The sequence below is a fragment of the Eschrichtius robustus genome, chromosome X (assembly GCF_028021215.1).
Source record: "Eschrichtius robustus isolate mEscRob2 chromosome X, mEscRob2.pri, whole genome shotgun sequence".
In the NCBI taxonomy this organism is placed as follows: domain Eukaryota; kingdom Metazoa; phylum Chordata; class Mammalia; order Artiodactyla; family Eschrichtiidae; genus Eschrichtius; species Eschrichtius robustus.
Window position 1 is genome coordinate 92,651,227 of NC_090845.1, and position 72,089 is coordinate 92,723,315.

General features: G+C 39.7%; 1 long non-coding RNA gene and 1 pseudogene across 2 annotated transcripts; one reads left to right on the forward strand and one right to left on the reverse strand.

Annotated features, from left to right (window-relative positions):
• Positions 1-12,588: 12,588 nt before the first annotated feature.
• On the reverse strand, positions 12,589-13,519 carry LOC137756870 (TATA-box-binding protein pseudogene; annotated as a pseudogene).
• A 16,560-nt stretch (positions 13,520-30,079) lies between these two features.
• Positions 30,080-56,758, forward strand: LOC137757188 (uncharacterized). 2 transcript variants are annotated; one of them, XR_011072308.1, is made up of 3 exons: positions 30,080-30,395; positions 31,284-31,513; positions 56,276-56,758. It is a non-coding gene; the product is annotated as an uncharacterized lncRNA (long non-coding RNA). The 2 variants fall into 2 exon arrangements; XR_011072309.1 differs by lacking the exon at positions 56,276-56,758 and adding an exon at positions 48,556-48,726.
• Positions 56,759-72,089: the final 15,331 nt, after the last annotated feature.

Sequence of the window (72,089 nt, forward strand, 5' to 3'; positions counted from 1 at the left end):
GGTGTGGGACTCCGCAATCTGAATATTAATAAGCCCTCCAGTTGATTCTGAGGTACATTAAAGTTTGAGAACAAATAGTCCGAGCTATCCTGGGGACAGGGACCTGTGATTTCTCCCTGGTCTGCTGATGAGGATAAATGCATTCGTGAACTGTGATCAGGAGATACCTATGGGTGTTCAGAAGAGAAAGAATTTGTTCTCTCAATTTTACAACACTGCCCTTTATCTCTCAAGAAACTTGTAAATCATTGCACTGCCCAACCACCAATCTGGTGAGAAAAAAATTAGGTAGTATAACCCTGAAAGGTAAAAATAAGTGCTTTTTACAAGGATCAAGCATGACAGAACAGCATCCATGGTACGTTCTGAACCTTGATTGTGATAGAGTTTACGCAACTGTATGTTTTTGGTCAAAATTCATAGAACTATACACAGAAAGAAACAAGGAAAGAAAGAGAGAGAGAGAGAAAGAAAGAAAGAAGAAAGAAAGAAAGAAAGAAAGAAAGAAAGAAAGAAAGAAAGAAAGAAAGAAAGAAAGAAAGAAAGTTACCATATGAAAAATTTAAAATAAATTTTAAAATGTGAACACCAAAAAAAGATAATTGTCTAAAGCAAACAACACCGCCCTCCCCAATATATTGCAGAAGTAAAGCATATGACAATAGTACAAAGGACAGGAGTGGGGAGAAGAAAACATACTGATGTAAAGTTCTTACACTACGTGTTAAATGGTATAAGTTTATTTGAAAGTTGATTGAGATAAATTAAATTGTAACAAGAAGCACATTGTAAGTGCCAGAGCAACCACTAAAAAGTATAAAACAAAGAAATACAGTTAATAAGCCAATTGTGATGATAAAATAAGTCATTAAGAAAATTTCAATTAATCCAGAAGGCAAGACAAGAAGGAAAAAAGGATAGGAGAACAGATAGAGTAAGTATAATAAAAATAGCAAGATTTAAAACCAACCATATCCATAATGACATTAAAAGTAAATTGTATAAATCAGTATTCAGTGAACTTTTTCTGTAAAGGATCAGATAGCCAATAGTTTATTTATTTAAATTTTATCTTTCTTTTTTTTAACATCTTTATTGGAGTATAATTGCTTTACAATGGTGTGTTAGTTTCTGCTTTATAACAAAGTGAATCAGCTATGCATATACATATATCCCCATATCTCTTCCCTCTTGCGTCTCCCTCCCTCCCACCCTCCCTATCCCACCCCTCTAGGTGGTCACAAAACACCGAGCTGATCTCCCTGTGCTATGCAGCTGCTTCCCACTAGCTATCTATTTTATATTTGGTAGTGTATATATGTCCATGCCACTCTCTCACTTTGTCCCAGCTTACCCTTCTCCCTCCCCATATCCTCAAGTCTATTCTCTAGTAGGTCTGCGTCTTTATTCCCGTCTTGCCCCTAGGTTCTTCATGACCATTATTATTTCTTTTTTTTTAGATTCCATATATATGAGTTAGCATACGTTATTTGTTTTTCTCTTTCTGACTTACTTCACTCTATAGGACAGACTCTAGGTCCATCCACCTCACTACAAATAACTCAACTTTGTTTCTTTTTTGGCTGAGTAATATTCCATTGTATATATGAGCCACATCTTCTTTATCCATTCACCTGTCGATGGACACTTAGGTTGCTTCCATGTCCTGGCTATTGTAAATAGAGCTGCAGTGAACATTGTGGTACATGACTCTTTTTGAATTATGGTTTTCTCAGGGTATATGCCCAGTAGTGGGATTGCTGGGTCATATGGTAGTTCTATTTTTAGTTTTTTAAGGAACCTCCATATTGTTCTCCATAGTGGCTGCACCAATTTACATTCCCACCAACAGTGCAAGAGGGTTCCCTTTTCTCCACACCCTCTCCAGCATTTATTGTTGTAGATTTTTTGATGATGGCCATTCTGACCAGTGTGCGATGATATCTCAATGTAGTTGTGATGTGCATTTCTCTAATGATAAATGATGTTGAGCATTCTTTCATGTGTTTGTTGGCAATCTGTATATCGTCTTTGGAGAAATGCCTATTTAGGTCTTCTGCCCATTTTTGGATTGGGTTGTTTATTTTTTTGATATTGAGCGGCATGAGTGGCTTGTAAATTTTGGAGATTAATCCTTTGTCAGTTGCTTCATTTGCAAATATTTTCTCCCACTCTGAGCGTTGTCTTTTCATCTTGTTTATGTTTTCCTTTGCTGTGCAAAAGCTTTTAAGTTTCATTAGGTCCCATTTGTTTATTTTTGTTTTGATTTCCATTTCTCTAGGAGGTGGGTCAAAAAGGATCTTGCTGTGATTTATGTCATAGAGTGTTCTGCCTATGTTTTCCTGTATGAGTTTGAGAGTGTCTGGCCTTACATTTAGGTCTTTAACCCATTTTGAGTTTCTTTTTGTGTATGGTGTTAGGGAGTGTTCTAATTTCATTCTTTTACATGTACCTGTCCAGTTTTCCCAGCACCACTTATTGCAGACGCTGTCTTTCCTGCATTGTATATTCTTGCCTACTTTGTCAAAGATAAGGTGACCATACTGTTTGGGTTTATCTCTGGGCTTTCTATCCTGTTCCATTGATCTATATTTCTGTTTTTGTGCCAGTACCATACTGTCTTGATTACTGTAGCTTTGTAGTATAGTCTGAAGTCAGGGAGCCTGATTCCTCCACCTCCGTTTTTGTTTCTCAAGATTGCTTTTGCTATTTGGGGTCTTTTGTGTTTCCATATAAATTGTGAAATTTTTTGTTCTAGTTCTGTGAAAAATGCCAGTGGTAGTTTGATAGGGATTGCACTGAATCTGTAGATTGCTTTGGGTAGTATAGTCATTTTCACAACGTTGATTCTTCCAATCCAAGAACATGGTATATCTCTCCGTCTATTTCTATCATCTTTGATTTCTTTCATCAGTGTCTTATAATTTTTCGCATACAGGTCTTTTGTCTCCTTAGGTAAGTTTATTCCTAGATATTTTATTCTTTTTGTTGCAATGGTAAATGGGAGTGTTTTCTTACTTTCACTTTCAGATTTTTCATCATTAGTGTATAGGAATGCAAAAGATTTCCGTGCATTAATTTTGTACCCTGCTACTTTACCAAATTCATTGATTAGCGCTAGTAGTTTTCTGGTAGCATCTTTAGGATTCTCTATGTATAGTATCATGTCATCTGCAAATAATGACAGCTTTACTTCTTCTTTTCTGATTAGGATTCCTGTTATTTCTTTCTCTTCTCTGATTGCTGTGGCTAAAACTTCCAAAACTATGTTGAATAATAGTGGTGAGAGTGGGCAACCTTGTCTTGTTCCTGATCTTAATGGAAATGGTTTCAGTTTTTCACGACTGAGAACGATGTTGGCTGTGGGTTTGTCACATATGGCCTTTATTATGTTGAGGAAAGTTCCCTCTATGCCTACTTTCTGGAGGGTTTTTATCATAAATGTGTGTTGAATTTTGTCAAAAGCTTTCTCTGCATCTATTGAGATGATCATATGGTTTTTCTCCTTCGAATTGTTAATATGGTGTATCACATTGATTGATTTGCGTATGTTGAAGAATCCTTGCATTCCTGGGATAAACCCCACTTGATCATGGTGTATGATCCTTTTAATGTGCTGTTGGATTCTGTTTGCTAGGATTTTGTTGAGGATTTTTGCATGTATGTTCATCAGTGATATTGGCCTGTAGTTTTCTTATTTGTGACATCTTTGTCTGGTTTTGGTATCAGGGTGATGGTGACCTCACAGAAAGAGTTTGGGAGTGTTCCCCCCTCTGTTATATTTTGGAAGACTTTGAGAAGGATAGGTGTTAGCTCTTCTCTAAATGTTTGATAGAATTCGCCTATGAAGCCATCTGGTCCTGGGCTTTTGTTTGTTGGAAGATTTTTAATCACAGTTTCCATTTCAGTGCTTGTGATTGGTCTGTTCATATTTTCTATTTCTTCCTGGTTCAGTCTCGGAAGGTTGTGCATTTCTAAGAATTTGTCCATTTCTTTCAGGTTGTCCATTTTATTGGCATATAGTTGCTTGTAGTAATCTCTCATGATCCTTTGCATTTCTGCAGTATCAGTTGTTACTTCTCCTTTTACATTTTGAATTCTATTGATTTGAGTGTTCTCCCATTTTTTTCTTGATGAGCCTGGCTAATGGTTTATCATTTTGCTTATCTTCTCAAAGAACCAGCTTGTAGTTGTATTGATCTTTGCTATCATTTCCTTCATTTCTTTTTCATTTATTTCTGCTCTGATCTTTATGATTTCTTTCCTTCTACTAACTTTGGGTTTTTTTGTTCTTCTTTCTCTAGTTCCCTTAGGTGTAAGGTTAGTTTGTTTATTAGAGATTTTTCTTGTTTCTTAAGGTAGGATTGTATTGCTATAAACTTCCCTCTTAGAACTGCTTTTGCTGCATCCCATAGGTTTTGGGTCGTCGTGTTTTCATTGCCATTTGTTTCTCGGTAGTTTTTGATTTCCTCTTTGATTTCTTCAGTGATCTGTTGGTTATTTAGTAGTGTATTGTTTAGCCTCCATGTGTTTGTACTTTTTACAGATTTTGACTGTGTAACTGATATCTAGTTTCATAACTTTGTGGTTGGAAAAGATACTTGATATGATTTCAATTTTCTTTAATTTACCAGGGCTTGATTTGTGACCCAAGATATGATCTATCCTGGAGAATGTTCCATGAGCACTTGAGAAGAAACTGTATTCTGTTGTTTTTGTATGGAATGTCCTATAAATATCAATTAAGTCCATCTTGTTTAATGTAGCATTTAAAGCTTGTGTTTCCTTCTTTATATTCATTTTGGATGATCTGTCCATTGGTGAAAGTGTGGTGTTAAAGTCCCCTACTATGATTGTGTTACTGTCGATTTCCCCTTTTATGGCTGTTAGTATTTGCCTTATATACTGAGGTGCTCCTATTTTGGTTGCATAAATATTTACAATTGTTATATCTTCTTCTTGGATTGATCCCTTGATCATTATGTAGTGTCCTTCTTTGTGTCTTGTAATGGTCTTTGCTTTAAAGTCTATTTTGTCTGATATGAGAATTGCTACTCCAGCTTTCTTTTGATTTCTATTTGCATGGAATATCTTTTTCCATCCCCTCACTTTCAGTCTGTATGTGTCCCTAGGTCTGAAGTGGGTCTCTTCTAGACAGCATATATATGGGTCTTGTTCTTTCATCCATTCAGCCAGTCTATGTCTTTTGTTTGGAGCATTTAATCCATTTACATTTAAGGTAGTTATTGATATGTATGTTTCTATTACCATTTTGTTCATTGTTTTTGGTTTGCTATTGTAGGTCTTTTCCTTCTCTTGTGTTTCCTGCCTAGAGAAGTTCCTTTAGCATTTGTTGTAAAGCTGGTTTGGTGGTGCTGAATTCTCTTAGCTTTTGCTTGTCTGAAAAAAGTTTTAATTTCTCCATCAAATCTGAATGAGATCCTTGCTGGGTAGAGTAATCTTGGTTGTAGGTTTTTCTCTTTTGTCACTTTAAATAAGTCCTGCCACTCCCTTATAGCTTGCAGAGTGTCTGCTGAAAGATCAGCTGTTAACCTTATTGGGATTCCCTTGTATGTTATTTGTTGTTTTTCCCTTGCTGCTTTTAATATTTTTTCTTTGTATTTAATTTTTGGTAGTTTGATTAATATGTGTGTTGGCATGTTTCTCCTTGGATTTATCATGTATGGGACCCTCTGTGCTTCCTGGACTTGATTAAGTATTTACTTTCCCATATTAGGGAAGTTTTCAACTACAGTGCCTTCAAATATTTTCTCAGTCCCTTTCTTTTTCTCTTCTTCTTCTGGGACCCCTATAATTCGAATGTTGGTGACTTTAATGTTGTCCCAGAGGTCTCTGAGAGTGTCTTCAGTTCTTTTCATTCTTTTTTCTTTACTCTGCTCTGCGGTAGTTATTTCCACTATTTTTTCTTCCAAGTCACTTATCCGTTCTTCTGCCTCAGTTATTCTGCTATTGATCCCTTCTAGAGAATTTTTAATTTCATTTATTGTGTTGTTCATCATTGTTTGTTTGCTCTTTAGTTCTTTTAGGTCCTTGTTAAACGTTTCTTGTATTTTCTCCATTCTATTTCCAAGATTTTGGATTATCTTTACTATCATTATTCTGAATTCTTTTTCAGGTAGACTGCCTATTTCCTCTTCATTTGGTAGGTCTGGTGGGTTTTTACCTTGCTCCTTCATCTGCTCTGTGTTTCTCTGTCTTCTTATTTTGCTTAATTTACTGTGTTTGGGCTCTCCTTTTCGCAGACTTCAGGTTCGTAGTTCCCCTTGTTTTTGGTTTCTGCCCCCAGTGGCTAAGGTTGGCTCAGTGGGTTGTGTAGGCTTCCTGGTGGAGGGGACTAGTGCCTGTGTTCTGGTGGATGAGGCTGGATCTTGTCTTTCTAGTGGGCAGGTCCATGTCTGGTGGTGTGTTTTTGGGTGTCTGTCGCCTTATTATTCTTTTAGGCAGCCTCTCTGCTAATGGGTGGGGTTGTGTTCCTGTCTTGCTAGTTGTTTGGCATAGGGTGTCCAGCACTGTATCTTGCTGGTCATTGACTGGAGGAGGGTCTTGGCATTGAGATGGAGATCTCTGGGAGATTTTCGCCATTTGATATTACCTGGAGCTGGGAGGTCTCTGGTGGACCAATGTCCTGAACTTGGCTCTCCCACCTCAGAGGCACTGCCCTCACGCCTGGCCAGAGCACCAAGAGCCTATCATCCACTCGGCTCAGAATAAAAGGGAGAAAGAAAGAAAGAAAGAAAGAAAAAGATAAAATAAAATAAAATAAAGTTATTTAAAATAAAAAATAATTATTAAATAAAAATTTAAAAGTAATGAAAAAGAAAGAAGGAAGAGAGCAACCAAACCAAAAAACAAATCCACCAGCGATAACAAGCACTAAATCTATACTAAAAAAAAAGAAAAGAAAAAAAAAAAAACAACGGACAGACAGAACCCTAGGACAAATGGTAAAAGCAAAGCTATACAGACAAAATCACACACAGAAGCATACCCATACACTTTCACAAAAAGAGAAAAAGGGGGGAAAATATATATCGTTGCTCCCAAAGTCCACCTCCTCAAATTGGGATGATTTGTTGCCTATTCAGTTATTCCACAGATGCAGGGCACATCAAGTTGATTGTGGAGATTTAATCCACTGCTCCTGAGGCTGCTGGGAGAGATTACCCTTTCTCTTCCTTTTTCGCACAGCTCCTGGGATTCAGCTTTGGATTTGGCCCCGCCTCTGCTTGTAGGTCTCCTGAGGGCGTCTGTTCTTCGCTCACACAGGACGAGATTAAAGGAGCAGCTGATTCAGGGGCTCTGGCTCACTCAGGCCGGGGGGAGGGAGGCATACAGAATGCGGGGCGACCCTGCGGTGGCAGAGGCCGTTGTGACATTGCACCAGCCTGAGGCGCACCATGCGTTCTCCCGGAGAAGTTGTCCCTGGGTCACGGGACCCTGGCAGTGGCAGGCTGCACATGCTCCTGGGAGGGGAGGTGTGGATAGTGACCTGTGCTTGCACACAGGCTTCTTGGTGGCTGCAGTAGCAGCCTTAGCGTCTCATGCCCGTCTCTGGGGTCCGCGCTGATAGCCGCCACTTGCACCCGTCTCTGGAGCTCATTTAGGCGGCGCTCTTAATCCTCTCACCTCGCGCACCACAAAACAAAGAGGCAAGAAAAAGTCTCTTGCCTCTTCAGCAGGTCCAGACCTTTTCCCGACTCCCTCTCCACTAGCTGTGGCGCACTAGCCCCCTTCAGGCTGTGTTCACGCCGCCAACCCCAGTCCTCTCCCTGGGATCCGACCGAAGCCCGAGCCTCAGCTCCCAGCCCCCGCCCATCCTGGCAGGTGAGCAGACAAGCCTCTCGGGCTGGTGAGTGCTGGTCAGCACTGATCCTCTGTGTGGGAATCTTTCCGCTTTGCCCTCCGCATCCCTGTTGCTGCGCTCTCCTCCGTGGCTCCAAAGCTTCCCCTGTCTGACACCCACAGTCTCCTCCCCGAAGGGGCTTCCTAGTGTGTGGAAACTTTTCCTCCTTCACAGCTCCCTCCCACTGGTGCAGATCCCATCCCTATTCTTTTGTCTCTGTTTTTTTCTTTTTTCTTTTGCCCTACCCAGGTACGTGGGGAGTTTCTTGCCTTTTGGGAAGTCTGAGGTCTTCTGCTAGTGTTCAGTAGGTGTTCTGTAGGAGTTGTTCCACATGTAGATGTATTTCTGATGTATTTGTGGGGAGGAAGGTGATCTCCACGTCTTACTCTTTCGCCATTTTGAAGCTCCTTCCAATAGTTTAGATTTTGAAGGCCATACAGTGTTTGTCTGAATTACTCAACTCTACTGTTGTAGCATGAAAATAGCCATAGGTAATATATAAAAGAATAAGCCTGACTTTGTTCTAGTAACGTTTTATTTACAGAAACTGCCAGTGGGTTGGGCTGGAGTTGGCCTACAGGCCATAATTTCCTGACCTCTGGTCTAAGTACTCCAGTTAAAAGGCAGATTGTCAGATTTCATTGATAAAAAACACTTAAGAAACTAGGAGTAGAAAGGAAATTCCTCAACTTGATAAAGGACATCTGTGAAAGCCCCACAGCCAGCATCATACTTAATGGTAAAAGACTGGAAGCTTTCCACCTAAGATCAGGAAAAAGACAAGGGTGTCCATTCTCATTACTTCTACTTAACATTGTCTTTGAGGTTCTAACCAGGACAAATAGGCCAGAAAATGAAATAAAATGTGTCCAGATTGGAAAGGAAGAAGTAAAATTATTGCCATTCACAGATGACATGATCTTGAATATAGAAAATCCTAAGGAATCCATTAAAAAACTAGTAGAACTAATAAACAAGTTCAGCAAGATTGAAGAATATAAAATCAATATATAAAAAACATTTGTATTTCTATACATTAGCAACAAATAATCCAAAAAGGAAATTACAACAGCATCAAAAACAATAAATACTTAGAAATAAATTTAACAAAAGTTCAAGACATATACCTAGAAAACAACAAAACATCATTAAAATAAATTAAAGATCTAAATAAATGGAATGACACCCCATGTTCATGGATTAGGAGATAATGTTAAGATGGCAATACTCCCCAAATTGATCTATAGAACCAACACAGTCCCTATCAAAATCATAGCTGCCTATTTTTAAAAACAGAAATTGACAAGCTGACACTAAAATTGATATGGGAATGCAAGGGACGCAGAATAGTTAAAACACTCCTGAAAAAGGAAGACAGAGTTGGAGACTCCCACTTTCTAATTTCAAAACTCACTATAAAACCACAGTAATCAAGACACTGTGGCATTGACAAAAATAACAGTGGCATCAACAGGCAGAGTTAGGCATGAGTTTGAAGTCCGAGGTCATGGATTTAAAATTGAACTAGTTGACTCAGTTGTGAGATTTTTTCTCCAGCAAACTTTTCCTGCTTGAAGGCAGGCACAGAGAAGGTGAACGATAGGTTTCAGCTAGCATTTTGATGATGGGAGAGAGGGACAAGTGCAATAAATGCATATGCAAGAGAGTGGTTGTAATTTTTGACCATGGAATCTAAAGGAAACAAGTGAAGCCAGGTGATAGGTAGGAAAGGTTTATTTTTTATTCTAATTTTCAGGTAGATGGGTGTTTTTTCCATAAAATTAAAATATAACATATAAACGAAAAAGTGCAAAAATTATTTTGTGTACAGACTGATGAATTTTCACAAAGTAAACATACTCTGTAACTAGCCCCCAGATCAAAAACCAGAATGTGGCCAGGCGTAACTCTGCCTGATGATGCCACTATGTTTCTCTGGGAGGCTTCACTTTGCCTCTTCACATGGACACTATTTCAAACCTTTTTCTCTCTCATCAAGCCTCCCATATCTCCTCCTTTACTTTCACTCCCATTTGTTGGCCTTGACTTGTATTTTATTGAGAAAATAGAAACCATTACAGAAAACTCGCACTTCTTTCCACCATCAAGTCTACAATCCTATCTGTACTTTCACCCATATTTTCCTCTTACTTTCTCTTACAACTGAGTAAGCATCCATCCTCCTACCAAAGGCCAATGTCTCACATACGCTTTGAAGGTTATCCCTCTTACCTCTAAAGAAACTTGCTCTTTGACTGAGTTATTCCCTCTCTCTTTTGTATCAATTTCTCTGTTTGTATTCAATCATTTCTATCAGCATAAAATATCTTCTACTAGTCCCATTCTTTTAAAGAAAAAAAGTTTTGAATCTAGGTCATCCTTCAGCCACTGTTATGCTTCTCTGATTCCCTTTACAACAAAACTTCCCAACCCAGTTGTCTGTAGTTGATGTCTCCACATCCTCACCTCTTCATTTCTCCTCAGCCCACAATTTTCCTGCTTCCATCTCCATCATAGTTCTTGAGATACTGTTCTTCCCAAGGTCAATAATTACCTCAGTATTGCCAAGTTCAACAGTCACTGCTTTGTTTTCATTTTACTTGACTCCTCAACAGCACTCTTTTCTTCTTGAAATATTCTCCTCATGGTTTCTGTATTAGTCAGCTCAAGCTGCCATAACAAATACCATAGACTGGGTGGCTTAAACAACAGAAATTTATTTCTCACAGTTCTGGAGGCTAGGATGTTCAAGATCAAGGTCCAATATGGTTTGATTTTTGGTGAGGACTCTCTTCCTGGCTTGCTGATGGCTACCTTCTCACTGTGTCTTCATATGGCAATATATATGTACATATGGAGAGAGACAGAGAGAGAGAGAGAGAGGGAACGATCTCTGGTATCTCTTCCTCTTCTTATAAGGACACCAATCCTATTAGATTAGGGCCCTACCCTTTTGACCTCATTTAACCTTAACTACTTACTCAAGACCCTGTCTCCAAATACAATCACGTTAGGGGTTAGTGTTTCAACATATGAATTTTGGAGGAACACAATTCAGTCCATAGTAGCTTCTGTAACACTAGTCTTTCCTGTTTTTTGTTCCTCCCTCAGCTTATTGCTCTGGTTCCTTTGTTGGCTTCTCATCCTATAACTGACTCTAAATGTTGGCATCCTTCCATACTCTTTATGGACCCTCTTCTCTTGCTACATTCTCTCCCTAGCAATGTTCATCAGTTCTCATGGATTCAAATACCATCCAGTGTTGATGATTTTCAAATTTGTATTTCCAGATTTTCATATCCAGCTGTCCACTTGAAATTTCCACTTTGATATCTCGTAGTAATATCAAACAACATGTTGAAAAGTGAAACTATTGCTTTTTTTTCTACCAAACTTGCTTCCCATCCATAATCTTCCCCATTCCAGTTAATAGCATCAGCATCCATCCACAATTTTTCTAGCCAGAAACTTATGAATTCCTTGATTCCTTGCTCTGAAACCTTGATTTGCTTTCCTCTTGTCTTACTCTTCCCTGAAACAGATACACCAGCCAATCATGCCAATTGTAGTGCCAACATATATCTGGAATCCACCTCTGACTTCTACTGACACTATCTTAGTCAAGCCACACATGAGTCACTACAACAGAATCCCAACTGGTCTCTCTGGTTCCATTCTTGCCTAATCTAATTCATTCTCCACTCAGCAAAGTGATTTTTTAAAATGTTAAATAAATCATGCTACTTTATTACATAGATCTATTCAATAACTTTCTATTACACTTTGGATAAAATTCAGAGTCAGGTATCATGACCTGTTAAGGCCCTGCATGATTGGACCTCTTTATATTTTGACACCCTCATCTTCTGCCATTCTCCATATCATGTACTCTTCTTCAGGCACACTGGTCTTTTTCTCACTTTCTTAAACAAGGCAGTCCCTTTCCTGTTTCAAGGTCATTATGTATGCTGTTTTTTCCATTTATAGTGCTTCTTACTGACTTTTCTCAAGGCAAACTCCCTAGATCTCAGCATGAGGGTCTCTTCCTCAGGAGATCTTTTCTCACCTTTTTTTTTTTTCACTTTTATAAACAGCATTTATTGTACAGAGTACTCTGAAGGAAGAAAAATATGTACAGCCATTTGTTTTCATTAATACATTTCTATTCTGTCCTGCAATACTGAAAAGGTGGAATGTGGCACAAAAATAACCCCTAGGAGTTACAAATTAGAAAACAACACTTTAAAAAAAGATTTTTACTTTTCTGGTAGAAATATAAAAACTGTGGTTTATAGGGAAGAAATTAAACAAAATAAAGTCCAATCAATTGTTGAGGTGGCTTTAACACTTAAAGTTTTGTCCCTTAAACCAACTTGTCAATAGCAGTAAGTGTTTTAAATCTAAATATAAATAAATGGGCAGCTCTGCCCGAATAGCAGCCCAGTTCGAGCAACTTACAGTAACGCTTCCGTGTTCTCTGTGCAGAAATAATACCCCTTCCTGGCATCCTTATGGGGTACACATGCAGGAGAGCTTCACCTCATGCTGCAACATACAACTGAACATCCATCCTCTCATCACATGGGGCCGTCCACAACACCACTAAATGTACCAAAACTGATTTGTTAAAAAAAAAAAAAACAGCAGAAACTAACACACTACTGTAAAGCAATTATACTCCAATAAAGATGCTAAAAAAAATTTTAAAAACAAGTGGATGGGGGAGGCAGGAATAGATGACAGCCATTACGTTGTCTTCCTGAAACCCTTTAGAATAGGGTAGATGTTCTCAAAGGCTTCATAAATTTCTGCTCTGACTTTAGCACCTGTTAATATAACTTTTCCAGAAACAAAAATAAGGAGAACAATTCTCGGTTTGATCATTCTGTGGATTAAACCAGGAAATAACTCTGGCTCATAACTACTGAACTGTTGGTGGGTAAGCACAAAGCCTTTTAACCTTATAGGGAACTTCACATCACAGCTCCCCACCATGTTCTGAATCTTGAAGTCCAAGAACTTAGCTGGAACACCCAACTTCTGTACAACCCTGGCATATTTTCTTGCTGCTAGTCTGGACTGTTCTTCACTCTTGGCTCCTGTGCGCACTATCTTCCCAGAACTGAATATCAGTGCAGTGGTCCGGGGCTCTCTTATTCTCATAATTACAGCAGCAAACCACTTGGAATTATATTCAGCATTCCCTGCATGAAGTGCAATGGTCTTTAGGTCAAGTTTACAACCAAGATTCACTGTGGATACAATATTTTGCAGCTGCGGCACAATCCCAGAGCTCTCTGAGGCTGGCGTGGCAGGGGTAATGGGGGTCATGGGGGAGGGATACAGGGGAGTGGTGCCCGGCAAGGGTGCGGTCGTAAGAGTCTGTGAGTGGAAAAGCTGTGGTGTCTGGCCCGAGGCCCCCTGCGTTGCCTGCTGGGACGTCGACTGCTGAACTGCTGCCACTGCTGCCTGCTGCTGCTGCTGCTGCTGTTGCTGCTGCTGTCTTTGCTGCTCTTCCAATATAGACAGACTGTTGGTGTTCTGAATAGGCTGTGGAGTCAGTCCTGTGCCATAAAGCATCATTAGACTAAAGATAGGGATTCCAGGAGTCATGGCACCCTGGGCATAAGGTGGGGGGTTGTTGTTCTGATCCATGAGGTTCATTTTCTTCTTGGCAAATCAAAAACCTTTGGACTGTAAATCGCCTCAGCATTCAGTCTTTTCCTAGAGCATCCCCAGCACACTCTTCCTAGCGACTTCCTTAACTCTCTGGGTTATCTTCATGCACACCAAGAAACAGTGATACTTATCCTCAGGAAAGAGAGTTGTTTGTAGAATCTCCTCATTTTTTGGTCAAATTTGATATTTTTTTTTGATATAATCACTGGAGTCACTGCAGAGATAACTCTCACCTTCCTATCAGGAATAATTTCCTCCATCTTTGCCTCCTGTAACTCTATCTCAGCTCCTTGATTGTTTCTTTTGTTAACATTTACAATTTACAATACTTCTATTCATGTATTTTGCTTTGTTTAATGTCAGTATCCCCCACTAGACCGCAAGCTCCATTTTTGTTTGTCTTGCTCACTGCTGATTTCTCAGGTCCTAGCCTGGAATAAAATGAACTCTCCATAGATAATAGTTGTTGAACCAAAAAATTTAAAATAACAAGCATGAGGGCTTCCTTTCATAGATTTTGGCAGTCTAGCCTAATGGACACAGGAACCTCTGATATCAAATTCAGCCTTCCGAGCAATGAGTAGTCCTTCCCAGACCCACTTCACCTCTAAGGAGATTCAACATGGCTCTGTTTAGCCAAGGTCCTTTAAGGTCTGTGGAAGAAGGTTCTGAGCCTGGGGTCTATGAATAGGATTGGTGGTTTATGAAACCTCTGAAATTGTATATAGTAATTTGTGAATATGTTAATCTGTCTATTTTTATAGGGAAAAATTCTACAACTTTGATCAGATTCTTAAAGGAGTTCATGACCCAGAAAAGGTTAAGAATCACTCACCGAAGGGTCTTTTCCTGGGATAACTGCCAGCCAGAAGTCCTGAACTGCTCTAATTAAAATGTAATTGGAGAATGGAGCTAAATCCACTATTTCCTTTGAGCTTTTCCTGGAGCTATGATCAGACCTGCTTGAGCCTTCCCTGAATTTGGGGTACATTTTTGACATTATATAATGTGCCTTAAATCTTATCTAGTCATGCTCTGCCCCCTGTGACCCACATTGACCTGGTTGCTGTTTCCTGCCTAATCTTAGATTCTGACCAGACCTGTGCCAGTGTCACAACCATGCTGATATAACCAGCACATCCTTTTGTCTGACTCAGTTCTGTCAGGGATCTTCACTGGTCCCAGACTGATGGATCAGAATTATCATGTCATTGACAAAGACAATAAAGTAGGAGTGGAGGGAAAACTGATTCAAGAACTCAAGATCAGAAAGCAAATCTGATCATATGAGTCACATTGGGGCTTGTCTGATCATATGAGTCACTTTGGGGCCTTGTGAAATGCAGATAAAACAGATTCTATCCACCCTGACCTACTAAATCACAATCTTGAGGGGAGTGGTGGCCTGGAGATCTGTATCTTAACAAACTCCCACTGTGAGGTGAGTATTATGATCAGGTAATTTGGGGAAACTTTATGTCTAAATTGCAATTCATCAGTTCATCTTGACACTTGACTCTCACAATCACAATTTATGACATTTTAATGATTGGAAATGTTCATATTTCACAAAATTAATTAGGTAGAGAATTTTGAACAGTGTATGAAGGCAAAGTTGTAGATTTAGTCTTAATTATTCAGTTTACTCTAATTTATGTTCAAGCTGAAATATTACATCTTCTCAGTCTGTGTCAAATTGTTCTGTAGCTGATTTTCATCAGGGTTCTTTTTAGTATGACATTGGTTTCCCCCAAACCTGAGGACCCTTAGGTTGTGGTTTACCCAGTTTATGCTCAGGAACTTCTTCATGAAAAATTTAAACATTCCTTTATTCAGCTTGTCTTTCATCACTATTAAGTCATCTTTGTATAAAGATCACTTTTATAAAAATTGAGCCTCATAACTCGTACATTCCAAATGAGGAAATGGACACTCACAGAAGCTATTTGATTCACCCAAGATCCCAGAGCTGTTTAGTAGCAGGGTCAAAGCATAAAGCTGTTCAACTATTCTGTGTTGATTGAGCACTTACTTTATCCAGGTCAATGAACTCACTGATGGGGATACAAAGATACAAAAGACTTGGTCCCTGCCCTCAAGGAAGCCCAGGTCTTCAGATTCCAAAATGAGTCAGGTATCCTGAAGATGCTCTGCCACTGCTAATATCACTTGAACTTCATTAGAGAAAATTGCTTTTAATTTTGACTTCTGTATTTATCAAAACAATTTTTGGGACTGTGGCAGGAGAAAGAGAGGTTATGCACTATTATCCTAGACACATGTTTTTTTTTGGTCTGTACAGCACTTACATTTTCTTAAATTATCAATTAAAATTGGGAGAGTTCACATTTAATATCTAGATTTCTGGATTCTCTTTTAAAAAACCCAAAAATCTGGCCTTACTGGACCAATGTTCCCTTGTGGCAATAATTCTCTGGAGGTGAGGGACTGCTGCTAATTTTTATGGGCTGGTGCTAGCAGTTCACATAGTTCCTAACCAGTACGTTGCACACACTCCTATTGCCTACCCAACCCCTGGAGCATTTAAGTTTGCTAACCCTGTCCACTAACTTCTGGGGCTACCAATTGTTGTCTGAACTGTTCCTGACAGCAGATGGCAGAAATAAGCTGTGTAATTTCCATTTCCCCTACAAGTAGGAAAGATGTACTGTAGCAACAATCGACTTCAGAAGCTTTTCTTTTTTCCTCTAAAAACAAAACAAAATAAAACAAACAAACAAAAAACAACCTATGGTCACTAGATTTTAGCTGAGCCATATTTTGACAAAGTAAGTGGTGAGAAAGGAATTTGGTGCCAATTGTAGCAACAATTGACTTCAGAGGCTTTTCTTTTTTCTTCTTAAAAAAAAACCCTTAAGGTCATAAATGTAAGACCAGATACTATAAAACTCTTAGAGGAAAACATAGGCAGAACACTCCTTGACATAAAATGCAGCAACATCTTTTTTGATCTGTCTCCTAGAGTAATGGAAATAAAAACAAAAATAAAAAATAGGACCTAATGAAACTCAAAAGCTTTTGCACAGCAAAGGAAACCATAAACAAAATGAAAAGGCAACCCACAGAATGGGAGAAAACATTTGCAAACGATGCGACCGACAAGGGAATAATCTCCAAGATTTACAAACAGCTCATGCAGCTCAATATCAAAAAACAAACAACCCAATCAAAAAATGGGCAGAAGACCTAAAAAGACATTTCTCTAAAGAAGAGATACAGACGGCCAACAGGCACATGAAAAGATGCTCAACATCGTTAATTATTAGAGAAATGCAAATCAAAACTACAATGAGGTATCACCTCACGCCAGTCAGAATGGCCATAATCAAAAAGTCTACAAACAGTAAATGCTAGAGAGGGTGTGGAGAAAAGGGAACCCTCTTACACTGTTGATGGGAATGTAAATTGGTATAGCCACTATGGAGAACAGTATGGAGCTTCCTTAAGAAACTAAAAACAGAGCTACCCTATAATCCAGCAATCCCACTCCTGGGCATAAATCCTGAGGAAAACATGGTTCAAAAGGATACGTACATCCCAGTGTTCATTGCAGTGCTGTTTACAATAGCCAAGACATGGAAGCAACCTAAATGTCCATCAACAGATGAATGGATAAAGATGATGTGGTATGTGTATATATATATATATATATACATATATATATACATATACATATATATATATATATATATATATATATATATATATATATATATATATACCTACATACATATACACACACACACAATGGAATATTATTCAGCCTTTAAAAAGAATGAAATAGTGCCATTTCCAGCAACATGGATGGGCCTGGAGATTATCATACTAAGTGAAACAAGTTAGACAGAGAAAGACAAGTATCATATGATATTGCTTATATGCAGAATCTAAAAAAAATGATACAGATGAACTTATTTGCAAAACAGAAACAGACTCACAGACTTAGAGAATGAACTTATGGTTATTGGGGGCGCGGAGGGTGGGGAGAGGGATAGATTGGGAGTTTGGGGTTGACATGTACACACTGCTGTATTTAAAATAGATAACCAACAAGGACCAGCTGTATAGTACAGGGAACTCTGCTCAATACCATGTAACAAACTAAATGGGAAAAGAATTTGAAAAAGAATAGATACATGTATATGTATAACTGAATCACTTTGCTGTACACCTAAAACTAACACAACATTATTAATCAATTATACTCCAGTATGAAATTAAAATTTTTAAAAATGAAATAAAAATTAAAATTTAAAAAAGAAAAAGGGGAAAAAACCCCTAAGGTCATTATAGTTTAGTTGAGCCATATTTTGACAAAGTAAGTGGTGAGAGAGGGATTTAGTATCAGTAGTGAGAAGTAGCCCATTGTGTGCAGCAAGAATTTAGAAGGCATGAATGGAATAGCTAGTTACCAGCAAAATAATCCTGAAACTGAGATGTAGGGCAAGCTGGCTTGCAGCCACTTGTTGGGAACCTCTTCCCCACACTATATACAAAAATGAGCTCAAAATAAGTCATAGACCTAAATGTAAGAGCTAAAACTTTAAAACTATTAAAAGAAAATACAAGAGTAAATCTTTTCTGACTTTGGATTAGGCAATGGTTTCTTAGACATGACATCCAAAGTGCAAGTAGCAAAAGAAAAAGTAGTTAAATGGGACTTCATCAAACATCAAAATTTAAAACTTTTGTGCTTCAAATTATATCATCAAGAAAATGGAAAGACAACATGCAAAATGGGGGAAATTTTTTGCAAATCATATGTCTCATAAGGAACTTGTATATAAAGGACTCTTACAACTGAACAATAAAAAACAAATGACCTAATTAAAAAAAAAAGTCAAAGGATATAAATAGACGTTTCTGTAAGGAAGATATACAAATAGAAAATAAGCATATAAAAAGACATTCAACCTCATTAGTCATCAGGGAAATGCAAATCAAAACCACAATGAGATACCATCTTACTCTGCACAGTATGGCTAAAAAATAAACAGACAGTAACAAGTGCTGACAGGGATGTGGAGAAATTAGAACCCTCAAGCATTGCTGATGGGATTGTAAATGGTTCAGCTACTTTGGAAAACAGTTTGGGTATTCCTCAAAATATGACCTAGCAATGCCATTCCTAGATATATAGTCAAGAGAAAATAAAACATATGTCCACACAAAAACTTGTACACAAATATTCATAGCAGTGTTATCAACAATAGCCAAAATGTGGGACAACCCAAATGCCCATTAATTGGTGAGTGGATACACAAAATGTAGAATAGCCATACATGGAATAGTATTCAGTTACAAAAAGGAATGAAGTACCAAACATGTTACTATATGGATAAACCTTGAAAAATTATGCTAAATAAAAGAAGACAGACACAAAATGATTCTATTTATTTGAAATGTCCAGAATAGGTAAATATGTAGAAACAGAAAGTAAGTTAATGGTTGCCAGGGCCTACAAGGAAGGGAGATCAGGAGTGACTGCTCAAGTGTAAAGGGTTTCTTTCTGGGGTGATGAAAATATTTTGAAATTAGATAGTAGTGGTGGTTTAATAACTCAAGGGATATACTGTAAACAACAGAATTATATACTTTCAAAGGTTGAATTTTATAGTATATGAATTATGTCTCAATAAATTGTTATTGTTTAAGAGGGCACATTAGCTATTAATCTCCTGCAGTGCTTTAGGATCAACTGTAAGAAAATCACTTTTTTAATATTTAAGGAATATGGTTTAGTGTGAGCAATTTATGGGTGATGGAATGTGGGTTAAAGCAGCTATGGCTGTGGCCCAGACCACCTTCCCTGTCTTCTGGAGGGCAGTAAGCTAGGGGAGAGGACAACTGGCAGGAAGGAAAAATGGGAAAGTTGGAGAGAAGGAGTCCAAATTGAGAAGCCTACCCTGGGGTTGAAACTACCTTGCTCTCAATGGATGAAAAAGATGAGGTCATAGAGCTTCCATCTGTCTTTGTGAGACATCAGAGATCATCCTGATAATAGTGTCTTTCCAACAAAAATAGAGCATGAAAAAAGTACATTTCTCAGCAAGGCCAAAGATAGGCAGATCTTGTTGTTAGGGATTGCCTGACCAGAATTTTCTCATTTCACCCTAAATCTACTGAGTTCCACTGAGTTCACACAAGCACACACACACACATGCACACATGCACACACACAGAGAGAGAGAGAGAGAGAGAGAGAGAGAGACAGACAGAACCCAACATTTTATGATGACCAAATTAATTATTTTGCTGGAGAAAATGATGGCATGGCTCTCAGCAGACTCCAGCAAATCTAAGCCTAAAGCATCAAGATTCTTAGTCACCCAGACTGCAAACCCTGTTGTTAAGCTGGCCCTCTTCCCTCTCCTGGGCTCTCATCCATATCTACCTAGTCATCATGGTCTATTGATTTATGTTTCTCACCTAATGTACCTCACATCTGTCCCTCTGTTTTCAATCCTCTTACCACTCTGTCAGACCAGATGCTCATCAACTCATGCCGGAAAAACAACTGAACTAACTAATGGGGAGAAAATAAAAGTGTCTGTTTAAGAGCTAACTAACTACAGATTTCCTCTTAGGGGAAGAGATTTGTGTTTGTTTTAGCAAATGCTCTGATGGATCATTTTGATTGCTCAAAGATTACCCTTGGGGCATGGTTGGAATAAACCTGGAGCTAAACATCTCTGCTTGAGAAAGTAGCAGTAATGCCAGAGTTTGGGTATTTGTGATCTGAGGAAAACTAGGGAAAAGATTGAAAGATGGAGAAGGAGAATTGAGCAGCACTGAGAAAACTCAAGCCCTATTAGAATGGCTAAGGAACTTTCAATGTGAGAGATATTTAATATTTAATTTTAAGTTGTTTGCTGCTGTACTGTAAATACTTGGTCCTTCAGTAAAATCTGTGAGCTCACAGCTATTGGTAGTATATGGGAAAGTGAAGAAATCAAGGAGTGAGCAGGGAGGCAACACAGTACAGAAAAGGAACCATATATCCAAGAGGCATGGGAAGAGAATGAGAACATAGTAGAAGCAGAAACTCACAGACATTGGTGACCAGAATTAACATAAGCATCAAACCTTCCCCAGAATCTCCTAAATCGTAAAGGGCACAATTACCCCAGCAAGCCAGGAGGCTTAGGGCCTTGCAGGGCCTGAGTCTTTATCACACTACCCCGGACTGTTGGTTACTTACTGCTCTTCCAGTTTCACTCTTCATCCCTCCTCACTTTCCCCATGCTTTGTGTCCAAGGAGGAAATCGACCTATATTGACATCATTAATGGGCTTCCTTATATAATGGCTTTCTGTTGGGTTCCACCATTGAGAAGCCCTGGTAGGAGATCTGAGGAGAGTGAGGTCAGGGTATTTATTCACTCAACTCATTCCCTGTAGGGTCACAGTGGGATGGCTAAGCACAGTACCTGATAGATGACCCTCTCAACATCCCTCTCTCTCATCAACTAACTTCTCACACTTCTCCCTCTCTTTCCTCCTCCACTCCTCCAGTTCTAGGAGGGGTAATAACCCTGCTGTTATTTGTCCCTGGGTACTTTACCATTCCTTGTGATTTCCCTACACCCTACTCACAACTTTGTTAAGACTCCCTCCCTTTTTTTTGCTGGCACCCTGACTAATACACTCATTAGGCCTTTACATCCATTATCTTAGTTAATTCTCACCACTACTCTATGAAGTAGATATTACTATTAACCTTGTTTTACAGGTGTGAAAATATGAGGCAAGGAGAGGTTAAGTAACTTCTCTGAGGACGTTCTGACTCTGGGGCTTCAGCTTCTATACATGTTATTTTTTTTTCCCACTCCAATAATATCCCTGCATCCAGGCTCTAAGCCATCTGATACACTATGGCCAGACTATTCCTCCTAAAACATTCATGTAAGGCCCTCTAAGATCTGGCTCCTATCTACCTTTTATCTCCCCTATACTTTCCCTCTGTACAAGCCTTCCAATCAAGTTAAACTGGACTCTTCAGTTTTCCCCAAACATATGATATTAGTCCTACTTTATCATTCTACTCATAAGGCACCCCAAGCCTACTCTCCTCACCCCATTCTATCTCCTTCTATGGTAGTATCACTCTTCCCTTTCCTTTAGGCCCAGCTGAAATCCTCCCTTCTCTATAGAGTCTGGCTAATCCCAGTCTTGCCACTTTCTAGTTAGGTGACCTTCAGTGAGTCATGCTAACTTCTTTGAGTCAGTGCCCTTAACTGTGAAATTCATATCAGTTGCTGGTCTACTGATCTCAAAATACTTACTAATACTAACTGATCTCAAAGTGGCTCAGCAATGAGGTCACCCAACCTAGGAGCCCTTTTCTTCAATAACTTAATCAAGATTTTCACAAGTGATGTCTTTTTTTTTTTTTTTTAGCAAGGCAATGCTTTTTTTTTAAATTTATTTTTTATTTATTTATTTTTGGCTGTGTTGGGTCTTCGTTTCTGTGCAAGGGCTTTCTCTAGTTGCGGTGAGTGGGGACCACTCTTCATCGCGGTGCACGGGCCTCTCACTGTCGCAGCCTCTCTTGTTGTGGAGCACAGGCTCAGTAGTTGTGGCACACGGGCCCAGTTGCCCTGCGGCATGTGGGATCCTCCCAGACCAGGGCTCGAACCCGTGTCCCCTGCATTGGCAGGCAGATTCTCAACCACTGCGCCACCAGGGAAGCCCACAAGTGATGTCTTATGGTGAATATTTGCCAATCTTTTTATGGTTGCATAGCATCTGAACCCCCTTCATGTATGGGGGAGTTGTCTATTGTGTGTATCTTGGCGGAAGAAAGTGCCCTGCCTCTCACTACAGAGCTCAAGAGGGGCCAAACATTCTTACTTCCTGCTCTCAACAGCTAGGATACAGACATATGACCTAGGCTCAGCCACATGACCTAGGTGTTTAGCTCCTTCCCAGGACTTTTTTTTTAACTTTCTATTTTATATTGGAGAATAGTTGATTAACAATGTTGTGTTAGTTTCAGTTGTACAACAAAGTGATTCAGTTATATATATACATGTATTTATTCTTTTTTAAATTCTTTCCCCAATTAGGTTGTTACATAATATTGAACAGAGTTCCCTGTGCTATACAGTAGGTCCTTGTTGGTTATCCATTTTAAATACAGCAGTGACTTTTAATATGGAGGAAGTGGATACAGAGGCACTTGGAAATTTTTCACTAGCCATAGTTTCACCACTCTTCTTAGGCTATAGCATGGTTTAGTGGTTCTCAAACTTTAGTGTACATCAGAAACTCAGTGTGATGTATGTGTGCATGTAGGGGGGCGGTGTTCTTGTTAAAGTGCAGTCTCCTGGGTCCTACATAGCTCTGCTTCATCAGTATCCTTCCGAGAGGGGGTCCAGGATTCTTCATTTTCATAAACTCCTTAGAGTTTGTTGATTCTAATACACACTAAAGTTTGAAAATCACAGCTCTATAAGGTCTGTAGGTAATACGTTTTCCTTGCCTTACACATTCTTCCCTTCTTCATCTGTGGATTTCCGAGATCCCTCGATTTGCTTCTACAGAAGAGAGGATTTATTTTCTCTTTAGACTTTGACTTTACTTTTTCCTTGAAAATAATCTTTTTATCAACCACCCCCACACACATACATTAAATACCACACACACACACACACACAACACACACACACTGTTTGGACACCTTGAAAGACGAACAGGATTTATATATCATCAATTATTCCTTTTACCGTATTTCTAATTCCTCTAAGATAACCTCTATACATCTTTTCCAACTTTCTAATCTTCTCAGGAATTAATTTAGGTTCTTGCCACAGCATGATAAGAAGTGATGACATCTTTCACTTCATTTTGTATGACTTCTATTTTTTCTTTCACTTAAGTCCTATCAATTTTATGGCATCTTTCATTTTTTTTTTTGGTTAAGTATAAACTGGACAGATGGTATGAATTTATCTCAATCAGTTCTTCTAATCCTTTATCTTACTAATGTTAACTATTTGGCTTCATAACTCATTTTGATTACTTCTCTTTCCCAACACATTTGAAAATTCCTCCCTAACTCTTGGCATTTTTTATATATTGGAGGAATATATTACTTTCCCTGCCATAGATCTTTTCAAGGGCATATATATTCATAAATTGGATCTCTTATCTTTTCGAATACATACATAGCTATGTTATATCTTATGTCTTTTTTGACATTACAGTCTTGGGTAAGTTAAGAATTAACTTACTCAAGATTTGTCTTTCTGTACACTTAAAGTTTTTCTAAGAGGGTAGATCTTACATTGTGTTTTTACCACACACACATGCCCACACAGATAATAATAAAGGAGTGCGAGGAATCTTTGGGTTGTGATGGATATGTCTATGGCTTTGATAGTGTTGATGGTTTCATGGGTGAATAGTTATCTCCAAACTCACAGAGTTGTATACACTAAGTATGTGCAGTGTTAACATGTCAATTATACACCAGTAAAGGGTTAAAAAAGAGAATATCCTTAGAAGATTGTTTTTAAAATGCTGATTCTCAGCACTCCTCTGCCTCCGGAGATCTTTGTTCAGTAGGTTTGAGATCAGGACTAGAAATTTATGTTTTAAACAAGGACCCCAAGTGACTCTCATGATCAGGCAAGTTTAGGAGACTCTGCTAAAAGAATGGAAGATGCTGAAGGGTTTGGTTTAGAGTAAGCTTTTTTTTTAATTGAAGTATAACACACAGAAAAGTGCACAAATTGATCCATGCATTTTTCACAAAGTGAACACACTGGTACAAGTAGCACCAAAATCAAGAAACAGAACATTAGCAGGACCATAGAAGCTCTCCAGTGTGCCTTCTCCCAATTACTACTTCATCTAACGGGAACCATAAACCTCATTTCTAACAGCATTGATTATTTTTGTCTGTTTTTGAACTTTATGTAAATGAAATGAAACACCGTGTACTCCTTTTTACCTGGATTCTTTCACTCAACATTATTTTTGTGAGATTCATTTGTGTTGCTGTCTGAATGAAAATTGGTCTTTTTTAGTTGCCACTCTGTTATGTGAACATACCACAATTTTTTATCCATCTTACTGTTGAATTGTTTTCAATTTGGGGCTATCATGAGCAGTGTGGCTATAAACTTTCTTGTGCATGTCTTTTTGTGCACATATACACTCATTTCTTAGGTATACACTCAGGAGTAGAATTTCTGGATCACTGGACACATATATTCTTAGCTTTAGTAGATACTGCTAAACAGTTTTCCAAAGTGATTGTTCCAATTTATACTCCCACCTGCAGTGTTTGAGAGTGCCAGTTTTTCCACATCCTTGCCAACACAGGGTGTTGTCGGTCTTTTTGATTTTAGGCATTTTGTTGGGTGTGTAATGATATTTAATTGGATTTAATTGGATTTAATTTGTATTTCCCTCATGACTAACGAAGTAGCTGCTGTAGGATTTTGAGGCCTGAAGAAACTAACTAGGATGATGGCTTGATAAGCATGCCACTAATTAAACTTTGTTTACTTGACAGTTCCTGGCAGAGCATATGCCATATATGAGGTGTTAAATGAATATTTGTTATTGAATGAACCTCTGTTTGTAACTCTTCAGTTGTCTTCAGCAAGCCTTCAGAAGTTTGTTGTAGGAAACAGTTGTGGAAAACCATTCTTTTTTCTTAAAAATAAATTATTTATTTATTTATTTATTTATTTATTTATTTATTTATTTATTTATTTATTTATGTCTGTGTTGGGTCTTCACTGCTGTACGCGGGCTTTCTCTAGTTGCAGCGAGGGGGGCTACTCTTCGTTGTGGTGCACAGGCTTCTCATTGCGGTGGCTTCTCTTGTTGCGGAGCATGGGCTCTAGGCGCGCAGGCTTCAGTAGTTGTGGCGCACAGGCTCCAGAGAGGAGGCTCAGTAGTTGTGGCACACAGGCTTAGTTGCTCTGTGGTGTGTGGGATCTTCCCGGACCAGGGCTCGAACCCGAGTCCCCTTCATTGGCAGGCAGATTCTTAACCACTGTGCCACAAGGGAAGCCTGGAAAACCATTCTTTAATGATGTAAGGGACCACAGTTCTTCAGCAATTGAGAATTATTGACATGGCGGAGCCCGGTAGATGTCAAGGTGAATTACCAAATAATTGAAAGACCAGATTAGGTAGTGACGGACCAGCTGAGGATTGCAGTTGAGGATTAATAAGTAGGTACAAAAAATTTTAATATTTTTGTTTACACTTCTTTAAATTGTTCTATGTAGTGTGCATATGTAATATGTATAATTAGAGGATAGTGGGTGCTAGTGCTTTAGTCATTCATTCAACAAATATTTCTTGAACCTCTACTAGATGGCAGGCATTGTGCTAAATCATGGTATAATAGAAATAGTATGGGCTTTGTACATTAATATACCTGTCTTTGAATCCCTGATCTTCTGCAAGTTATTTAGCCTCTCTAAGTCTCAATTTCCTCATTTGTAAAATGTAATTATAATGCTTATCCTTCAGGTTGTATGAGGATTAAATAAAGGAATGCCTTTAAAGTTCCTGGTACATAGAAGGCAGGCAATAGCTTAATTCGCCACAGAACTTATCACAGTGTGATTTATATTATAATTGTATACATTCTACCTCCCCCTTTAGATTGTGAGTTCCTTAAGTAACTCACAGGGAGAATCCCATTCATCCTTGTACCTTTCAAACCCTAACAGAGTGTCTGGCATGCATTGGGCATTAAATCAGTGTTTGCTGAATTAAAGATATACTCTCTTCCCTCCAGAAATTTATAAGCCAAAGGCGAGCTAAGAGAGTCACATAACTAACTGTACTAGAAGGCAGTATACAATGAATAGCATAAGAAGGGTCCAAAGTGCTTTGGGGATTCAGAAGAAAGAAACTATCACTTCTGGTTCTGTAGATCATAGAAGGCTTCATGGAAGTGGAACCATAAGGGCTGGACTTTGAAAGATAGGTAGGATTTTTAATAGACAAATATAACAAGAAAGATATTTCAGACAGTGGGGTCATTGTTAGCAAAGAGTGTGTTAGGATGAAATATAGGTTAACTTAAAAAATAAACTTTCTATTTTAAAAGTTTTAGATTTACATAAAAATTACAAAGATAGTACAGAGTTCCTATATACCCTGCACCCAGTTTTCCCTATTATTAATATCTTACATCAGTATGGTACATTTATCAGAAGTAATGGACAAATACTGATGCATTATTATTAAATAAAGTCCATACTTTATTCAGATTTCTATGGTTTTGCCTAATGTTCATTTTCTGTTTCAGGATACCATCCAGGATATCACAGTACATTTAGCTGTTATGTCTTCTTAGTCTCCTCTTGGCTGTGACGTTTTTCTCAGATTTTAATTGTTATTGATGACCTTGACAGTTTTGAGGAGTACTGGTCAGGTATTTTGTAGAATATCTCTCAACTTAGATTTGTCTAATGTGTTTCTCATGATTAGATTGGGGTTATGTGTTTTGGGGAAGAAGACCACAGAGGTAAAGTGCCATTTTCATCACAACATATTAAAGGTGTATAGTATCATGACTTACTCCTGTTGATGTTAACCTTGATCACCTGGCTGAGTTATTATGTGTCGGGTTTCTTCACTGTAAAGTTGTACTTTTTACCCTCTTTCCATACTGTACAATTTGGAAGGAAGTCACTATGCATATCCCATACTTAAGTCATAGGGAGATATGCTTCACTTCTTTGAGGGAAGAGTATCTAAAATATCTGGATTCCTCCACATGGGAGATTTATCTCTTCTTCCCAATTATTTATTTTCATTATTTATTTATAGTAGTATGGACTCCTGGATATTTATTTTATACTTTGAGTTATAATCCAATACTACTTTCTTTATTTTCTTGCTCAAATTACTCTAGCTCTGGCCATTGGGAACTCTTTCAATTGACTCCTGTATCCCGTTGACATATTCTAAATTTTGTGGGATTTTTTGAGCACCTTATTACTTACTGGCACTACAAGATACTCTAGGATCATCTTGTATATTTTCTGTTCCAATTCTAGAATCAACCCTTTATCTAAGGAGTCCTGGGTCCTTTCATTGGAAAATGGTTTTAGAAATCAAGATCTGGGCACTAAGTGTGCTCATTGTTATGGAGATGTTAGGTTAAGTTGTACATAATTTCCTAGAAGCCGAATAGCTTTCTACTTTCTCTTCTTGTCAGGTGAGAGTTTCTTGATGTCATATCTTCTTTTTTCCTAATCCATGATCTTTGATGCAACTCTTCCCTTATCTAGGTAATAAGCCTCATGGCCTAGGCCTAGTGACTTCAGGGTAGCAGAAGAAGGATTGATATTAACAACCTCTACTTACCCTCATGCATACATATGTGTCTCATCCTTGTTTGCCATTTTTCCAATCATATAAGAGGGATTTTTCTGAATGCCAGCAACTATGTTATTTAACCTCCCTTCCCAACAGATAGGCACCAAAAAGCTATTTTATTATTTGCAATTTTATAACCTATACCATAATACAGATCTCTTAGAAACCAATTTTGAAAATACCATACTAATTTGTTCAACTTGCCTATTTTCCTTTTAGAAATACATTTTAACTCAGCAGTCCCCAACCTTTTTGGCACCAGGGACCAGTTTTGTGGAAGACAATTTTTTCCATGAACCGGCTGGGGGGATGGTTTCAGGATGATACAAGGGCATTACATTTATTGTGCACTTTATTTCTATTATTATTACATTGTAATATATAATGAAAAAATTATACAACTCACCATAATGCAGAATCAGTGGGAGCCCTGAACTTGTTTTCACTTGCCACTCACTGTTAGGGTTTTGATATAAGTCTGCAAGCAATTGATTTATTATGGTCTCTGTGCAGTCAAACCTCTCTGCTAATGATGATCTGAATTTGCAGCCACTCCCCAGCACTAGTATCACCGTCTCAGCTCCACATCAGATCATCAAGCATTAGATTCTCATAAGGAGCACGGAACCTAGATCACTCCCATGTGCAGTTCACAGTAGGTTCGCGCTCCTATGAGAATCTAACGCCGCCCCTGAACTGACAGGAGGCGGAGCTCAGGCCTTAATGCAAGTGATAGGGAGTGGATGTAAATACAGATGAAGCTTCGCTCTCTCGCCCAACACTCACCGCCAGTTCTGAGGCCCAGTTCCTAACAGGCCATGGGCTAGTGCTGGTCTGTGGCCTGGGGATTGGGGACCATGTTTTAACTGACCATCAGGCATAGTGGATTTCCTATAGATTCAGAATAACTCCTCTCCGCACTGTTGGTGAGAATGTAAATTGGTGCAGCCATTATGGAAAATACTATGGAGGTTCCTTAAAAAACTAAAAATAAAACTGCCTTATGAGCCAGCAATTTCACTCCTGGGTATATATCTGGAAAAAATAAAAGCATTAAGCAAAAAGATACATGTACCCCAGTGACCATAGCAACATTATTTACAATAGCCAATACATGGAAGCACCCAAATATCCATCAACATATGAATGGATAGAGAAGTTGTGGTGTATATATATATATATATATATATATATACACAGAAGGTGATAAAGGAGAAAGGGCACCTAGTGTGCAATCATGATCTAATAGTGTGCTTTACTGAAATGATAAATTAAGGGAAAGAACCTTACTGCGTAAATAAAAAATGATAAGCATCAACTCTGAGAAAATAGTGTTATAAGGACAAACATACCCCATTCAAACGTTTTCAACATGACTAGTCTCAGGGAAATCATTTAAAAGCACAATCGAGGACCCCAAAACAGCAAAGGAATAATTAAAGCAAAATGTCCAAGAAAAAATACATATCCAATGTGGAAGAAACTAAAGTTACTAATCTGACTGGTTCAGATTAATCTTAGGTGGTTTCTAAACCCAAGAGTGAATTCTCCTGTTTTTGAAAACAGAAACTTTCTTGACATGTACCTTGGCATCTTGGGGGGATGCTGGAAGCATCCAATCAGAGCAGCCGAAGCACCACTCTGGATCGGCTCAGCCAATGAAAAGCCTGCAACTCCTGAGGCCTAGCCATGGACTCAAAGTGTGAAGAGTTGTCCTGGGCTTGAAGCAAAAAAGAGTCTTCCCGGCACGTGCAGCTTTTGAGATTGAGGGGAGAAAGGGATGTGATTCCTTGCCATTGGGCCAAAATATTAGACTGTGGCACAGTGTAAAGCAATAAGAGCCTTCTTGGGAAATTCGGCCTTTAGAGATTATAGAGTATACCGGAACGTTTCATTCACTGTGGTTTCTTTGCTGGTTGGCTGTTAATCACGGTGATTTAATGATATGAATTCAGAGACTGTACCGGACCTGTCTTTTGTCCCGTGCATCAAATTGTGGCAAGAGCGCCCTCTAGCGGCGCCGGGCGGTGCGGACGGCCTCTCCTGCCGCCTGCACGCGCGCGCGCGCACGCACGCCCGCGGCGGCACTGCGCACTCCGCCACTTCGCCCGTCGCGCCGCGCAGGCGGTCGCTCGCCGAGCCCGCGGTCGGGACACTGGCGTGCAGCGCAGGCCTCGGCGGGGCCCAAGGCCCAGGCCCGGAAGGATGCGGCCCTGGGCGGCCCGGGAGCTGAGCAGGGCCCCCGCGCCGACCCCCGCGGGCCCCGGCCTCCGGAGCCGCAGCTGCCGCCCGGCCCCCGAGAGACATGACTTGCAAGCCGCGTTCCGACTGGATGCCCTACAGTGTCTTAGATGATGAGGGCAGCAACCTGAGGCAGCAGAAGCTTGACCGGCAGCGGGCCCAATTTTAAAAAAAAGGAAGACAAACAAAAAAACAACAATATGGCAAGAAGTTAATGACGAGTATTTCAAGTAAGATTTCTTTATAAACTCATTTGTAAAAAGAACTCTTCGGAAATTTGGTGTAGTAAGCTACTTTCACTGGTTGTATCATTCCATTCCATTTTCTAGTAATAAAAATTAGCTTTTTCCCCTTCATGATTGAAACCATTTTCTTAGTGGTAGGATTAGCTGTCCCTTAAAAGTCCAAGAGGAAACACTATTGGAAGCCTAGTCATTTGGGGAGGAAACCACACTGATGACCCACATTTCTTCAATTCTAAAGTCCCTTTTTGGTTCAATTTCTGTAACTTATTTCTCCATGAATACATTTAAATACGCTTTTGATTGTATTATCTTAGGCTCTTGAAAGTAATTTGATCTTAATTTTTAAGTATTTCCAATTGATTCCTTTTCTCTCCTCTGGTGGTTTCTTAAAGAATAGGGACATTGTTGAGTGTTTTTTTTTTTTTTCCCCCAACCAACCTCTCTTATATTTATCCTCCATGAGAGGTATTTTAGGAAACCAAATCATGCTAAATAAAAGAAATTTAAATTTGTTAACGATGAATTATTTTTAATCATTTTATGAGTAACCATTTTTCATTTGTGTTCTCGGTGTGAGGACTGTGATATTGCCATTTCTTCCACCTGTATATAGCAGTATCATCCAGAGATTCTTATGTGGGATATAGTAGCCGATAAAATGCAGTAACAGATATAAAAACCACACCTACCCATTTATTCTCCTTCAACATATCTCAAATCCTAATTCAGTTAAATACATAAAATCGGACCCCAGAGCAGTGTAAACTGAGAGAAAACTAATTTTCTAGAGTCAAGCACCATAACTTGTGAAATTTCTTTGTACCTAATTCATATTTCTCCGAATCTTTTTTTTTTTATTTTTACTTTTTGCAGTCTTTCCCTTTTCGGTTTTCATCCAAAAATCTTGACTGAACTGCAGTTGTGCACGGATGAAGGGATCATCCACTGACAGCAGGTGTAACCAGCATCTCCAGAGCAGCAGCCCACGAGGGACTGGCATCCCGCGAGCCAAAGCAGTTGGCCCAGAGTGTGGTGGGGCGTCCAGAGCTGAACTAATAACAGCCTTCCTGTGATACTCAGCCCGGAGATCAAGTTGGAAAGAGGTGTGATAGCTCACTTGTTGTTTTTCCCTTCATGTAGTTTTAGATTCTACATATAGATGATATCATATTATATTTGTCTTTGTCTGACTTAATGTCACTTAGTATGATAATCTCTAGGTCTATCCATATTGTTGCAAAAGGCATTATTTCATTCTTTTTATGGCTGAGTCATATTCCATTGTATATATGTACCACATCTTCTTTATCCATTCATCTGTTGATGGACATTTAGGTTGATTCCATGTCTTGGCCACTGTAAATAGTGCTGCTATGAACATTGGTGTGCATGTATCTTTTTGAATTAGAGTTTTCTCTGGATACATGCTCAGGTGTGGGTTTGCTGGATCATATGATAGATCTATTTTTAGTTTTTTAGGAATCTCCATACTGTTCTCCACAATGTATGTACAAACTTACATTCCCACCAACAGTGCAGGAGGGTTCTGTTTTCTCCTTTTAAAATTTCTTTTTTTTTTTGGCCACGCCACGTGGCCTGTGGGATCTTAGTTCCCCTACCAGGCATTGAACCCACATCCTCAGCAGTGAAAGCACAGAGTCCTAATCACTGGACTGCCAGGGAATTTCCAGGTTCCCTCTTCTCCACAACCTCTCCAGCATTTATTGTGTGTAGACTTTCTGATGATGGCCATTCTCACCCGTGTGAGGTGGTACCTCATTGTAGTTTTGATTTGCATTTTCTAATAATTAGCAATGTTGAGCGTCTTTTCATGTGCCTATTGACCATCTGTATTTCTTCTTTGGAGAAATGTCTATTTAAGTCTTCTGCCCATTGTTTGATTTGTGTTTTTGGTGGTGGTGTTGATTTGTATGAGCTGTTTGTATATTTTGGAAATTAAGCCCTTGTAGGTCATTTGCAAAAATTTCTCCCATTCCATAAGTTGTCTTTTCATGTTGTTTATGGTTTCCTTTGCTGTGCAAAAGCTTGTAGGTTTCATTAGGTCCCGTTTGTTTATTTTTTATTTAATTTCTATTGCCTAGGGAGACTGACCTAAGAAAACATTTGTATGATTTATGTCAGAGAATGTTTTGCCTATGATCTCTTGTAGAAATTTTATGGTGTCATGTCTTCTGTTTAAGTCTTTAAGCCATTTTGAGTTTATTTTTCTGTATGGTGTGAGCGTGTGTTCTAACTTCATTGATTTACATGCAGCTGTCCAACTTTCCCAACACCACTTGCAGAAGAGCCTGTCTTTTTCCCATTGTATACTTTTGCCTCGTTTGTTGAAGTTTAATTGACTGTAGGTGTGTGGGTTTATTTCTGGGCTCTCTATTCTCTTCCATTGATCCATATATGTTTTTTTGTGCCAAAACCATGCCATTTTGATTACTGTAGCTTTGTAGTATTGTCTGAGGTCTGGGAGGGTTGTGCCACCTGCTTTGTTCTTTTTCTTCAAGATTTCTTTGGCAGTTCTGGGTCTTTTATGGTTCCATATAAATTTTAGGTTTATTTGTTCTAGTACTGTGAAATATGTCATGGGTAATTTGATTGGGATCGCATTAAATCTGTAGATTGCTTTGGGTAGTATGGCCATTTTTACAATATTGATTCTTCCACTCCAAGAGCATGGGATATCTTTTCATATTTTTAATTATTTTCAATTTCCTTTATTAATGTTTCATAGTTCTCAGTGTATAAGTCTTTCACCTCCTTGCTCAGGTTTATTCCTGAGTATTTTATTTTTGGGGGTGCAATTTTAAAAGGTATTTTTTTTTTTTACATTCCCTTTCTGATATTTCATTGTTAGTGTAAAGAAATGCAGTCAATTTCTGTATGTTAATCTTGCATCCTGCTACCTTGCTGACTTCGTTTATCAGCTCTAGTAGTTTTTGTGTGGAGTCTTTAGGGTTTTCTCTATATAGTATCATGTCGTCTGCATATAATGACAATTTTACTTCTTCACTTCCAATTTGGATACTTTTTATTTCTTTTTCTTCTCTGATTGCTGTGGCTAGGACTTCCAATACTATGCTGAATAGAAGAGGTGAGAGTGGGCATCCTTGCCTTGTTCCAGATTTTAGCTGGAAGGCTTTCAGCTTTTCACTGTTGAGTGTTATATTGGCTGTGGGTTTGTCATAAACGAATGGCTTTTATTATGTTGAGATATGATCCCTTTATACCCACTTTGGTAAGAGTTTTTTTCATGAACGGATGTTGAATTTTTCAAATGCTTTTTCTGCATCTATTTAGATGATCATGTGGTATTTGTCTTTTCTTTTGTTGATGTGGTGTATCACATTGATTGATTTGTGTATGTTGAACCATCCTTGTGAACTTGGGATGAATCCCACTAGGTTGTGGTGTATGATCTTTTGTGTGTGTGTTGTTGGATTCAGTTTGTTAATATTTTGTTGATAATTTTTTCATCTATATTCATCAAAGATATTGACCTGTAATTTTCTTTTTTGGTGATGTCTTTGTCTGGTTTTGGTATCAGGGTGATGGCGGCTTCATAGAATGTCTTTGGGAATGTTCCCTTCTCTTCAGTCTTTTGGAAGAGTTTGGGAAGGATTGGTATAAGTTCTTTGTATGTTTGGTAGAATTCACCTGTGAAGCCATCTGTTCCTGGACTTTTATTTGTAGGGAGTTTTGGGTTTGTTTTCGTTTTTGGTTTTTTTTTTTTTACAGATTCTATTCCACTTCTAGTGATCAGTCTGTTCAAATTATCTGTTTCTTAGTAATTCAGTTTTGGTGGGCTGTATGTTTCTAGAAACTTGTCCATTTCTTCTAGGTTGTCAAATTTGTTGGCATATAATTGTTCATAGTATTCCCTTATGTTTTTTGTATTTCTGCGGTATCAGTTGTTATGTCTCCTTTTTCATTTCTTATTTTGTTTGTTTGGGTTCTCTCTCTTTTCTTCTTGGTGAGCCGGGCCAGAGGTTTGTCAATTTTGTTTACCTTTTCCAAGAACGAGCTCTTGGTTTTATTGGTTTTTTTCCTATTTTTTTAATACCTGTTTTATTTATTTCCTCTGTGATCTTTATTATTTCCTTCCTTCTGCTGACTTTAGGTTTTATTTATTCTTCTTTTTCTAATTTTTTAAAGTGGTTAGTTTAGTTGTCTATTTGAGATTTTTCTTGTTTTCTGAGGAAGGCCTGTATCGCTATGAAATTCCCTCTCAGACCTGCTTTTGCTGCATCCCATAGATTTTGTATGGTTGTGTTTTCATTGTCATTTGTCTCAAGGTATTTTTTAATTTAATTCCTTCTTTGATTTCCTTTTTGACCCACAGTTTTTTAGTAGCATGTTGTTTAGGCTCCATGTAGTCGTTTTTTTCCTCATTTCTTTTCCCGTGTTTGATTTCTAGTTTCCTGTCCTTTTGGTCAGAGAAGATGCTTGAAATAATTTCTATACTCTTAAATTTTTGAGGTTTTGTTTTGTGCCCTAGCATGTGGTCAGTCCTAGAGAATGTTCCATGTGCACTTGACAAGAATGTTCATTCTGGTTTTTTTAACATAATGTCCTGAAAATATCAATTAAGTTTAACTGTTCTGTTGTATCATTTAGGATCTCTCTTGCCTTATGGATTTTCTGTATAGAAGATATCTCCATTGCTGTGAGAAGGGTGTTAAATTCTCCTTCTCTTATTGTATTCCTGTTGATTTCTCCCTTTATGTCTGTTAGTAGTTGTTTTCTGTATTCAGGTGTTCCTATATTCGGTGCATATATGTTGACGAGTGTAAAATCCTCCTCATGTATTGATCCTTTCACCATTATATAGTGTCCCTCTTTATCTTTCTTTATGGCCTTTGTTTTAAAGTCTATTTTGTCTGACATGACTATGCAACCCCCACTTTCTTGTCATTTCCATTTGCATGAAATATCTTTCTCGATCCCCTCACTTTCAATCTATGTGTGTCCTTTACCCGGAAGTGGGTCTCTTGTAGGCAGTATATTATAGGCTCTTGTTTGTTTTGTTTATTTTTAATCCAATCTGCCACTCTATGTCTTTTGACGGGAGCATTTAGTCCATTGACATTTAAGGTAATTATTGATATATATATATATATATATATATATATATATATATATATATATATATGAATTTATTGCTATTTTAAACCTTGTTTTCCAGTTGATTCTGTGCTTCTTCTCTGTTCCTTTCTTTGTCTTTTTGTAGTTTGATAATTTCCTTTTATTTTATGCTTGTGTTTTTTTCTTTTTGGTTTTAGTGAATCTATTGGATGTTTTTGATTTGTGGTTACCCTGTTTTTCGAGTCTAACCCCCTTCCTATATCTACTTGCTTTAGAGTGAGAGTCATATAGGCTCAAACACATTCTAGTAAAAGAAAAAACTCTACATTTTCTTACTCTTCTCCCCAACCTTTTATGATTTTGATGTCCTCTTTTGCATCTTCTTGTTTATCCTTTTGTTGTTCATTGTGGTTATCATCCTTTTCCCAAAAGTGTTTTGATTTTTAAAAATCTGTGTATGGGCTTATTTAAGTGGTTTATTTTCCAATTGTGATTTTCTCTTTCCTATAGATTCTTGCTTCTTTTCTGTGTAGAGAAGACCTTTTAATATTTCTTTTAGAATAGATTTAGGATTGCTGTATTCTTTTAGATTTTGCTTGTCTGAGAAATCTTTCCTTCTATTCTATATGATTATCCTGATGGGTAGAGTATCCTAGGTTGCAGATTTTTCCCTTTTAGGATTTTGAATATATCTTGCCACTCCCTTCTGGCCTGCAACTTTTCTGTAGAGAAATCAACTTATAGCCTTATGGGGGTACCCTTGTAATTAAGTCTTTGTTTTTCTCTTGCTGCTTTTAGAATCCTCTCTTTATCTTTAAATTTTGCCATTTAATTATAATATGTCTTGGTGTAGGTCTGTTTGAGTTCATCTTGTTTGGAACCCTCTGTGCTTCCTGTACCTGGATTTCTGTTTCCTTCTTTAGTTTTGGGAAGTTTTCAGCCATAATATCTTGAAATACATTTTCGATCCCCTTTTCTCTTTCGTTCCCATGTGGAATCCCTATTGTGTGTAGATTGGCACGCTTTATGTGATCCCATAGATCTCTGATGTTGCTTTCATTTCTTTTTTCATTTGGCTTTCTGTCTGCTGTTCTGATTTTGTGATTTCCATTCTTCTGTCTTCCAGATGACTTATTTGTTCCTCTGCATTATTCATTCTGCTATTCATTGCCTTTAGCTCAGCTTTCATCTCAGCAAATGAGTTTTCAAATTTTTCTTGGCTCCCCCTTATAGTTTCTAGCTCCTTTTGATAGTACTCTGCATTTCTGTCAATAGCCTTTCTTAATGCCTTTAGTATTTTCATCATCTCCTATTTGAAATCTGTATCTATTAAACTGAAGAGGTCTGTTGCATTGTTTGTTCTTTCAGGAAAATTCTCTTGGTCTTTTAACTGGGAGTGGTTCTGCTTCTTCATTTTACTTATATTTCTCTTACCCTATGAGTTTAGGGGAAACAGTTTTCTTCTGTGTTCTTGGAGGGCTATTTATATGTGGGAGCATCCCTGTGTAGCTGGTGTGGGTTTGATATTTTTGTTGCGAGGGCTGTTTTTAGCATGGATGCATGCTGCCTCTTTCCTCAGCATGTGCTGGCCATTATCCCCTTGTTACGGGGTGGGCAGATACGGCAGCTGGTGCCAGATCCTGGGGCTCTTGGCAGTGGTGGCTGCTCATGTGTGCCCCCGGAGCCTGCAATGGTAGAGGAGGTGGCTCACAACTGCTCCTGGAGCTTCTGTAGGTGGTGTTCTGTCACCTGAGAGCACACGCAGGGGAAAAGGCTGCAAAGGTGGGTCCTTTCCCTCTCCTCGCACACCCCCCAGACAGTGGTGCCTGGTCTCTAAGGTGAGCCCAGGTTTCCTCCAGGTAACACGCTCAGCAGCGGTTGCAGCAGACTCCAGCCCCTTCAGACTGTTTCTGCACAGCCAACCCCAGTCGTCTCCCCGGGTCTGATCTCCAAAGCCCAAGTTTCTGCACCCAGCTCCTGCCCACACTGGTGGATGCACATCTCAGGCAGGCAAGTGCAGGGTTGTGGCACTGACCATCTGTGCAGTTCTCTCTCTGTTCTGGCTGCCGCAAACCAGTTGCTGTGCTCTGCTCCGAACCTCCAAGCTTCCCGTTAGTCCCAGCCGATCTCCCCGCTGGTGAGGGGACTTCCCATGGTATAGGAACCTTTCCTCTTTCACAGGTCCCTCCCGGGGCACAGGTCCCGTCCTGATTCCTTTCTTTTTTTCTTTTGTCCTACCCATTTATGTGGAGATTTTCTTGAACTTTCAGAAGCTTGAGGTCTTCTGCCAGTGTTCAGTAGATATTCTGTGAGAGTCATTCCACAAGTAGATGTATTTTTGGTGTACTTGTGGGAGGAGTGACTTTCACATCCTACTACTCCACCATCTTGATCACTCTCTCCTGTCTTCACTTTCTTTCATCAGTGTCTTATACTTTTCCGAGTATATGTCTTTTACCTCCTTAGATAGGTTTATTCCTGGGTATTTCAGTGTTTTTTGCTGCAATCGTAAATGGGATTGTTTCCTTATTTCTTGATTCATACAATTTATTCTTTCCCAATCCAGAATTTTTTTGATTTTTAGAACACAGACCTTCAGGACCTGCAATTTTGCATCACTGGATGATGAGAGTATCCGGTGAGAGCAGCTCAGGCCCCACCCTTATGCAGCCACTGAGGTACTGGCAGCCAGTGAGCCACAGCTATTGGTCCAAAGAGTGGTGGAGTGACCAGGCCTGAACCAATCACAGCCGTCCTGTGATATTCAGCCAGAAAATTGAGGCTGAAAGTGTAGGATTCTCTGTCAGCTGGTCTTGTTACTTTACTTGTTTTTCATCTTGGTGATTTAAGGATATAAATCCAGAGCACATAGTGCCCCGTGTCTCTGGACAATTTCATCGAATAAGAAGATGATGGTCAGCAAATAAAGATTTTTCTTTTTCTTCTAGAATTTGAATGGTAATATTCAAGTGAATGTTAATATATTAATATTATCATTGTGTTTTTCTTGGCACAGTGCCTCTTGTATAATTTTTCTAAAAATATATTGCTGATTTTTGACAAAGTTGATGATTTTCTAATTGTTTCTTTTAAAAACATTGATTTCTAGCTTCATACTTTGTGAAGCAGGAACATATTGTGGGATTCAGTCCTTTGAAATGTTTTATAATTTGCTTTAAAGTTCAGTATTTTATCACCAGTGTTAAGAGTTTTATTTGAACATATATGATAGGTTAAAACAACAATTGATTTGGATGTAAAAACCTTGGAAGGATATCACCCTTAGCCAAACAATGAGACTAAAGCTGAATAAACTACAAAAATTTCATGGACTCATCAAAAGAGAGATAAGACTCTCACAGAAGAGACCCCACATGTAGAATTCTGCATTTGACAGAGAACCACTTGCTGTAGAGAAAGATGAGGGCAGGTCAGGAAACTAGAAAGAGCTTCATTGAGAATTGCATGCATGCCAGGGTCAGTTTTACTTCCAGAGCTCTCTTTGATAGCAATAGATCAGGAATTAGGACAAATAATCCTCCTTATCAAGATTTTAGCTTATTATTATTATGGAATATTTTTAAAAGCTTATACAGCATTTAGGAAAACTGAGTTAGCTGCACAGTACATCTAGAAAAGTTATCATATGATGAAACCAAATTTATATTTTAAAGCAGGACAAGAAAATTTCAAGATAAAATTCTCTCACTGTGTCCATCTGGGCCTCCACCTTCCCTCCCTAATGTGTAGTGTACATGTGCATTTCACATTTACTAGATCTCCTTAAAGATGGGAATGTCTGCTCAACCATAAAAATTGTTTTGTTACCTTTCTTCTGACACTAGCAATGTAACTTCTTAAAAGCATGGCGTTCTTTCCCATCTCTGTAGGTGGTCATCATGACTGGCTGTGTGTTCTCTCTTGACTGATGGAGGAAACTGGAGGTCAATTCAAAGAAAAAGAATTGGAAAATTATTAACTATCTTGAAATTCAGCAATATACCTATAGAAAAACCAAATCTAAAAAAGTCAATGCACCAAGAAGAGAACACAACAGATGTTAAATTAAATAAATATTATCATAAGCATTAACACTCAAATGACTTGAGGTAGGAGAAGGAGTCATCTTACTTCTCTTAACTGCTGAACATCCTCCTCTTATTTTGATGCAAGGAGATGGAGACATGTCCCACTACCAAATCTGGATGCCTGTACTTAAATCACCATGGTGCAAAGCAAGTACTTGAACAGAAAAACAACAGGGAAGCTATCACACCTCCTTCCTACTCTATCTCGGGGTTGAGTATCACAGGAAGGCTGTTATTGGTTCAGGCCTGGTCACTCCATCACTCTTTGGACCAATAGCTGTGGCTCACGGGCTGCCAGTCCCTCCTTGGCTGCATCAGTGGAGGGTGGGGCCTGAGCTGCTCTCACTGGATACTCTCATCATCCAGTGATGCAAAATTGCAGGTCCTGAAGGTCTGAAGGTTCCTGCAAGGTCCTGAAGTTTCTAAAAATCAAAAAATTCTCGATTGGGAAACAATAAATTGTATGAATCTGAATGAATTCCAGTAGTAATTTCAGAAACCAGTGACTTAAAAAAGTGAATTGTTTCTTGGAAGTTTCAGGTAGCTATTTTGTAATATGTTTGAGTACTCATGTGTGCATTTAAATGACTTAATATTATGGGACATGTCGAAAAAGGTTGAAGAGGGATGTATTGGTGGGCTTATTTGCTTCCTCACTTTATCTCTGGCTATATCACACATAAAGTATCTCTAGGAAATTCCACAACATCCTCCCAGGGAATGAGAATTAAAATGCAAAATAAAATTAATACAAAAATAGTTTAGACCTTAAGGAACTCTATAAAGGCTGACCTAGAACTAAAATGACTGTTCAGGTAAGTTATGAAATGCAGTATGGTTAAGGAATAGTCACAATTTTTGTTGGAACAAACTGCACTACAGACATATATTCAAGTAGAACTGATAATGTTTGATGTTTACTTCAAGTTAAAAATGTTTTAGTGATGGGCAGTAGTATGGCACAGGTCGAAAAACTAGAGTCAATCTGACTCTTCAGTGCTACAGGTCTTTTCCTGACAAGTGAGTGGCTCTGAAAAGACCCTTTGGTTTGCGAGGCTCAGGTGGTTCTGAAGCAGCTCATTTGAGGATGGTGTACCTGATGACTGCCTTGGTGGCCTAGGACGTGGCGTGCTTGCCAATCTCCCTGGGCAGCAGCAGGGGCACGGAGGTCTGGATCTCTCTGAAGGTGATGGTGGAGCGCTTGGTGGAGCTGGCCAGGGGTGCAGCCTCCTCGGCGACGGGCTCGAAGATGTCCAGGCCCTCGTGAAAACCTGCTTCAGCACCCTGGGGAAACAGGTGATGAAACTGTCTGGGCAGCAGCGGCGACAACGCCTTGGCATCTTCTGCTTTGGGCTCTTTGGTTCGGCCTCTGTGGGCTCTTTGGTGCCCAGGCTTTCCTCAGAAGAAGTCTCACGGCAAGGCTCGGCCATGTCGGAGCCACCTTCCCCACAGCTCAGAGGGAAGGACAATGAGGCTGCTGAGGGCCAGTGGCCGGGTTTATAATCCCTGCGTTCTCTGATGTCACAGGCAACGTCCATATCTGACTGGACAAAATGCAAGGCAGGGAGGCCTGTCACTAAGGCAGCCCATGTCACGTGTCATTGGATGCCACCCTGCCTGGCCTCCCGTCAACCAATCCCAGTGGAAATCTGGTGACCTTTAAACTTTCCGTGACCTCCACTAGAAAAATCTTTGAACTATGCCCCATGTAGGAAAAGGTCATCCGTTCACTGCAGCTGATTTATGCCTACTATTTATGCATGAGAACTTTGAAAAGATGTCACCGAAGTCACCTACATTGAAGAAAAATCAGTTTTGAGTTCCCTGAGAGAGTCTCTATAACTCAAACCTTTGCCACCATCAAAATGACTCTGGCCACTTGGGGGCCATTTTTCTCAACACAGAATTTTCTCTTTCCATGGCTGAGCCACCGTGGCTTGAGCAGGAACTCTCTGACTTGGTCAGCAGAGTGCTCCTCAAAATCAGTCATAGGACATAACTGACCAGCCCTTACCTCCAATTCTTATCAAACTTACAGGGAATCAGAAAGAACAGTAAAACCACATTCTCCAAAGACAGGCCACAAACAGAAATCGGATACTTGTACATAAATACTAAAAATATTTAACATTTAGCAAATTTTAATTTTTTTTAACATTACTTAGGTACCCCAAATACCACACATACTGGAATTGATGAAAAAAATATGTGTTAGTTGAAAGAAATTATTTTTCTAATTCCCTAGAAACCTTCCGAGTGAGAAGAAACTAATCAGTAAAAGGGAAATATTTAAAAATTAGAAACACATTCCTTTCAAAACCCTACGTAACTCAAGCAACGTATATCTTTAATGTATTTATGTAAAAATAAATTACAGACATTGAACCAAGAAGGACTTAGGAAGACTTGAAGAAATGGAGGTCTTCAATGAGCTAAGATCCTAATGGTCAGGTTTCCAGGTGTGTTTCCTGTGAGGGCTTCAAGGAGCGGCTAATTCTACTGCTATCAAAATAGTTCCAATCATGAAAGGATAAATGCTATTTTTTATTACTGGTAAATACAATATGATGATCAAACCGTGGAAGAAAGTTTACAACAGGGAATTCTTTGGACCATAATGATAGTGTTTAACATGAACCCCAAAGCTACAGGAGGACACCTTTGTGATTACAAATTCTCAAGGAGACTTTTCCTGACCCCAAATCTAGGGCATGGTGTAGAATTCTTTTTTTCTGGCATCTTCCCTTTCCATTAGAAAAAGTCCAGTTTTTCATTAAGGGTGCAGCCATTCAAGCAACCACAATTATTAAAGATCTCAATGAAGTATTAATTTCTGTCACTTTTCACACAGAGGTGAGCATTTTCAATAATGTATATAAATAATTTTGTCAAGTTATTTTTCATGTCTTGAATGGAAATTTCCCCCATTTTCTATTCCATTTATTGACCAAAACAGAAGTGTAACTGACCCTTTAAACTACTCTGCAGCGTAAAAGACAACTAACACTCATACTGGTGCCATGGAGGTACCTCTCCAAGGGGTTGTCCAGCAGGATAGGCAGATTTTTACTTGTCGGCTCAGAACTCTCAAACAGCAAAGCGGAAGCTATGTGTCCTCTTAAAGATTAGCTCTGTAATGGGCATAACATCACTTCTTTCATACTCCATTGGTCAAAGCAATTATAGGCCTGCCAGAGTCAAGCGGCAGGGGAACAGACATGCTTAATCCATCTGAGAAGTGTCTGGGAATGAGCAGCTTTCACAAATCTAACAAACAGTGCCACACAACACATGCTTTTTGAGATGCTGCTGGGTGCCACACACATGATATGTCCGTAGCACAAGGTCCTGGGTTCCTTGGGCCACAGTGTCGTTAAACTATGGAATACTTTCCCACTTGACTCACTCTTATCTGGGTGAACTCCTGCATGCAGTGAATCCCTGTAATCCGGGTCAAACCTTTCCCTCTGGTGGCATGAAGTTTCTGACCATTGTAGACATACCATCCCCCTACTCCTGGGCCCCTGGACATAGAAATACAGACACACAGATTGACAGAAAGGAGAATGTTTCGAGTGAGTACATGCTTCAAAGAACTCTACCAGAATCTGGTCTGGATATCAGATTTTAATTTGATTGCCTCATTCATGACCCTAACTCCAAGTAAGATTACATTTGAGGTACTGGGGTTTAGGACTTCAATATAAGAATTTCAGGGGACGCAATTCAAAGTATATGTGATATGAAACCTGAGCTGTAGATTGGCACATGTGCTGACTCTTCCATCATATTGATTATTTAGTTTCCCATTAAGAGAAAAAAGGTGACTTCATTCATCCTCTTTTCACTCCGACTATTCATTGCTTAGTTTAATTTTCTTTATTTTTAGCTTCTTACTTCTGTGAAGGGAGAAGATACTCAGTGATTTCAACCCTTAGGAATTGTTTATGACTTTCTTTAAACTCCATTATTAGTTCAATATTTTAAAGGACTGTATTTGTACTTTTAAAATAATTTGTAATTTCTTCTGTGAAGAATATCACTTTGAGCCAAACAAAGAGGCAAAAGCTGGATAATCTGCAAAAATCAAAACTTTCCTTGATGACTAATAAGAACCTGCAGTATAAACAAACAAGCAAAACAACGAATACTAAACTTTCATTGGGTTACTTGTATGGAAATATGTTAATATAAATGTTTCAGACATTACATGAAATTTCTAAAAACCTTATATGTTCTGGTATAATGTTATAGTCATAATCCTAGTTATTACTTTAAAATGTATATCTCAGAAATAACTAATTTTCTTGTCAACTGCATTATTATGAACTTTCATCAAATCTTTAACCGTGGTCATTTTTAAGTCTTTTGTCATTTACAGACAGTTCTGGGGGTACTCTGATGCTTTTGCAAATATGTTCCTATAAAAGGGTTTCATCTTCAAGAAATTCATGGAAAAGACTCTGACAAGTACAGGTTTCTGGTAACTGACTGTACTGCTGAACTGAATGAATAAGCATTTTCAGAACTCTAATGAATAACTGATGAACTCATAAAAGTGCTAACAAAAGATCAAGATGAAAAAAAAATTAATTACATGGGACTGAGTGAACTGATGAGGATGAGTATAATTTTTGTGACTTTCTGTTTGAATTAAAAAAAAAAATCCCACAAGGACTCAGAGGCAAAGAATATACAAATCAGTTTTCACTGCAAAGTAAAGCAGCTGTTACAGTGGAGGATTACTGGACTGAATGTCAATATTATGACATAGTATGAGTGTGTTTCATGTTTGGTAATTGCAATCATTGTTGCTTTTGTTGTGGTCAGCCATGTACAATGCTTGGTGTCAGTCTATTTATCTCTTGTAAAAATAAAATACAGTGTGTGTGTGTGTGAAAGAAAAAAAAAAAAAAAACTTTCCTTGAACCCATCAGAAGAGGGACAGGAACCTCCAGGAGAGACAAATCTATGTAGCTTTAGCAGAACTGTATGAACTCAAGAGAAAGGTTGTGGGCAGGGCAAGAAACTAGAAATTGTTTTCCTAAGTAGTGCAGCAGGAAGGGAGGAAACGCCTGATCCAGGACTGGGTACAAATTTCTTTGTTTGTTTTTCAGCCCATTGTGGAAGATCTCTGATGAGCCATTATACTTCCAGAGTTCTCCTTGGGAAATTAGAGTAAGGATTTAGGATAATTGGACCCCCTTCATGAGGGTCATTAGTTAAAATTATTCGGGAATATTAGAAAAATCTCATTAAAGAACTTGAAAAAAAAAGAATTTTCTTTCCAAGGTGATCAGGAAAATTGTCAGGAGATCAACTACAAGTAAATCCCTCTGAATAGTGCCTTGAGATCGTCATACACATAGGGGACAAAACTTTGGGAGCCAAAGCCTCTTTTGAAACCATGCTCATTTCAAAGATAGAACTGTAAACCAGTTGGAATGCACAGCGTAAGTCATTTTATTTCCATCATGCTCACTACCGCTGCTTCAAAATCCTAGTGTTTGTCCATATGACATACAAATGTTTTGCCAATCTTGATCTTGCATACTAGTCTCATACATATTGTATTATGTGAGAAGTTATTTTAAGAAAATGAATCTGTTGGGACATTTTTATAGCTCTTTGGGTGTTTTGCACCTAAAATTTCAGAAATAGAATAGAAGGATTAGTGAAATGCCATTTAAAATATACCATATAGACAGTGAAGACTGGGAGTGCAAAGGTGAATGACAGATATGAAATCTAGGATAGAGAGAGGAAAAATGGGTTTTGATGTTGAAGACTGGAAGATAAGATGAGTACATCTGATCATTCACTTCAGAAGGTGATTGAAGAAAAGGGGCAATTATGATCTAATGGTATGGTTAACAGTAAAGATTGAAGTAAGGTCCAAACTTCCAGTTTTAATTAAATAATTCGCAGACATGTAATATACAGCATGGTGGCTATAGTTAAATACTGTATTGTATATTTGAATGTTGCTAAGAAAGTAGACCTTAAAAGTTCTTATCACAAGAAAAAAAATGTGTAACTGTGTGTGGTGGTGGCTGTTAACTAGAATTATTGGGGTGATCATTTCATAATATATACATATATCGAATCATTATGAAACTAATGTTTCATGTCCATTATATCTCAATAAAAAAGACTAATTGAGGGAAACAGGTTTATTACTACTTCAATAAGAAATTATAAGCAACCCTGGAAAATAGTATTAATATAGCAAACATATCGCAATCAAACTTATTCAACATTATCTTTGTTACAGAATTCATTGAAAACATAAGAGAAAAGCCAAACATGGTACAGAAATATCAAAATCAAAAAGTTCAAGGAAAAAAACCTATTCCCCGTTCCCTAATATCTGGAGATGCTACTCTAAGTCATTCAGATGAATCTGATTCTATTCCTTCCAAGTTTGTAATGTATTCTTTGTGAAAATGCAAACATTCATTGTATGAACAAAAGATTAAAGAAATTTTACATAACCAATGAGATATAGCTGGACAGAGGATTGGTGAACTAGAAGACAGATAAAATAATAGAAATAATATAGAATACTTCACAGAAAGTAAAAGAAAAAAAAAGGATAAAGGTGAGGCAAAGAGACTCAAGGAATGGAGTAAGTAGGTGATAAGTATCACATAGGCATTCCAGAAGCATAAAACTGGGTGAATATTGGAAAAATACTATTCAAAGGAAAATGGCTGGTAATTCCCAGAGTTAGGGGGAGCCATAAGTTCCTCCATGCAGGAAGCAGACCTGACAAATCATAGTAAACCTTCAAGGTAACCCTAGAGATCAAAATAGCAGACAAAAAGACGCAGTGCCTAAAAAAGGAATACCAAATAGTGTGACTGCAGACCTCTTTGCCTTAATAAATTGAAGTCAAAAGCAAGTGCTGAGAGAAAGTAACTGTCACCCTAGAGTTGCATATCTAGCCAAGGTATCATTTAATAGTGAAGCTATGCTACACATGAAGATGGGCCTCCCCAAACCACACTCAAATGTAGACTTGCTCCACCGGCTGCTGAGAGTACAGTCAGGTGCTAATCCTCAGCCATTGACCCTTTCAGGTATTTCCTCAGCTTCAGAGAGCTAATTTGCCCAAAGTTAGGGACTTCCTGAGACGGTCACATCCAATGTCTGAACAAGGGGAGGGTATAAATATATGTCTCATCCCATCCTCAGATGGTAATCCTGATTAACATTCCCACGTAATTAACCCCATCTCAGTGCTGGCTTCCTTCTAGAGCTTAACTGAGAAATAAAGACTTTTGAGAAAAATGAAATCTTATCGTGTTTACATCAACTGACACCATGTTAAAGGAACTTCTAAAGAATGTAATTTAGGAAGATGGAAAAAGATCACAGCAGATGATCTGAGATGCAGGTAGGAATGTTAATAGAATAAATTAGCAAGTAGAGGTAAATGTAAAACAATGACTGTACACAAAAGTTGCAATAATGATTACAGTTCCTTTGAAGAATCAAGTAAACAAGACATAGCTAAATACTGCCGTTATGCAACACTTGGATGATAAGAGTGTCCAATGAGAGCAGCTCACGTCCTGTTCACTGGTTCGGCCAGTGATGGACTGGAAGCTTGTGAGCCACAGCCTTTGGCCCAGTGTGGGAAAGTGGCCAGGGAAAAACAAATAAAAGCATTCTTGGGAGGTTCAGACTTGGAGATTGTGGAGGAAACTGGAGGGGTTCCTTCCCTGTTGTTTGCTTGCTAGCTTGTTTGTAATCACTGTAAGTTAATGATTTGAATTCAGAGATTGTACTGTATGTGTCTCTTGTCCCTTGTATACAAGTAAGGGAAGGATTTGACTACTAACACATCAAGTGGGATTTTTGTATTTTCATTGGTAAATGGGATTCTTTAGAAATAAGGAACGGCAAGCTTCCTTCACTGGTTTTATCACCATATTACGTTTTCTGGTAATAAAGATGAGCTTTCCGCTTTCATAATTGGAAACATTTCATGAGCAGTAGAAATAGCAGTTCTTTAAAAGTGCAAATGGACACAGCTTTGGAATCTTGACCATTTCAGATGAAACCACATTGATGAACCCCCCCCCCCTTTTTTCAATTCTTCTTAAGTCCTTTTTTGATTCCAATTCTGCAATTTATTGGTAAGGAAACACATTAAAGAAATGCCTTTGTCTGTATTGTCATGTATTCTTGCAAGAAATATGCTTTTATTTTAAAGAACTTCCCATTTATTCCTTCCATTCCTCCTTTGGTGTTTTCTTAGAGAATTAATCATTGCTTTCAATCAACAACTCTTACGTTTGTTCACAAATTCAAGCATGTGGGGTATTTTGAGGACCTAAGGAATGTTAAGAAAATTTTATATTTGAGAAATGTTTAAGTATTTTTACTAATTTTAAAAGTATTCCCATTTCTGTTTGTGTTCCAACTTTGGACAATGTGGCTTTGAGATTTCAATTTTTTCTAATTCACTGGGGGTTTTGATCATAATTGGAGGCAGTAGATGGTCAATTACGTCCCATGATTTCGAGGAGCACTCTGCAGACCATGTCAGAGACTTCCGGCTCAAGCCACGGAGGCTCAGCCATGGAAAGTTACTATGTGGCAGTAAAATGGCCCGCCAAGTGGCTAAAGTCATTCTGATGGCGGCGACGACTTGAGTTAGGGAGGTCAGACTCGCTCAGGAAGCTCAAACTGATTTTTCTTCAGTGTAGGTGACTTGGGTGACATCTTTTCAGAGTTCTCATGCATAAATAGTAGGCATAAATCAGCTGAGGTGAACTTTGCCTACATGCGGCATAGTTCAAAGATTTTCTGGTAGAGGTCACGGAAAGTTTAAAGTCACCAGATTTCCACTGTGATTGGCTGACTGGAGGCCAAGCAGGGGGCCATCCAATCACAGGTGACATGGGGTTCCTTAGTGACAGACCTCCCTGCTTTGCATTTTATCCAATCAGATGTGAGCATTGCCCGTGGCGTCATAGAAGGCAGGGAGTAGACACCGGGCCAAGGGACCTCGACGGCCGCACTGTCCTTCCCTCTGAGCTGCGGGGAAGACGATTCCGACATGCTTGAGCCTTCGTCTGAGGCGTCTGAAGAAAGCCCGGGCACCAAGGAAGCCGAGCCGAAGAACCCGAAGCGCCGCTGCAGCCGCCGTCGCCGCTGCAGCCGCCGCCGCCGCCGCTGCAGCCGCCGCCGCCGCCGCTGCAGCCGCCTTCGCCGCTGCAGCCGCCGCCGCCTCTCTGACGGCTTCGACAGCTTTGCCACCTATTTCGGAAGGGTGCTGCAGCGGGTCCAGGAGGGCCTGAGCCTCTCGCAGGAGGCCGTGAACGTCATGGATTCGTTCGTGAAGGACATCTTTGAGCGAATCGCCGGCGAGGCGGCGCGCCTGGTCCGCTCCAGCAAGCGCTCCACCCTCACCTCCAGAGACATGCAGACCTCCGTGCGCCTGCTGCTGCCTGGGAAGAGGGGCAAGCACGCCATATCCAGCGCCACCAAGGCAGTAATTCGATACATCACTGGCAAATGAGCTGCCTCCGGACCACCTGAGCATCGCAAACCAAAGGATCTTTTCAGAGCCACCTCAGTTTTCTTAATAAGAACTGTATTCTAACAAACTTTGATCGACTTTATTTTTTAAAGTGTGTCATCCTGCTAATTTTTAAACATCTTTTTTACAAAGAACTAAATATTATCAACTACATTTTAATATATCTATGGTCTAATTTGCTCAAAATGAAATAGTGAGTTTTGTTCAATAATGTTGCATTATACCACTTTACTAAAGAGTGAGTTCTTTTATTTTTCTAGGTCAACCTTTCACAGGGTCTGTAAGATAAAGTTATTTACCTTTTTCACTCTCATTTTCTCATGAATGTATGGCAAAATTTTCCAGAGATTCATTATGTACCGTAATGACAACAAATTAAGTGCAGGAACATGTATAAGAATTCAACAGACATAGTAGAAGAGATATTAAGGAGGTTTTCTTTTTCTTTTTTTTAATTGAAGTATAGTTGACTTACAACGTTGTATTAGTTTCTGGTGTACAGCAAAGTGATTCAGTTATACATATATATAATCTTTTTCATATTCTTTTTCATTACAGGTTATTACAAGATATTGAATATAGTTCCCTGTGCTATACTGTAGGACCTTGTTGTTTATCTGTTCTATATATAGTAGTTTGTGTCTGCTAATCCCAAACTCTTAATTTACTCCTCCCCCCTCCTTTCCCCTTTGGTAACCATAAGTGTGTTTTCTATGTTTGTGAGTCTGTTTGTTTTGTAAATAAGTTCATTTGTATCATATTTTAGATACCACATGTAAGTGATATCATATGGTATTTGTCTTTCTTTGACTTACTTCACTTAGTATGATGATCTCTAGGTCCATCCATGTTGCTGTAAATGGCATTATTTTATTCTTTTTCATGGCTGGGTAGTATTCCATTGTATATATTCCACATCTTTATCCATTCGTGTCAATGGACATTTAGGTTGCTTCCATGTCTTGGCTATTGTAAATAGTGCTGCTATGAACATTGGGGTGCATGTATCTTTTCACATTAGAGTTTTCTCCAGTTATATGCCAAGGAGTGGGATTGCTGGATCACATGGTAACTTTATTTTTATTTTTTTAAGGAACTTCCATACTGTTTTCCATAGTGCACCAGTTTACATTCCCACCAACAGTGTAGGAGGGTTCCCTTTTCTCCACACCCTTTCCAGCATTTATTATTTGTAGACTTTTTGATAATAGCCATTCTGACTAGTGTGAGGTGATACCTCATTGTAGTTTTTGAAACTGTGCACCTCAGATTGGGACTTGAACCTAATCTCACCTCAGATGAGACTCGAACCCACCTGACTTGCACCTCAGATGGGACTTGAACCCACAATCTCTGGCTTAGGAAGGTACTCAAATCCACAATCTCCCAGGTAAAACTGCACACCTGGTCTCAGGACTTAATGAAGTTCAGGTTCTTTATGTCTCACTGCAGAAGGAATGCAGTGAGAGGAAAAGTGATAGGTAAGAAGTAGATTTATTGAGAGAGATACACACTCCACAGACAGAGTGTGGGCCATCTCAGATGGTGAGAACGGGCCCCCACGTATGGAGTGGTTAGCTTTTTATGGGCTGGGTAATTTCATAGGCTAATAAGTAGGAGGATTAGTCCAACTATTTTGGAGAAGGGGTGGGGATTCCAGGACTTGGGCCACTGCCCACTTTTTGGCCTTTTATGGCCTGGGAACTGTCATGGTGCAGGTGGCTGTGTCATTTGGCGTATGCTAATATATTACAATGAGCATATAATGAGGCTTGGGCCTAGCCTAGTAGGTTCTAACTGGGCCTATCTTGGGCCTAGCCTAGTAGGTTCTAACTGAGACAGGATCTTAGTTCCCGGACCAGAGATTGAACCCACGCCCTTGGCAGTGGAAGCATGGAGTCCTAACCACTGGACTGCCAGGGAATTCCCCACACTGTTTTGATTATTGTAGTTTTGTAGTAAGCTTTGAAATCAGGGAGTAGGGCCTAGCCTAGTAGGTTCTAACTGAGACAGGAAGGAAGGAGGCAGGGCACAACCATTAAAAGAATGACAGCCATTGGGAAGAACAGGATACCAAAAAAAAGCGGTTAGAACCTACCTGGAAATTGTTCATGACAAGAGGTCCATATTCCCCTATAACATTTTCCCTATTATAATCATACCCAGTCACAGGTCCTGATCATTTGATGTTCTTAAAAGATACCATTATTATTCACCAAGGGCATAACATCTTCCCTTAATGAACTATAATTCTGAAGGAACAGAGTTCACATTTATTTAAATTTTTAGCTGTATCCACTGAACTTGATTTTATTTTTTGCATTTTTAGATCATAAACCATATGGAGTTAATTATCGTTCCTGAATTAATTTTAGTGGAAGGGAGAGTTAGACAAATGTGTTTTAAGTATATAATGAATATTATTTTTATTCTCCTCAGTACCCTCACTGTCTATCAGAATATCTCCCATATATATTGTTTCATAATGGGTTATAAATATAAATAATTTATGTGTGGTTTAAAATGCCTCACAGCCGGACAAAGTGAAAGTCTCTTTTCTAATCAATATTCCTGCATCCCACTCCCCAACGGTAACCACTGCTATTGTTTGATTTGTATTTGGCATGCATTTTTCTGTGCATATTGAAATACACATACGTAAATAGATACAATGGTTTACACATTAACTGATTTGTTTGTTAGATATGAAATTGGAATCACAGAATAACACTGATCTGCTACTTATGTTCTTCATTTAACAAGATGTGTGCTTTTTAAATTGTTTTCATTAAGGTATGATTTAGAGAAAATAAAATTCACTCCTTTCAGTGTCCAGTTCTATGTCTTGAAAAGTACATACACTTGTATATGTACACTTGTGTACAGTCGTATAACCACACCACAATCAGGATATACGAGTTCCATTATGCCAAAAAATTCTCCTGTGCCTTTTTGTAGTCAACCCATTCTCCCCACCTCAACCCTGACAACGACCTATTTGTTTTCTGACTCCCAAATTTTGATAGCTGTAGGTTTTCACTTTTATTTTCATTTTAATTCTGTTCTATGTATTTTTAATTGCAGTATAGTTGATTTCTGTTCTACGTATTTTTGATTTCCCTTGAGACTTCCTCTTTGACCCATGAATTAACTTGCTATGTGTTGCTCAGTTTCCAAGTTCTTAGAGATTTTCCTGTTATCTTTCTATTATTAATTTCTAGAATTTTATTCCATTATTGTCAGATAACACATTCTGTTTGGTTTCAATTTTTTTAAGCTGTTAAGGTTTGTTTTATGACTCAGGATATAGTCTATCTTGCTGAATGTTCCATGTGCATTTGAAAAGAGTGTGTATTCTGCTGTTTTTGGGTGGACTGTTCTATAAATGTCAGTTAGATCTGGTTGGTTGATGGTGGTGTGCAGTTCATCTATAACCTTGCTAATTTTTTGTCTACTAATTCTATTACTGAGAGAGGAGTATTGAAGGCCCAAATTATAATTGTGGATTTGTCTATTCCCCTTTCAGTTCTGTCAGTTTTGCCTCTTGTATTTTAAGACTCCATTGTTAGATATAACACATATTTAAAATTGTTGTATCTTCCGGGTGAATTGACTGACTCTATTTATCCCTGGTAACTGTGTTTGCTTTCAAGTCGACATTGTCTGATAATGTAAAGAATCTATAGATTCTCCTGCTTTCTTCTGATCAGTGTTTGCGTGGTGTATTTTTATTCATTGTTTTACTCTTAAGCTACCGATATCATTATATTTGAAGGGAGTTTCTTGTAGACAACATATAGTTGGGCCATTTTTGTTTTTTGTTGTTTTATAAATCCATTCTGACGATCTAAGTCATTTAGTTATGTATTTAGACCATTGACAATTAATTATTGATATGTTTCTGTTTAGATCTACCACTTTATTTTGCATGTTTTGTTTGTCCTCTCTGTTTTTCATTACCCTGTTTCCCCTTTCTTTGGCTTATCTGAATGCCTTTTAGTATTTCATTTTAAGTTTCTATTCTGAATTTGAATATATCTCTTTGTATAATATTTTTGTGGTTGCTCTGTGGATTACAAACTCCCTACTTAACTTTCCACAGTCTATTCAGAATCAATACTCAGAATCATTATGTTACCACCTCAGTTGATATGTAGAAACCTCACCTTAATAGATCCCCTTACCCTCCCCCCTTTACATTACATTTGCCTTATGTATTATAACTACACTGAAATCTACATAGATACCTACTATAGCTACTTTATTGAAAACTCCATCTGTTAATGTTATATTTTGCTGTGATTTTCCACTATTTACCATGATTTTGGAAACCCATTCAGCTGCATCTTCATATTCACTTTCTCCCTAGATCTCCATGAATTCTAAATTGGTGGAAATGTAAATTGGTACAGCCACTATGAAAAACAGTACGGAGGTTCCTTAAAAAACTAAAAATAGAGTTGCCATATGATCTAGCAATCCCACTCTCTGAGCATATATCCAGAGAAAACTAATTCAAGATACATGCACCCCACTGTTCCTAACAACATTCTTTACAATAGCCAAGACATGGAAACAGTCTAAATGTCCATCGACAGATGAGTGGATAAAGAAGAGGTGGTATGTATATACAATGGAATACTACTCAGCCACAAAAAAGAATGAAATAATGCCATTTGCAGCAACATGGATGGACCTAGAGATTATCATACTACGTGAAGTCAGAAAGAGAAAGACAAATGCCATATGATATCACTTATATGTGGAATCTGAAATATGATACAAATGAACTTATTGACAAAACAGAAACAGACTCACAGATATAGAAAACAAACTTATGGTAACCAAAGGGGAAGCGGGGGAGGGAGTGATAAATTAGGAGTTTGGGATTAACATATACACACTACCATATGTAAAATAAACAACAAGAACCTACTGTATAGCAGAGGGAACTGTATTCAATATCCTGTAATAAACTATAATGGAAAAGAACATGAAAAAGAATATATGTATATATATATATATCTATAACTGAATCACTTTGCTGTACGCCAGAAATTAATACAACATTGGAAATCAACTATACTTCAGTAAAAAAAAAAAAAAAGTAAAATAGGTCATTCTTAATCAATTAAGCAATACCTTGGACAGCATTGAATGCCAGTGTCCAGAGAACTTAGAGCATTTAGAGCCCTGGTGGCTTCAGGATACAACGGGAAAAGCTTTAGAGTAATTTCAAGCTCACGTACTGAGCAGGTACCCATAGCAGTTCCCCTGATTTACTTCACCTCTCCTAACTTCTTACCCTTATCTAAATTATAGGATTAAATAGGGACTTCCCTGGTGGTGCAGTGGTTAGGAATCCGCCTGATAGTGCAGTGGACATGGGTTCGAGCCCTGGCCCAGGAAGATCCCACATGCCTTGGAGCAGCTAAGCCCATGAGCCACAACTACTGAGCCTGCATGCCACAACTACTGAAGCCCACATGCTTAGAGCCAGTGCTCCACAATAAGAGAAGCCACTGCAATGAGAAGCCTACACACCACAACGAAGAGTAGCCCCCACTCTCTGCAACTAGAGAAAGCCCACGCGCAGCAACGAAGACCCAATACAGCCAAAAATTAAATAAATAAATACATAAATAAATAAATTAAAAGAAATGTTTAAATTATAGGATTAAGTAGGTAACTGAATAAGTGTTAAGAGTAAAGGAGATACAATTTAGAGTACCGTTTGTTTACATTCATTTCCTACCCTCCATATCATCTTTCTCAGAGGAGACGTCTGTTCTGACTGATCCCTTTCTACCCACCATCTTAGAAAGCAGTCATTCACATAATCCCCATACTTAATTCTCATCCTCATCAATCATCATCACCAACACCAACATCTGCATAAGCGGTCACTGTGTATATGAAGCGTTTGTCAGTCTTCTTTCATTATCACCCTCCAGGAGCCCTTTCAGCCATTTTTTGCCTAATTACCCCCAACCCCACTCCCCAGCGGAATGTGAAATTTTTAATACTCCAGATGTAGTTTATCTGTTTATGTACTGTGGTCCTTTGGAAGCTCACAGACCGTTGTAATAGCTATGAAAACCCTAACCTCAAGAACCAATCTTTGACCTCTTGGGGGTGATGTCATCTGTTGAGAATGCATGGTATACTGTGATTAGGGCAAAAGCTGGAATCCCACTCCTGCTCCATACATCCCTCGATCCACACTAGAAAATCTGTCATGATTAGATGCCCAGCCTTGATAGACCATCCACGGAGCCACCCTCATCCCTCTCTGGGAGAAATTTCACTTTCCTCTCTGTGTCCTCAGATGCCCTTTCCTCCCTAGCAGGTACAAGCAGCCTAATCATTTCCATAAGTTTTCACAAAGGACAGAAGAAACACTGGCTTCAGACAGCTTCTGCTTCCAGCCTGGTCACAAACTTCCCACGCGGCAGGGGGAAGGACCACCAGGCTTGGCTTCCTGCTGCTGGGAGGGTTAACACAGGGAGAACAGAGATTAACCACCTCAGCGGTACATGTCCTGATACCTTTGCTAAAGATCTGCCACCAGCAACTAAAGGTGACCAGGCTGCCAGGTCCCACCCCTGGCTCTGGCTGTTGGCGTGGGGAACCACCTCTTTGCCATTTGTCTCTGTGCTCAAGAGCACTTGCTTTGTAGTCACACACATCCATGAGGAGAGGATAGTGATACATCACTAGTGGGGCTGTTGTGAGATTAAATCCAGTCACTAACATGAAGAACCTAGATCTGGGCCCCTCTAAACAACCTGCTTCATAAATAGTAGCCCTTTCCTCCGTCAATCAGAGAGCTCATGTGGTCCTCGCCCGCCCCTTCAGCTGGGGCCCCTTAACCAGATTGCAGGTCAGAATCACCTTGGGGATCTTTTTCTAAACCCTCATATGAATTTCCCTTGTTGGTGGAAAGAGGGCTTCTGTATCAGAAGCCATTCAAGTTATTCAGCCATGATAATATGGGCCTTAACAAACAGATATGCCCATTTGGCACCCGTAGTGTGTGGCAGTGTCCATTTCCCCTTCATTCCACCAGCATCAGTTATTAACAGCTTTTGTCTTTATTGCTAAATATGATCTCTTCTTTTTTCCAGACCAGTCCCAGTGGAAGAGTCACCTCAGAAGGTCTGTCCTTAATGTTATAAATTCACAGGCTCCTCCCCTCGGGTTGCCAGATTTAGCAAATAAACATACTGGATGCCCAGCTGAACTTGAATTTCAGATGAACAAAGTAATATTGCACGTGACAAATTTACACAAAAAAGGATTTTTTGTTTATCTTAAATTCAAATGTAAATGGTTTAAATATAATCTGGTAACCCTACACATGGAGGGATCTGGAGGGGAACCAAGGTGCTCCAGTCAACAACCGCAGCTGAGCCCCTAGCAGAAGCCAGAACCCGTGCTCATCCATGTGAGTGAGCTCTCTCAGATGTACCAGCCTAACGGAGCCTCCAGCTGATGGCAGCCCCAGGTGAGACACCACATGGAGCAGAAAACTATCCGGCTGAACCCAGTCAACCCACATTATCCTGAGAAATTAAAAAATGTTGTTTGGTGGTGTTTGTTAAACAGAAGTGGTATTGTTTTGGTGGTGTTTGTTAAACAGAAGTGGACATCTGAACCATGTAGTTTTGGTGAACTCTCTTTCTCTATAGTCTGTAATCTTTGGATAAGATAGGGACTTGCTGATCTTTGAAGGTTCGATAGGACGTCGTTATAATTTTGGCTATAGTCTCTGTGTGGGTTTACATGTGGGTATAGATTTTGAAATTTCCTCAGTTCCTTCTGGGATTCCCAAGATAAATTTTCACGATGTATGATTTTCATCATACTCTTGGAATTTTAGAAATTTATTCCTAAATTCCCTTCCACAGACGAGGCTCCACCGCAGTCATGCTTGTGAAGGGATGGAGAGGTATTGCTACAAACTGCTCCCTGAGGCACATGGAAAGCCGTATCCTCAGAAGGTGCCTTGGTGCGTACGCTGTCAGAACAAGGGGTGTTTACTCATTTTAAGAAGGGTTTCTCAAAGAAGGTGTCCTGAAACCCTTTCTCCTGCTACAAGGATAGCCTTGCAAGGAAGCCCCTCTTCTTGAGTACACATAGGATGCCTTCACCAGACCTCAGAGACATATGCATTGCAGTCCTGGTCCTTTCTGGCTGTCCCAGTGCAGCACTGCTGGGTGGATACGTCTGTGCAGTTCTGGGGTTCATTAATACGAAGACCACTACCCTTGTGGAAATCTGAGCCACATTCTACAATATCACCTTTATAAGGAATAAAGTTGATGTACTTTCACCTTATTTTTCATATTTCTTAGTTGGTTTAGAGTCAAGGTATGGAGAAGGGGTGTATTTTCAAGGCCCCTTAAAGACTCAGTCATTTTAGAGCAAGGCCATAGGAATAGTTGGGGACCCGGCGAGACACGGGAAAGGGAAAGGAGCTGTGGATCTATTTGTAGACCCACTCCTGAGGGCAGAGTAAACATGTGCTCCATAAGGGCAGGTTGGTTCAAGAACTTTGAAGGGAGAGGGCCTGGGCTGTGCAACCTGTTTGTTCAACCAACCTCACTAATCAGGTAAGTGATTCTCTAGATAGAGGAGTGAGTGTCTAGAGAGGTTACATGGGTTTGGCCGTGGCTGTCCCTCCACGTGGAAGGAAATATTGCGAATGGAGGCTAGGAATTCCCCAGGAAAAAACAATGTATCGTTCAATTGACCCAGGTTTCTGCCTATTAAATGACTATGATGTTTTAGGCCTGCCTCCCTGGAATAACTCTGAGATTTGTAAATGACATTTTTGTATAGGTATCAAGATCATTGGGTTACATGATTATAGAGAGTTCTTAGTTCTCTGCCACAGATGGCTAACTGCTTGCATGGGCTGTGATAGTACACGTTCACCCTCAGAGGGAGGGCTAACTCGACTGCAGGAACCCTACATACTTCCCTGGGTCTCTGTGTTCTGATAATACACCCCTACTGTCTCTTTAAAGCAAACACAATTCCTGACGACAAGCACATGTTTTGTCCCACGAAACTGGACAGATTTTTTTGCCAGTTGCCGGGGTCCCAGTCTAGTGCTTCAAATTAGTATGTTTTCCAAGTGGCAGCCTGAAGAGCTACGGTGTTTTGCTTTAAGCTAAAGACAAGGGGGTGGCGGAGGGTGGGGAGGTATTTAAGGTGGTGGAGGACCTGCCTGAGCCAGGCGGTCACTATACTATAGAAACGTGACGTCAATAAGGCGACCTTGACGACTTTTTAATGGAGACAGAAGCGGCCTGGCAAGGAGAGCAGGTTTCTCCTTTAGGCGTTTGGAACTGAGTTGGGAGAGTGGGTACCCGCGACGGGGGCTGGACCACCCTGCAGTGTGGGGAGACAAAGGGATCCACATCCAGGTCACTTCTTTCCCGCTTTGGGGGCTCGGTGCCCGGGCTGTCTCGTAGGCAAAGCCATTGGGGTCCTGCCCGGCCCCAGTGGGTGCGGTGTCCTGCTCCAGGGGTGTCCTCGAGCCACTTTCCTTCTAAAGGCAGGGGCGTGGGAGGTGAGACAGGTAACGACTCTCTCTGAGACTCAGCTTTCCCCTCTGTAAAATGGGGATAAGGATGCTTTCCCTAAAGGGTCTCTGTGAACATTTAGCGATAACACGTGAATAAGCCGATGGTCCTGTGGTTATCGCAGGACCATGGATGTTTGTATGAATTCAGGCCACTTCTTATTCCTTTTCCACTTTGTTCTCAGGGGACATATGAGGAAAGGAGAAGAAAAAGGCCCTGGTGGGAAGCTCATTGTACCTTCTGGTGGTTAGGATCACTACCCAGTTGTTTCAGTGTCCTTGTCTCTAACGCAGTGCCTAGCACGGTGCGGGGCACACAGTTACACCAGTAAAGCATGGTGATTGCTGGATTTGTCTCTCCCTGTGCAGCTCCTCATGCTGGTGGCCTTGCTCATATCAGGTGTCTGAAGGAGGCAGGTTCTGAGCATCTGTGTCCTGATGGCTGCTGGAGCTTCTACTCCAGGTTCAAGGGCAGGAGAGCCCAACACTTCACATCTTTCTTTGGATATGCCGCCTGGCTCAAGTGAGTTCATAGATCTGATAAAAGCATGTTGTGGAATAGCTCCTGTGAGGTTCGCAAAATGTACAGAAGCTACTTTGATTTAATCATGGGAAAGAGGTTCAGCACTTGGGATTTCCATCAGCAGCTACATGCTTTGTAGTAACCCTTGAGGCCCATCTGATAGAAGTCTTTTTTTCCCCTTCCTTCCTTCCTTCCTTCCTTCCTTCCTTCCTTCCTTCCTTCCTTCCTCCCTCCCTCCCTCCTTCTCTCTCTCTCCTTCTCTCTCTCTCTCTCTCTCTCTTTCTTTCTTTCTTTCTTTTTTGGTGCTGAAAAGCAATGGATTGTCCATTTGGGAAGGAAGTTGGCCTTTAACATTCATTAGTAATAAATATACCTAAATTGTTCTCACCTTTTACATAATAATCAGTGATTCCCTGGTATCTCTCAGATGAGTATGGAAATATGCAGTAGTTAGATCTTCCTAACAATTTGACATTGTAATGTAGATTCTTCCCTGGTGACTATGATTGTTTTTCCTTTTATAATGACGTTTTTAAAAGAACCAGACAATTTCCAAGTGTTAGTTTAAAATGTCAGTGATAGAGTTTATTTTTAAAAAAGCATTTGTTACTTTAGAGTTTGCCCTAACAGAATGATACTCAGCTACATTCCCTGAAATAACCAGTTCCTCTTTAATATCATTATGATTTTCCTGAGATATAATGTTTTTATTTCTGTACTTCAGAAGGAAATGAACATCAACTTTCCCTAAATATTTGGGCATACTTTATTGCATATGATTATTTTGGTTATTTGATGACATAGTGTGGATCTGTTAATGTACAAGGGCATAATTGTAAGAATTTTTCACCTGATTAACTTAATTGCATCAGAGAATTATGAATATATAAATATATTTCAAATATTATGTTGAGGTATGGTTAACATACAAGATACTGGGCATATTTAAAGTATATGCTCTAAGGACTTCCCTGGTGGTCCAGTGGCTAAGACACCACACTCCCAATGCAGGGGGCCTGGGTTTGATCCCTGGTTGGGGAACTAGATCCCACATGCCGTAACTAAGAGTTCGCATGCCACGACTAAAGATCCCACACGCCACAGCGAAGATTCCGCACACTGCAGCGAAGATTCCGCACGCGGCAACGAAAATCCTGTGTGCTGCAACTAAGACCCGGCACAGCCAAATAAATAAAGTTAAAAAAAAATAAAGTATATGCTCTAAGTTTTGATATATGTATGCACCTGTGAATCTAATACTACACTCAAGATAATGAACATATCCATCACCTCAAAAAGCTTCCTTGTGCTCCTTGGTAATCTGCCCACCTAGCTCTCTCCTGCCTCTGTCTCTACTTCAACCTACCTCATTCTCATACAACTACTGACTTTTGTCACTTTAGTTTTCCTTTCCTGTAATGTGGAAATATTCCATTATATGGATATACCACAATTTGTTCTATCCATTCACCTGTTAATGGATATTTGGGTTGTTTCCAACTTGGAGCTCTTGTAAATAAACTTTCTATGAACATTTGTATATAATTCTTTGCTGGGACATACGTTTTCTCTTTCTAAGTAAATACTTAGAAGAGCAACGGCTGGGTCATATGGTAGTTGTAAAATTAACTTTGTTAGAAACTGCTAAATTTTTTTCCTAAGTAGTCAAATCATTTTTCATTGCCACTAGCAGTGTATGAGATACGAGAGTTTCATCCTCCACAGCCTTGCCAATACTTAGTATGGTCAGTCTTTTTAATTTTGGACTTTCTCAGAGGGGTGTAGTGTTTTCTCATCGTTTTCATTTACATTTTCGTAGTGACTAATGATGATGAACATCTTTTCATGTGTTTATTTGACATTTGTATATCTCAGGTGAAGTATCTGTTCAAATCTTTTGTCCACTTATTTATTGGAGTATCTGTTTTCCTCTTATTGACCTTTGTGAGATTTTTAATTCTGGATAGCAGATCTATGAATTGCAAACATTTTCTCTCATTCATTTAATGGCTTGTCTTTTCTCTCAACAGTGTTTTTGGAAGAACAGTTTTAATTTTGTGGAAATTTAGTGCATCGATTTGTTCATTTATGGTTTAGATTTTGCTTTTGATTTCATATCTAAGAAATCTTCACCAAACCTAAGGTCACAAGAATTTTCTACTGGAATTTTTCTAGAATTTTTCAATAGTTTTAGCTTTTATGTTTACGTCAGTGATTCTTTTTGAGTTAACTTTTGTATGTGGTGCATTATATGGATCACAGTTTATGTTTGTGCATATGGCTATCCACTTGTTCCAGTGCTATTTGTTGAAAAGACTCCTTTTTCCACTGAATTGCCTTTGTAGCTTTGTTGAAAATCAGTTGTCCATATATGTGTGGGTCTATTTCTGGACTTTTAAATTTTGATATACATTTTTCTACCTTCATCCCAATACCACATTGCCTTGATTACTGTAGATTTATGAGTTTTGAAAAAGTGCTTAACCTCCAACTTTTTTCTTTTCAAAGTTGTTTTTCATAGACTAGGCCCTTCACATTTGCACATGAGTTTTTGAATAATTCTGTCAATTTTTTAAAAGAATATGCACACTAGGATTTTTTTTTTTTCGGCTGTGTTGGGTCTTCGTTTCTGCATGCGGGCTTTCTCTAGTTGTGGCGAGTGGGGGGCTACTCTTCGTTGCGGTGCGCGGGCCTCGCACTGTCGTGGCCTCTCTTATTGCAGAGCACAGGCTCCAGATGCGCAGGCTCAGTAGTTGTGGCTCACGGGCCTAGTTGCTCCACGGCATGTGGGATCTTCCCAGACCAGGGCTCGAACCCGTGTCCCCTGCATTAGCAGGCAGATTCTCAACCACTGCGCCACCAGGGAAGCCCTGTAGATGTATTCTTGATGCATTTGTGGGGAGAGATGAACTCCACATCCCCCTACTCCTCTGCCATCTTGGTTTCCTTCACGATTACTGTTTTTGATATCATATTTTACACATAAGTGTTTTGTGTAGCCCTTAACTGCTTATTGTGGATACAGATGATTTTAATACTTTTGTCTTTTAACCTCCCTACTAACTTTGTGTGTGTGGATGATTTCCTACCTTTACTGTTTGCCTTTACCAGTGAGCTTTTTCATTCCATAATTTTCTTGTTTCTAGGCGTGATCTTTTTTTTTTCACCTAGAGACGTTCCTTTAACATTTGTTGTAAAGCTGGTTTGGTGGTACTGAATTATTTTAGCTTTTGCTTATCTGTAAAGCTTTTGATTTCTTCATTAAATCTGAATGAGTGCCTTGCTGGGTAGAGTATTCTTGGTTGTAGGCTTTCCCTTTCATCACTTTAAATATATTGGACCACTCCCTTCTGGCCTGCAGAGTTTCTGCTGAAAAATCAGCTGATAGCCTTATGGGAGTTCCCTTGTATGTTACTTGTGACTTTTCCCTTGCTGCTTTTAGTCTTCTCTCTTTATCTTCAATTTTCATCATTTTGATTACAATGTGTCTTGTTGTGTTCCTCTTTGGGTTAATCCTGTATGGGCCTCTTTGGGCTTCCAGGACTTGGGTGACTATTTCCTTTCCCAGATTAGGGAGGTTTTTGGCTATTATCGCTTCAAATAGTTTCTTGGGACCTTTCTCTTTCTCTTCTCCTTCTGAAACCCCTATAATGTAAATATTCGTGTGCTTGATGTTGTCCCAGAGGTCTCTTAAACTGTCCTCATTTCTTTTCATTCTTTTTTCTTTTTTATGTTCTTCAGCAGTGAGTTCCACAACTCTGCTTCCTGATGGATGGTCTTCCTGCTCACTGATCCGTTTTTCTGAATCATTTAGTCTACTTTTGAGTCCTTCTAGTGTATTTTTCATTTCATTTATTATATTCTTCATCTCTGTTTGGTTGTTCTTTATATTTTCTCTTTGTTAAAACCTTCTAACTTCTCACTCTGTGCACCCATTCTCCTCCCAAGTTCTTTGATCATCTTTACAATCATTACTCTGAACTCTTTCTCAGGTAGATTGCCTATCTCCACTTCACTTAGTTCTTCTAGGGTTTTAACTTTATCCTTCGTCTGGAACATATTCCTCTGCCGCCTCATTTTGTCTAAGTTGCTATTTGTATTTTTATGTATCTGGTAGGTTAGTTATGTTTCTCAACCTTGGAAAAGTCACCCTCTGTAGGAGGCATCCTATGTATCCCAGCAGTGCAATCCCCTCTAATCACCCAACGTATATGCTCTAGGGGTTCCCCCTAAGAGGGCTGTATGGGTCCTTTTGTTGTGGTGGGCTGACTTTGTGGGTGGCCTTGTAGGCTTGGTTGGCCCTAGTCTGGTTGGTTGCCAGGTCCTGCCTTGTACTGATGCTGCTGGCTGCTGTTTAGCAGGGCCCGATCATGAGGTGGCTCATTGAGGAATCCTAGGGGCCCCAGGGCTAGTGCTGGCTCAGTGGTGGGTAGAGCCAGTGTCCCAAAGCCTCTGGGGCTATTGCTCACCCATTGGCAGGTGAAGCTAGATCCTGGGGTTAGTGCCACACTAGTGGCAGGCAGAGCTGGTTTCTGGAGTCTGTCTGCAGGGCCCAGGGATCCCAGAACTTGTTTCAGATCATTGATGGGGGAGGGTGGTTCCTGACACAGTTGGGTATGGGGTCTGGGGTGTCCTGAAGGTTGCGTAGGCCTGCTAGCATGCAGGATCAGGGCCCAGCTGGCACTAGGGTAGGGTCTGGCCTGCATGGTGGGATTGTAGTTTTCTTACTTCTGCTGTCTACCCCCTGGTGGTTGAGGATGGTCTAGAGGCTTGTGTAGGCTTCCTGCTGGGAGGGTCTGATGCCTGTCCACTGCTCAGTGGAGCTTGATCTTGGCACTCTGGTGGGCTAGGCTGTGTCTAGGGGTGTGCCCAGAGGTGGCTATCGGCTCTTTATCCTTTAGGCAGCCTGTCTGCTGATGGATGGTGCTGTGTCCCCACCCAGTTGGATATTTGGCCTGAGGTGTCCCCGCACTGGAGCATATAGGCTGTTGGTTGGCACCAGGTCTTGGAACTAATGAGCCAATATGTCAGCTGCCAGGAGTGTTCACAGGGTTGAATATTCCCCAGTATGTCTGACACCATGTCCATGTCCCCAGGGTGAGCCACAGCCACTCCCCCCTCCCCCGTCACCTCTACAGGAGACTCTCCAAGCCCAGCAGGTAGGTCTAGCCTAGGCTCCTATCAAATCAATGCTTTTGTCCTGGTCCTGGCACATGTGAGATTGTGTGTGCCCTTTAAGAGTGAAACCTCTATTTCTGCCAGCCCTGTGGGGCTCCTGCAATTAAGTCCCATTGGCTTACAAAGACAAATTCTGGGGACTCGTCTTCCTGGTGCCAGACCCATGGGATGGGGAGCCAGACGTGGGGCTCAGGACTCTCACTCCTGTGGGAGAACCTCTGCAATATAATTATTCTCCAGTTTGTGGGTCGCCCACCCATGGGGTATGGGATTTGATTATATTGTGAATACGCCCCTCCTACCCATCTTGTTGTGGTTCCTTATGCCTTTAGTTGTAGAAGATCTTTTCTGGTAGGTTCCATTTTTTTTTCATTGATGTATTTTCTGCAGATAGTTGTGATTTTGGTGTGCTCATGAGAGGAGGTAAACTCAGGGTCTTTCTACTCCACCGTCTTGGGTGCTCTCCTCGACCCTGGGTTGTTTCTATGTCTTGCCTATTGTAAATAATGAACAATGTACTATGAACGTTGGGGTACATGTATCTTTTCGAATTAGTGTTTTCTTTTTTCTGGATATATATCTAGGAGTAGAATTGCTGTATCATATAGTAGTTCTATTTTTAGTTTTTTAAGGAACTTCCATATTATCGACCATAGTGGCTACACCAATTTGTATTCCCACCAACAGTGTATGAGGGTTCCCTTTTCTTATTGGTTTGTTAATTTCTCCTCACAACAGACCTGTGAGGTAGGTATCAATGTACCATTTTATAGATAACCCACTATAGTGTCACACAAATCTACTTAGAGGCTGTTGTGTAATCCCACTGCTCCTTGAAGAATTTATGTGTATAAAAAGAATGAAAGGACATATAGGTAGCTTTCATTTCCTGCTTACTCCTGCATCTACATCTCATTTCTTTATTAAATGTGAATTAGGTGTCTACTGTGTACCAGGCATGGTCAGTCCAATTCCACATCTGCATCCCATACCTTCCCCCTCCTGATCAGTAGACCTGGGTAACTAGAGACATCCACAGGCAGCAAGGTGGATGTTAGTGCGCACGCCATAGGGTGGTGAGGTATGACCTCAAAGGGACTCCATTCCAAACAAGTTTAGTTCAGGCTTCACCCTGAGTCCTGGAAACCTGGCATCTAAACAGGAAATAATGCAGTTGAGAGGGGAGAGGTTGTACTTGGGAAACCGAGGCAACTCGTAACCCACACCTTTGTTCTCTTGAAGAGCCCTAAGAGGCTACTACTTTATCCTGACAAGATTTCCCTCCCAGAAGGACAGTGAACGTCAAGGTAGTAACACTGTGTGGTTTCAGTCTTGGTTCTGTCATGGGTGCGAGCTAGAGGGTTATTTTCTCTTAGCTCTTGGCCAGGTTGCATGATAGATGTCGAGAGTGATTTTGTGTCTGTCTTATCCCTAGGAGGGTGGTCCCTCCCATTTAGTTATCTGAGGGGTCCATCAGAGGTGACATGGAGTTTCTTCTTCATTTAGGACCTTGTCTCCCAGTGGTGGGGGCCTGGACCCAGATCCACAGGAGACAGAAAGCATAGAGACCAAGTTCTCAAAGACAAGCCCAGACCAGGACCCTGATCTGCACATCTAAGTCTCCTGATTTAGTGGATAGTTTTCACAGATTTCTCACAAGATGGACCTCCCCTCTGGGTTGCTCTTATGCCTGACATGTCCACCAACAGAGGGCTGGATGATCACCTATGGTCCATCTACACCTGGTGGATTATGCAGTTATAGAAGCAATGAGGACTCCCTCTCTGTACGGGTACGGAGTCATCTCCAGGATATATTGTTCAGTGAAAAACCAAGGTGCCCAAAATTGTGTAGAGCTGCTGCTGTCTAATACAGTAGCCACTAGCCGTACTTAACTATTTAAAATTTAATTAGATTAAATTAAATAATTTAAAAATTAGTTCCTCAGTCACAGTAGACACATTTTAGGTGTTCAGCCTCTTAGGTAGCCAGTGGCTACTGTGTGGGACACACGGATACACAGCATTTTCATTTCTTCAGAAATTTCCATTGCACAGCACTGGAGTAGAATATGCCACCTTTTATGTATGAAAAGGGGAGAAAACTAATATACATGTTATAATTGATTATATTTTTTGGAAAGGTTAAAACAAAACTGATATGAATGATTTCTTATAGGTGACAGAAGAGCAGCCCAGGATGGAAGGACATGATATATAGTCTCACAACAAATATAATACATATTTACCAGCACCATGCACTTAAAGGACAAGAAACAAGACCAACCCAGTAGCAATGAGCAACTCTTGTCCCAGACTGAATGTTATAAAAACATTTCCCACTAAAAGGAACCAGGCTTCCCTAGAGAAATGGCTGACACCAGGTCTGGATAGGGATTGTACCAGATGAGTCTAGACAAGATTCCATTACCAGAAAGTATGTCAAGGACACAAAAGACACAAAAGATGGGGGTTACAGAGACTGAGGAAGGAAAAATTTGAACACCAAAAACATTAATGACTGCAATGTATTAAAACATGAAATATATGAACATCTATGAAAGAACAAATAAAACCAACTCGCTGTTCACCTTTGGAGGATCCCAGGGAAACAAATCACTATTTTTGAAAGTGGAAATAGTGTAAAAGAATTAAACATTCATCCTTCCCTTCTGTGTGGACCAGGCCTCAAGGTAACCTTGTAATTAAGGAGGGGAAGTTTGTTTTACAGAAGAATTCTAGCTAATAAATTATTAAATTAAAACATCATCCTTTACAACCACTAATGAAATGTAGATCTAGGCCATAATCTTTAAGGGGCTACAAAAGCCATGAGTCAAAAGGCAGATGGGAAATTTCATAATGGGTGGACCAGGATGATAACACCTGGACCCAGTGATCAGTCTCAAGGGCACAGGAGGAAAGACAGCCTGACATGATGAGGCTCCTGACGTAGGGCTATAGGAAGTACAACACCACTTCTCAGGTACTCTTTCCACAAATCTGAATCTGAGCAAGCCTCTATATGTACAGTAATTACCAATTTAAAGGAAGTAGGATGGGCCAGAGGAACAGAACAAACAGCACAGTAGAGATACAATCAGCATAATCCAGAATGCAAACTTTCACATGAAAAAGATCCAGTTGAAGTAAATAAATGGAAATTAAAAGAAGAGGAGGGTATTTGGATGTAAAGAGACTTAAGATTTTAGAGAAATTAAACTTTAAACCACAAAATATTCCACCACGTGCCTACAAGAACAAAAAAAAAATGAGAAAGATGGAAAATAGCAAGTGTTGGCAAGGATATGGAGCAGAAGAACTCTCACACACTGCTGGTTGGAATATTGATGGGAATCAATCACTGTGAGAAACCATTTGGCAGGATCTACTGAGCTCAACATACAAAAACCCTATGACTTAGAAAAGCCATTCTTAGGTACAGGCCCAAGAGAAAGGAAATTAAATGTCCATTCAAAAGGTATATACAAGATCATTCATAGGAACATTATTCATAATTAGTCAAAGCTGTAAAAAACCCAAATACTCATAATGGATGGATATATTACAAAACACCCACATGATGTAATACTGTATACCAATGAGAATGAACAATCTACAGCTGTGGACAACAGTGATATAAAACACACATTATGTTCAGGAAAGGAGCCATACTGAAGAGTATATGCTGCATGATTCCAAGAATTTTTCTTCTAATCTACCAGAAGAGTTTAGGGAAAGAGAGGAAAATTAATACCTCACTTCCTTTTATTTGAAGGTACTTAGTGTCTTCTTATATTACCTGCTGGTTAACCTCAGAGAAGCGTGTATCCTCTGAGCCCTTGAAAAGTGATTCACTACACATAGGAACATAGGCTAGTGCCATGTATAATGGACAGAAGACTGGGTAGTAGACAGGAGACACACCTGGCCCAAGGGCCAGACCTAACCCACTGCGATGGTCCAGCCACCGCAGAGGGTCTTCCAGGTCCCGACGGAGAGGGGCAAGGGACTGAATAGCACTGTGAGTATGGGATCAGAAGGACCAAGACAACTGATGGTTGCAAGGCACTTTATTTAGAATCTACTGAATCTTATATAGACAGAAGAGGAACCCATTATCCGACAATGAACCCATAAAATTGCTTATCGTCTCAGTTCAATCACCACCATGGATGTCAGCAAGTTTACAACGATCATTCCTGAACAATAACTTCCCTTAACCAGGCACGCACAGCCCCCAGCCATAAGGAACAACCAGGACACTCAGTTCCCTGAGGTCTCCTGGCTTGAGATAGCTTCGCTAATCTCTTTTACATCCCTCAGGCCTGGAACAAAGAGTGCATTCCAAGTCAAGGGGGCAAAGCCCTTAAGTGACTTTGCTTTTTGTGAGAGACATACTGTCTCCACCAGGAGCTACCTCCAGCTGAGACTGCATGCCTCCCACACCCACTAACTCTAGGTGACCTTGAGCAAGTCACCACACCTCTTCTGCCCTCACCTATCAAAGGGGGTCAGACCATCCCTGATGCCCAAGAAGGGAGGCCTCAGACACAGAGCAATGAGATCCCATCTGAAAAGCACTCTGAGTTCATGACAAAAAGAATTCACCAGGGGAGTCCAAGACAATTTTTTAATGAGAAAATTATCTAATGCATAGAAATTATAACAGTTAATACCTTTTTGCTTTATAATTCTTATCTTTTCATTTTTCTTAAATAAATACCCCCATGTGTGTGGGAAAATGCCTACTGATACATAGTTTCCACTAAAAGAGATAGGGCCCTAACTTAACATCACTGTCCATGGGCTGACACAGCTCAGCAAATGTCTCTTTCATCTTCCTAGGTGTACCATTTAGAAGCGAGGGCTCTGAAGACAGATAGGTCCAAACCCTATTTCTGCCACTTACAAACTGTGTGAGTTTGAATACTTTTACTTCACTTTACAGTCACTTAAATGGTCTCATCTGCAAAATGCAGTTATACAATACAGTACTGACCATAGAAGAAAAAAGGTTAAAAGAAAAATCTTGCCTAGTGTTTTGGTTTTTACAAGGATGAATGGTCAGGAATCACGTCATTTAAAAAATTCTACTATATAAGATATTGATGAAGAAAATTGAAGATAATACAAATAAATGGAAAGATATTCCATGTTCATGGATTGAAAGAAAATTGTTAAAATGTCCATACTACCCAAGGCAATCTACAGATTCAATCAGTCCCTATCAAAATACTGTGGCATTTTTCAGACCTAAAACAAATAATTTTAAAATTTGTATGGAAACACAAAAGACACTGAATAGCCAAAACAATCTTGAGAAAGAAGAATGGAGCTAGAGGAATCACACTTCCTGACTTCAGACTATACCACAAAGCTACAGTAAATGAAAACAGTATGGTACTGGCACAAATACAGACACAAAGATCAACGAAACAGAATAGAGAGCCCAGATATAAACCCACTCACCTATGGTCAATAACCTATGACAAAGGAGGCAAGAATATACAATGGAGAAAAGATAGCCACATGAGACAGAAGAACAGGGATAACCCATGTGACGATGTAGGCAGAGGTTGGAGTTACACAGAACCAAGCTAAGAAATGCAAAAATTGCCAGCAATCCACCAGAAGCTACAAAGAAGTGCAAATAGATTCCCCAACTGGTTTCAGAGGAAGCAAGGCCCTGGTAATACCTTGATTTCAGGCTTCTTGCCTCCAGAACTGTGAGACAATACATTTCTATTGTTTACGCCACTCAGCTTGTGGTACTTTGTCATGGCAGCCTTAGGAAACTATTGCAGTCCCTCCCATATAAAACACTGAGTATTACTGAAAAGAAAGAATTGTTCCCTTTTTGACCCACTGAGAGGAGACACAGATATTTAAAGCCAAGTTGCAGATAAAATTGACACCAAAGATAGACATTAAAGGATTCAAAATTATATACATACTACTATATACACAACTAGATAACTAATAAGGACCTACCGTGTAGCAAAGGGAACTCTACTCATTACTCTGTAATGGCCTATATGGGAAAAGAATCTAAAAAAGAGTGGGTATATGTATAATTGATTCAGTTTGCCATACACCAGAAACTAACAAACACAACACTGTAAATCAACTATACTCCAATAAAAATTTTTTTACAAAAGGATTCAAAATTTTAAGAACACCTTCTTGCAGGGACTTCCCTGGCAGTCCAGTGGTTAAGACTCCATGCTTCCACTGCAGGGGGCATGGGTTCAATCCTTGGTCAGGGAACTAAGATCCCGCATGCCACGTGACATGGCCAAAAGAAAAAGAAAAAGAAAAAAAAAGAACACCTTCTTGCAAATTCACAGCAGTGCCTTTCAAACTTGGATGATACCACAACCAACAGGAGAAATTGTTCCAACATGTAGACTCCTCCGAATGCACCTCCCTCTTTTGGATTCAGCAGACCTAGAGTGAGCCCAGGAATCTGCTATTTTAACAAGTACCCTCTGATGATTTTGATGAGGTACTTCATGGACCACTTGGAAAAATCCCGACTTAAACATGGTGATGTTTGATTAACATTAATTTAATGCCTACCATGCAGAGTTCTATGATATCCACAGTGTGTCTGTTAATGTAATTACTGGAAAGTGCACTGGTTCTTCAACCCACCTACAACCACAGATTGCTCTCCCACATGGGATCACACTTAAATCCACAATATTCCTGGGTGGTTGGGAGCATTGGGTACTGTTAGCCTGTTGTATAGATGAGGCATGGGAAAAGGTAGTGAGGTACCTGAAGCGTCCCAATGATGGGGCCCGATCTCTTCACTCTTGCTCCAGGAACCCGTCTAGCAGATTCAACATCACACTTGGTTCTTCTCTATCGGCTCTTGTTTCTGGGGCTCAGTGTCCACATCCTTCTCTGATGTTCCACTGCAGGGAAGAGTAAGGGGAAAAGACAGCACATGGAATAGAGAGGAAAGTGAAAGGAAGGGAAAGCACATGAAATACAGGGGGCAGGAGTGAGGATGTACTTGCCTGTCCCCGCTCAATTCACTGGAAGCTGTGCAGTGATGCTTTTCCTCTTCCCCAGCTCCATCACACAGCCCCCTCCACACACAGCAGTGACACTGAGGCTCTCACATCATGGACATGCGGGCTTATCCCTGCTGTGTTACATGTCTAAGTATTCTCTCTGGAGGTCATGCTATTATGGTAATGTCAGAGGCATCACACTAAACAGGATGAAGGAGGTAAAGTTGGAAAGGGAAGCTTAAATTTTTGAGGGACTACTAAATGCCACACAGTGTAGGTTGTTCTTTTCCGCCTTTTTCTCTCTAAATCCTCAAGGTAACGCTCTGAAGTGGACATCATTACCTCCTTTTTACAGGTTGGGATACACTAGGCTCAGAGAGCCCAGTACATGCTAAAGAATTCTAGAGAGGCATTAAATGGACACAGAAGCCAACTTGACGGGTCTAACACTGGCCAGTTCTGGGACAATTTAGCATCGAAATACGTAATTATAATGATAGATGGTAACTCTTTGAGGAAAATAGGAACCTGTGAGCCATACTCATAAAATAAATACATGAGTAAATAAATAAGTGATGGGGTGAAGAGAAACTCCACCGTACATTTGAATGTCTATTAATCTAG